The sequence below is a fragment of the Perognathus longimembris genome, chromosome 12, assembly GCF_023159225.1.
Source record: "Perognathus longimembris pacificus isolate PPM17 chromosome 12, ASM2315922v1, whole genome shotgun sequence".
Classification (NCBI taxonomy): domain Eukaryota; kingdom Metazoa; phylum Chordata; class Mammalia; order Rodentia; family Heteromyidae; genus Perognathus; species Perognathus longimembris.
The window spans coordinates 54,238,892-54,310,980 of record NC_063172.1 but is presented as its reverse complement, the minus strand read 5'-3'; positions in this window follow the sequence as shown (position 1 = coordinate 54,310,980).

The window sequence follows — 72,089 nt, the reverse complement described above, 5'->3', positions numbered from 1 at the left end:
CTGATGGTTGCACTCCATTCTAGTGAACCTTGTAAACCAGATCCTGCCACCCCAAACCACAACTTAAAGCCCTCCAAATTTTTCCATTGAATTTTTTTAAAAAACAAGATACTAAATTGTGGGTTTATTTTAGTCTCTTCATGAGCTGACCTAAATAATGCCTGTGTCCTAGGGCTGCAGCCCCTTCAACTGTCTTGGAGATGCTGCAGACCAGAAGGCTCCACCGCAGAAGGGTTCCATGGCTGACAGCACCCTCTGCAGTCACCAAGGAGCCAGCCCAAGGGACAGATTCTTCCCCTCTTCCAGTTTCATAGTGAGGTGATCTCGGGGGGTTCTTCCTAGGATGGAAAGTAGCCAGGACACTCCTAATTGAGCACTCCCTCCACGGGACCAGCACTCAGCTCCAGGCTCTATGGCTACAGCCCTCCACTGTGGGCTGCCCGCAGCTCCTTACCCCACAACACTGTCAGGAATCTCTTCTTTGGCCTCACCTCTGTTACATTCTTTCCTATATCTGCACTGTTCTTTCTGCAGAATTAGCCAATGGCTTTTCACCCCTATCATCTAAGAACCAATGGTGTGTCTAGTAAACAAAACACAAACCAAGATTATCACGGTGTCAAAGCCATATGTATCCAAACATAGTTTGAGCTTGAAAGTTTGTTCTTTCTCCAGGCTAGTGATATGGAGTCTTTCCCAAGCTTCTTCACATTTTCATTTTACCAGTCAGTTCTTGTCAGAATCAAGGCCCAGTGCTATTCATTTACCTGGTTGGTAAAAGGAGTCCAGGCTGCTGAAGCTGAGAATTTAAGTTAAGATGGACACTGTACACTTGCTCTAGAACTGAATCGCTTGGCTAGGTTCAATGTTGCTTCACTGCTGAGTGAGGAAGACTAACTAAAACCACAACAGTGACATGCTGCCTCAACAACCAAGCCTCTTCTTCAGTTCTTCCTCCTGGGAATAAGGTGTTCATTTCTGGATACAGGGCTTCCCCAAAGTGTCTCTGCAGGAACATGTCATGGAGGTGAGGGAGCACATGGACATGGATAACTTAGGAGGCTGACATCTGAGGATCCAGGTTCAAAGCCAGCCCAAGCAGGAAAGTTTACGACAGACAATTACCTCCAGTTAACTAACAAAAAGCTGAAAGTGGAATCATGGCTCAAGTGGTAGAGAACCAGCCTTGAGCAAAAGTAAACAGCACCAGGCCCTGAATTCAAGCCCCCACCCCACAGACATGACACACTTTACCCTAATACAGAGATCTTTGAAACAGCTGCTTTTTCTCTTGCCATCCATGGGAAATGTGCAATTCGATAAGGTTGAGATCCTGCTTGTGCTAATTACCCTACTATAGACTATGAATATTGCATCTCTGAATCTACTTCCTCTTTTCTGTGGAATAAAAATACACGTCACAATTGTGCTCACATTTCTGATAATGAGATGTAGTATCATGGCATTTATCCAACTTCCACTCCATTCTAATCAACTGTACACCCAAGTCCATGGAAAAAATTTAAATCTTTTTTAGCCCTTTTGTTACAATAATAAAACACCTGAGACAGGCTAAGCTTTCTTTAGCTCACAGTTGTGGAGGCCTCATGCAGGCTCTGGCTCAGTGCAGGGCAGCCCAGAAGTGTGTGGGATAGGAAGCAACCACACCACTGGCTCCGGACTTCAGAACAACTCACTAGAAACCATGAAGAGGACATCTCACGCAAGGATTTAGGCCAATGGGCACGTGCGTAAAAGGGAATGTGGGAGTGCCAGTCTCTTCTTGTCTTTGCTTCCTAGCAAATTGCACTGCTACTTGCTTAAGCCATAACATGCTACGTCACCCCAGCCCCCAAAACAAATGGAACGAATTCTTCTCCCTTTCCCTGTCTCGTCCCCTCCCCCTCTTCCTCTCCCTCCATCCTTTTGTCCTCCTTTGTGCAGAACTTCAGGGCCTGGGCACTGTCCCTGAGCTCAAGGCTAAAAATCTACCACTTGAGCCACAGCTCCACATCCAGTGTGTTCTCTCTCTCCCTCCCTCCCTCCCTCTCCCTCTCTCTCTCTCTCTCTCTCTGTGCGCACACGCACACACGCGTGTGTGGGGGATGATTAATTAGGAATAAGAATCTCACCTTTTCTCTTTTTAAAGTTGATTTTTCTAGGATGTTTGGTTATGGTAATAGAAAGCTGACTAATAGACCATGCCTCCCAAAGGTCCCTCCCCCCCTCCCCACCCCCCCCCCCCCCAGGAAGCAAGTCTCCAGCTCACAGGTGCTTAGGAGCTAAACTCACCCAAACCAGAACAAAGTCTAGCAAAAGTATAATACCTACATTTAAAGCTTCATCATAGAGACTACAAGTCTCAAAATTTCACATAATACTACAGATAATGTGGTTGTTTCCTATTCCAAGAATAGAAAAGCTTCTTTGTGGTGCTTGTTTTAAAATTAATGTTAGAAGAAATTCTTTTTGTGTGAATTAACAAACAGATGGCAGGACTTCAGAGAAAACTGATATTCTGCTTCCCACTGCATAAATCAAGAGATAATTAACCAAGGTACAATAGCTCTCTAATTCTCAGTTTTAAATTCAAGCTTTATTTATTTTTTACATCCTATGCTGCTTTCTTTCACTCTAATAATAATTTGAAATTTATGTATTATTTTAATCCAAAACATTACTTGAGCAAGAAATAGAATGGTAGATACATAGTATTAAGAAACTATGTAATGTAAACACTAAAGAAGATGCATCATTTATTTTAAGAAAACAATACCTCTTCCCTTAGGAAAATAGAATTTTTAGGGAAAAATAAAGGTATACTCTGGCAGGACATGGAAGGACAAAGAAAGCTGATTTTTGTAGCTTAATAGAATGGTCGAGATTAGGAGACAGAAATTAGGAGAGTCAGGAAAGAGTAAAGCCAGGATGTGGGAAGACTGTGTCGATGGCTCTCTAGGCAACAAGCTCCCCTGCCAGGGGCCACAGGGTGGTTCCAGGCGCCTCCTGAAGGCTGCAGCCCCAGCCCCTTCCTGATGAGTCATGTGATGATGCCCCCTTGGGTCCTGTGATCTCATGGGCATTATGGCGCTCCAAGCCTGGTGTTTCATTCTAATGTATAGTTGCAGACTTTTAGGAATGCTCAATTCCCTTTGCAAAATCTGTCCTCAAATGGAATTCTACAAACAGCAGCTCCAATTAGGTTCTGTAAATTAAAATAATTTTCAGGCACCCAGGGACATTCATAGCCTGTGTTCTCCTAGCATTCTTGGCAGGAGCTCAGCAGTAATTGTACATGGCATTAATATTAAATAAGCCTTTTAAACAATTTTCTGAAGGTGGGCATGCAATTTCAGTAACTTCTTTCTCCATGTGTTGGGTAAATAGCAAAGAAGTTTGGTAGAGAGATGCTGTGGGAGGCTTGGTCATCAGCCTCACCTCCTACCAGAATTCTTGGACTTGCTTTGTAGGAATCCCCTAAAACATGGTACTGAAACAAATGGCTTCATTATGCTGTTTAACAGCAGTGCCAACCTTACACTGTTAATTCCGATCAGAAAACTTAAGGCAGACAGGGTCAGGTCCTCGTGGCTAATGAAAAGTGGATCTTCAAAAGGTTGCATGTTTCTTCATTACATGTTACAAAGTGAGATGGGGAGACCTCTGACCTTAGCATCTCGACCACTGTCAGAGACACAATGAGATCTCCGACCTGCGTATCCAGACCACTGAGAAACAGAGAAACCTCTGACCCCAATACCCAGACCATTGTCAGAGACACAGAGGCCTAATTTTAGCACATGCTTGGTTTGCCTAAACATTGAGCCAAATCCTCCTAGAAGAGTTCTCAAGATATACGTGGACAGAACCCCAAATTTGTACCATCTTCTCTATATTTGAGAGATTCCTCTGAAACAAAATGACCAAGTAAAATAACAAAATTGCAGAATGAACCAGAAGTCAAAATCTTGCTTTTGGAAATGAAGTAAACAACAATGAAATATGAAAGTAACTTAACCTGTGTAAGAACACTTATACAAAGTGGCTAAATGATGGCGTGCAAGCAAAAGGCCCAGGTCAATGCCTGGTACCACCATTTTTTGTGTTTGATTTGTCTAACATTTATTGAGCACCGTTTCCAGACCAGGCACGGAGCCAAGTGCTGATATAACAATGATTGCAAACAAGTCTGTCAAGGAGCTCACAGTCTGAGAGAAAACTACTGAGTAAACTGAGGCACAGAGTGGTAAATGACTGACCCACTGAGGTAGAAAGAGCTAGGTGCTTGGAAAATTGGGACTAGAACTAAAGAGAGGGCAGGAGGCAATTCATAGGAAGAGGGTCCTCTGATGGAGGACTGAGGCTGCACACAGAAACATTCCAAAATCCGTGGACAAAAAAAACTTCATGTAGTGCCCAATTGCACCATGATTGGTCTGTTCTGTTCTGGTACCACCATTTAAAAAAACAAAACAGCTTGATGGTATTTTTTATCATTTAAAATAGAATAGCAGATGAAAAAAGAGAGACCACTAGGGATTTGAAGAGTATATCTTTTGTCCCTCAACCCTCAGAATTACAGTGTATACTACTATGGAGGCAGCTAACAAAACCTCCAAAATTTCAATGCTTCTATTGTGCAGAAAACTGAGCTAATGGATGTAACTTATTTCAGTTTTTTAATAAATAAAGCTCCTCTACCCTTTGAAAATGAGAATTAATTTAGACCATTCCTTTTTTTTTTTTTTTTTTTTTTTTTTGGCCAGTCCTGGGCCTTGGACTCAGGGCCTGAGCACTGTCCCTGGCTTCTTCCCGCTCAAGGCTAGCACTCTGCCACTTGAGCCACAGCGCCGCTTCTTGCCGTTTTCTGTATATGTGGTGCTGGGGAATCGAACCTAGGGCCTCGTGTATCCGAGGCAGGCACTCTTGCCACTAGGCTATATCCCCAGCCCAGACCATTACTTTTGTATACCATGTGCAAAATTAATTGATGAAAACAACATAAATTACAACCCCAGATTATAAAACTCTTAGGAGAGAAAACAGGGGCGAAACTTCATAACCTTGAATTTGTCAATGAAGTCTTACATATGACACCAGAGGTTAATAACAACAAAACATTTTTAAATGGTTAAATTGGGTCTTATAAAAATTTAAATGTGTTCTGCATCAAATAACACAATCACCATAGTGGGAAAACAAAATGCAAATGGGAAAAAATGTAAATCATATATACAAAATAAATCATATGTCAGAAACATAAAGAATGTCATAACTCATCCAGGTGCTGATGGCTCCCACCAATAATCCTAGCTACTCAGGAAGCTGAGACCCAGAAGACTGTGTTCTAAGCCAGCTTGTGCAGAAAATTCTACAGGATCTCCTCCCCAGAATAACCTGCAAAAAAATGGCCTGGGGGCATAACTCAAGCCTGCTTAGCAAGCAAGCCAAGTTAGTGCAAGGCTCTGAGTTTAAATCCTGGCACCAGCAAAATTTTAAAAAAAAAGCATACAAATAACCAATAAATAATTTTTAAAAAGTAGTTGATATCATCCCTCAGGGAATTTCCCCAGGGAAATTTATATTAAAACCACAATGAGCTACCACCTCATACCCAATCCAATGGCTATAAGTTTTAAGGTTGGAAAATGAGTACTATTGGTGTGCACATAGAGAAATTAGGGACCTTGAACATTGCTGGTGAGACTATAAAATATCTCAAGCACTGGGGAAAACAGTTTAGTATTGTCTCAAAAAACTAAATATAGGCCAGGAGCTAGTGGTTCATGCCTGTAATTCTGGCTACTCAAGAGGTTAAAACCTGGAGGACCTCAGTTCAAGAGCGATTGGGCAGAACAGTCTGTGATACTCTGCCTCTAATTACATCATAAATCCAGTCTGGAGGCTTGACTCAAGTGATAAGAACACCAGTGATGAGTAAGCAGACTGAGCAAGAGCTTGAGAGACCAGCATGAAGACTAAATAACAAAATTTATTGGAAGCAAGGACCACCATGCACTTGATCAATGATAGCTATTGGTCTAGATTCCAGAGATTGACACCCTGAGTTCAAAGTATGATGCTGGGAAGAAAAAAAGCTGAACATAGAATTCCACATTAATCCATAGTTCCACTCCTAGCTACATACTGAAAAAGCTGAAAATAGAGACTCAAATGTATATACTTATATAGGAATGCCAATTCTAGCATTGCTCACAATTTCAAAACTGGTGGAAGCAAACCTAATGCCATTGACAGAAGAATGGACAAGCACACTGTGGTGCCTAGTCACAATGAAAAGCAACGAAGTATTGATACATGTTATAGTATGGAGAAGCCTTGGTAACAGTATTCTAACTAAAGCCAGACACAAAGGACACTGTTTCATGTGATACCATGTCTATGAAATAGACATCTGTGGAAGAAGAAGAGAAGAGAAAAAGCAGAATATAAAAAAAATCGAGGAGAAAGTGAGAAAATTGTGTTGGTTATTCTAATTTCCTATGGCTAGACTATACAGAGCAAAGATAATGAAAATGTCCTTGGCTTTGGAGAACTAGTTATTTCCATACCTACAATTCTGTGATCCTGAGTCACAGGTTTAGGTATAGATTAGTGGTTCTATGATTACTTAATGCCCCTGGGCCCTGGATGTTCACTTGCCAAATGAGATTACTGTCACAGACCTTGCAAAGACCCACATGAAGATTAAATAAGGTAATTTATTGAAAGCACCGACCATCATGCACTTATCAATGATAGCTATTGGTCTAGATTCCAGAGCAGGAATGAACAGCAATGTGTAGATGATGTGTGAAATTTACATAGGCTTTGGAGAACAGAAGGAAAACAGAAACTGGACAGGCGAGCGCTAAACATGTATGTGACGCACGGCAGACGGCTCCCAGCATTGCTTGGCACAAGGAAAACAGCTGCCACCTTCCCTGAAATCTCACCCATCACTTATGGGCACTACTTTATTTATCCCCAACCCCCCAGATTTGTGAGGTGCATAGAATTACTATTCTTGTGTTACAAATGAAGACGGCCTTAAAAATCTTCCCCAAAGTCGTATGACTAGGAGAAATGATATTGCCCAAGCGCTTCCTCTAAACTATTAAGTCTTGTATACTAATGTACCCATCTTTGTGTGTCTGTGAGTAGGTGTCATTACTGTCCCCATGTTATATGTAATGATGAAGCCACTGGGGTACAGAAAGGGAGGAGGGCAACCAAGGAAGGCGCAGTTATGCAGAGCAGGGCCTCTCAGCACTTTATCAGTGTGCTGATCTACTACTCAGTCCTCCAGTGGGCTCTAACAGCCTCCACCGTTTACCTCTGTGGTAGCTCATGAAAGAGTTATTTTGTCTTAGGAGAAAGAGCTTCAAGCAGAAAGAAGGGACAGCTCAGGCGGAAACCATTGGCGTTGTCTTTAGATTGAAGATGATACTTGTCACCTCATAGCCCACACGTGGGACTGGAGTGTGAGCTTATTTTCCCTCTAGGACATGGCACATGCAAATCAAGACCACATTTCAAATTGAGACTACGTGCTTTTTCTCATGCTGAAAGTAATATGTTTCACAAATGATGCATGAATTTTGCTTTTCTCAAATGGCTACTGTTGTAGAGCTGACTCCATCTTGATTAGGGAAACATGGTAGGAAATGTTGGGGAGAGTAGAGCTGACTCCATTTTGATTATTAGGTCAACCTGACCCCCAAATTCTGCTTCTGTAAATGGCTTGATTAACTTGTTTGTTATTTGCTCTACCCCCTGCGTCAACGCCCTACATCTGTGCCACGCTTGCTTTGTTGTGTGCTCTTGTGAAGCCTGAACAAAATATAATCAAGAGCAACTCCATTTTTACTAAAAGTTAGTTAAAGTTAAAATGCCCTAGCTTTCAATATGCTTCATTGCCTTGCTTAATATGTGTTTCTCATGAATGTCTTGCTAAACCCGACCTAAGATTGACCAACTCAGTGACACAAAGGGAGTGTACCGGAATGCGGCCCATGTGTTAAAAATAAAGACCCATTCCCGGCAGCTGCGTGAGCAACCCCCCTTTTGTGGTAAACGCCCCAGCTTCGGCTAATCAGCATGTCCCTGACAACCCTATAAAAACCCTGTTAGTTGAAGGGTCAGAGCTCTCAATCCAGATCCGCTGCTTCGGTGACGGTTGAGAGTCCAGGCTCAAGCTTGCAACAAAGACTCTCAGGTGCTTGCATTGGAATCAGCTCCTTGGTAGTCTTTGGGGACCCCAGATCTGGGCATAATACTACCATGAAATCAATGGCACTATTATAAATTTTCCTGAATTCAGGCTCTTGTCTTAATAATGTATTATCCCAGAGATTCTGGAATATAATAGCATTATTTATAAACTAATGAGCTTTTAAATTTTAATTTTATTGGCAAGGTGATAGAGGGATTACAGTTACATTCATAAGATGGTAAGTACATTTCTTGTCATACTTGTTTACCCCCTCCCTCGTTTTTCTCCCCCCTTCCCTCCTCCACAGTCCTCTCTCCCCAAGTTGTACAGTTACTTTCCCACATATTGTCTTGTGAGTATCAATGTTGCATTTGGTTCACCCTTTATCCTTTGTCTCACCATCTTGATGTTCCCCTTCTCTTCCTTGATTCAGGTATGATAAGTTTTAAGTATTTATTTCATAGACAGGTTATAGCTTCTTACACAAGTGTTTCTCAAGTTTTTTGTGTGTACTAGGCAGCAACTTCATTTCCCACCCTAGCACTCATTAGCAACATCTTTAAACAAAATCATCTATATATGCCAATGATTGGAGATGTGTACTCTTGACAGTGGCTTTTCCTGCTTTCTTTACCCCAGTATCAAAGGATTCCATCTCTTAAACCTCTGAAATCCCACATGTGAGCTTCCGGAAACACTATAAGATGTCCAATTATCAAACATATTTTCTAGTACTAAGTAGGCTAAGAAAGGAGAATCTTGAGTTGGGAGCTCCTTACTGAGACTCTGCCTCAAAAATCCAAGGTCTATGGTTTAGTGGTAGAGTGCTTATGTAGCATGAGCAAAGCCCTAGCTTCTATTCCCAGAACCACAAAACTATGTTCTACAATGGGCAGACTGTAGATGTGTCATGGTCATCTGAGATATGCCGGGTCTTCCAAGACCTTCTTTGTAGATTTGTTGTGTACGTGCATGTGTGTGTGTGTGTGTGTGCGCGCGCGCTAGTATGAGGGAGCTTAAAGTCAGGGCCGTACTTTCTTACCTCGCTTTTTCAATCAAGACTGGTGTTCTACCATTTGTGCCACACCTCCACTTTCAACTTTTTGCTACTTAGAGAGATAGGAGTCTCTCAGATTTGTCAGCCTAAGCTGTCTTTGAACTATGATTCTCAGATTTCAGCCTCCTCACAAACCAAAATTACAAGTGTGAGTCACCAGCACCCAGAAGATTGATCTATAAGATGTGAAAACTGTATAAATTTGGGGGGTACCATGTGATGCTTCAGTAAAATGTATCTATTCCATGATATTTTCATTGTGGTAAACCTATTTTCTCAAGCGTTTATCATTTCTGGCAAAAATCCTTTATTCTAGCTTTAATATTTAATGCATCATTGCTGTCTGTCGCTGCCCTACTGTGCAACAGTGCACCAGACCCATCTTCTAATCTCATCATAAGCTAATGCTATTAACCCTTTCCTGTCCTTCCCTCTTCCTAATTGCTCATACCCAGAGCAGTTCTCCAGCCCCAGGGACCCCACACCTGCTAACACACCCAAGGATGTGGCTAAGAGGTGTCAGGAGACCTACAAAAGAGGGAATAAATAAATAAATGCTGGGAAAAAAAAACCTGTTGTTATATTTGTAATACTATGAGATAGTTTAGACATACAAACAAGTATGAAAAAGAACATAATAAACACTAATGTACCCTGAATCTCACTGAGGAACTCAGACAATGTAGATCCCTTTGTCCTTACATGTTTTACCATTCACTTTGTTCTGTGCCCTTTAATTACATGACAGGAAGTCTAAAATAGCTGCTGGCAAGAGGAAGAAAAAAAATGTTCAGTTCACATCCTTAGGCTGAAATGTGGATCCACTAAAATTTTTTTTCTAATTGCTTCAACTCTGACAGGCTTTTATTTTTATGTGCTCAAAAGCAAGTAAACAAAAAGATGCAAAAAGCTATAAAATCATGCAAAAACTTCAAAAAGCCTCTGACATTTTCTGATGAATGTACATCAGAGGAAGAGTTTAGGACATCACTGCTAATTACCTTCTTCGTTTTTTATGATTTTTATAATTTATTAGAGATACTCAGATAATTAACAATTGTGACCTCAGTATAAACTGCAGCTACTGCTCCTTTGGAATTGTTTTTGGGCTTGGGCACTGGAGCTTAAGGCATTACACTTGCTCAACTTTTTTTTTTTTTTTTGCCAGTCCTGGGCCTTGGACTCAGGGCCTGAGCACTGTCCCTGGCTTCTTCCCGCTCAAGGCTAGCACTCTACCACTTGAGCCACAGCGCCCCTTCTGGATTTTTCAACATATGTGGTGCTGAGGAATCAAACCCAGGGCTTCACGTAGGAGAAGCAAGCACTGTTGCCACTAGGCCATATTCCTAGCCCCTTGCTCAACTTTCTTGCTCATGTCTGGTGCTCTACCACTTAAACATCACCTGACTCCTACATTTTGCTGGTGAAGTAGAGATAGGGCCTTGCAGTTGTTTCTCTCTGGGCTGGCTTCAAAATGAGACCTTTCAGATCCCAGTCTCCTGAGTAGCTAGAATTATAGGTGTGAGCTAGCAGTGGCCAGCTTTTGGGTTTTGTTGCTGTTGTGAGTTTGTTTTATGCTTTTTGTTTGTTTGTTCATTTAATTTTTTTTAAAGAACTATGTATTAGTCATAATGACTTTTTTCTTTTGTCTGTTATAGGCCTTGAACTCTGAGCAAGAGCACTGTCCTTGAGCTCTTTGGCTCAAGGCTAGGCTTTAGCACTTTGAGCCATACCTCCACTTCCCATTTTCTGGTGATTGGTTGGAGATAACAATCTCACTGACTTTCTTGTGCACCATGCATATTGGTGAATGTCATCCCTTCTATCATTTCCCCCACCTCTCCCAACTCTCCTCATCCTTTCAAATTACCTAATTCCATTTTCACATATGTACATTGACTATTATGACTGTTATGACTGTATTTGCCCACTCTTCCTTTCTCCCTTCATCAGCACCTTTCCCTCTGATCTTCCCCCACTGACAATCCATATATTAGCTTCCTGGTACTCATTTGTTAGCTAGCTGTTTGGAGGAGATACAGCAATGGATTCCTTCCCTGTGTCAACTATACTTGTTAATATGTTTATGTATATAGTCATGTGACCCTGCTAGATTCTCCATCACTATTTCCCTCCTCACTGTGTTTCTCCTATGAACTCCAGAATGCTTAATGCTGGTGTAATGATGCTTCTCCCATCTTAACACACCAGAGTGTTCTTGGTGAGTCTGCTGCTCCCCCATGAGGACAGAGGACCAGCCTGCTTGCTGCTTCTCTTAGGATAGTGTCTTGCAAAGAGTAGTTGGTTCAAGTTTGTTCAAAGGTAGGTGTTCTACCTCCTATCAAAGGTATTTGAAGAGCTTAGCTCTACAGCTCCACGCAGTCATCCTACAGGGAGATATTCTTTACCACCCAGAAACTGTGAGTTGCATTTCAGATGAAAGCTTTTGATTAAAACAGGCCTTGCTGGCAACCGTGCCTCATGGCACTGGCTGCAAAGTGTTGCCAGGATATGAAAATGAGCCAGGTCCCATCCGGCTTTCGAATTTCAATAAACATCAATACTCATATGTTTAAAACGGAAGCAAAATCCCTCAAAAGATCTTAAACTGTGTGGAAGTGAAGATGAAAGATGCCGCTGATCTGAGAGCTGGCAGGGCACCCGGGGTTCCAGGGCTCTTTGATCAACGCTGAGATGGGCTGCGTCTCCCTGGGGAGAGTAACCATGTTGGCTATGTGGTGAGGATCCTTCTGCCTAAATGAGGAACCTGAGACCAGGGAGGAGAGGTGCTGGGATTCAGGGCAGCACAGCTGGCCAGGGGTTGAATCCAGTCAGGTATAGTTTTCCCCAGCTCTTACTGGGAACGAGCAGTCATAGCAGGGAATTCAAAGGTCATCAGCTCCAGCTGCTGAAAGTCTCAAATGGTTGTGAGCCTGGATTCCATGATTACAGCTATAGGAAGGCTGAGGGGACAGTGGATAAGAGGATGCTTAAGTCAAGGCCATGGCTAGAAGAGGACCAGGGGGCCAGTGCAGAAACTTGGGACCAGCAGGAGAAGTGCAATGAGGCAGAGTTCATCAAGCAATTACAAATGGCAGGGGATGCTCTGGATAGCAGAGAGAGCGTGTTATTTTATTGGAATCATTTGTTTGATCGATTGCTTTCCAAGTAAATTACAGATTGTTAACCGTCGTTCTGCGTTGTTACACTTATTTTCCAATGGATTCTGCCAGATTTCCCTGCTGGGAAAGATATAAGGCATAGTAACATTAGACTTTTTGTCCACAAAGATGTCTCTTCACCTTGTGTCCACCTTAGAGAAAAAGACAGAAAGCTTTAAATGCACCCAGTGGGATGCACGTACTCTTAGAATACTATGCAGCTATGAAAAGGCGAAGGCAGAGTTTAGGCAGTGGCACAGTACTGTACTAAGATCTCCTGGAATGTACTGTGAATACAATAGAACAAGCATTATAACATCAGTCTACTTATTTAGAAAACAAATCAGATGACTTCTGCATACGTAGTTCATTCTTAATTGCAGTTTCAGTTACTTACAAACACCTCAGCCTGAAAATATGGTTTTGATTCTTTCAAGAGATACTACACTTACATAATTCTTAATGTAGAATTGCAACTGCTATAGGTGTGTGTGTGTGTGTGTGCGCGCGCGTGTGTGTGTGTGTGTGTGTGTGTGTGTGTGTGTGTGTGTGTGTTGGGTTTTCTGGTCCTGGGACCTGAATGCAGGGCCTGGGCACTATTCCTGAGCTTCTGTGCTTAAGGTAGGCACCATTTAAGACACATCTCCACATTCCGCTTTTTGATGGCTCACTGGAGATAAGAACCTCACAGGCTTTCCTTCCTCAGTCTAGACTGGAATTGCAATCCTCAGATCTCAGCCTCCTGAGTAAGGTTATAGGCATGAGCCACTGGCACTTGGCTTAGTTGTTGTTTTTTAATATAACTTAAAATTGCTGTGGATTTAACTTCTTACTGTGCCTAATTTATAAATTGAGCTGTAGGTTTTAATTAAATTTGATAATCAGCATATACATACAGTACTATAAAATACAGTACAGTGTTTCCAGGGTTCGATGCTATCTGTAGCCTCATGCATTCACTTGGGATCTCAGACCATATTCTCCAAGGGAAACTACAAATACAGAAGTGATCACTGTACTCATACATAGCTCTGTGTTCACTACAAATACACAAATGTCTGTAATGTTCCAAAGGAGAAAAGTGAGTGGAGCTTACATTGGTCTATATCCTTCTACACAGGTCAACTTTTTGCCAACCAGATTGCATATATTTGCTGGTTGCCTGTGGCTCACACAGGATGTAGAGATCTAATTATCACAATTCGAAGTCAACTTGGGCAGGAAAGCTCTTGAGACTCTTACCTACAATTAAACACACACACACACACACACACACACACACACACACACACACACAGCAGTTGAGCTGTGAGTCCAGTGGTAGAACACAAGTCTTAAGCAAAAATAGTTTAGGGACATCACCTAGGCTCTGAGTTCAAGCCCCAGTACCAGTACACAGACAGACAGACAGACACACACACACACACACACACACACACACACACACAATTGTATGTATTTATTTTAAAATAAATTTGAGTGTGGTTATTAAACCAATTCTGTAATTGCAAACCCAAATGAAATCTCTATTGAATTTTCATGCTCTATGGAGACAATCAAAACTAAAAACTAAAGCTTTGAGAGGACATGAAAAGGTGGAAATGAGCTTAGCCGAGTAGGTGATGGATGGGAAGTGCTCACCTGTCTAAGAAGCCTGTAATTTGAGCCAGGTGCCCTGGCTGGCAGGTGCTGGAAAGAGTGGAGCCAAAGGGAAAAGCATAGCCCAATGAAGAGAACAGGAGAATGCAGTCAAGAATTCACAAAGGGTGAACTGATTCAGCAGCGATACTCACTCCACACTGTGGGAAATAAACTATACAAGGAGGGGGGAGGGGAAAAACTAGGAGACCATGAGCAAGGAGGCGACAGTGTTAAAGAAGAAATGTACTCAATGCCTGACTTACGTACCTGTAACCCCTCTTGTAAAGAATTCAATATATATTCTACAAAATTAAGAAAAGCAAAGGAAGAGGATAGGGAAAGGACAGGTGAGAATGTTCAAAGGGATGACACTGATCAAGATGCATTGTAGTTATAAACTGCTTTGTTAATGGCAACTCCTTTTTACAACTACTTACAGATAATACATAAATAAATGAACAAACAAAGAAATAAGACATGTTTCTGCTTGACACTGGAAACCAGAAATGTATGAGGGAGTCTAAGCATTGGCCAACAGAATTTACTGTGCAATGCACCCCCACAGTTTGAGAAACAATGCCTGATTGTTCTCCCTTCTCCTTTTCTTTTCTTGCTTTGTGCCGGTACTGGGTCTTGAACTCCAGGCCTGTGCTCTTGCTTAGTTTTTTCACTCAAGGCTGGCCCTCTACAACTTGAGCCACAGATCCACTTCGAGGTTTTTCTGGTTTCTTGGAGATAATAATATCACTGGGCTTTCCTGCCCTGTTTGGCTTCGAATAGTAATCCTCAGATCTCAGCTTCCAGAGTAGCTAAGATTACAGACATGCATTTTTTTTTTCTTTTTCTTGACAAGACATTTCTTACTGGTCTGATTTTATTTTGTTTTGAAAATTACTTGGGATCCAAACAAAAAGTGATCTAGAAATTGAGTACTTGATTATTTCTAAGAGTAATTGATGATTGCCTGGAGGATCGTAATTTTATGACAAATGCATTATCTTTAAACTACAGAATGATCGCTGTCTTATTTGATGCAGTGGGAATATTGTTAAGATAGATCCAAACTGATGCTGAATGTGCCCCCTTTTAAAATGCCAAAATAACCTTCAGCTCCTCTAAAATGTAGAGTTTGGCATTTTACTAAATTTCATAGGGAGAAAATGTAATGAGTCAATAAACTCAATTTGGAGGCTGGTTATTGTCACATAAATTAATTTGCCTGCTAAATGATGGGTTCACATCCACCTTTTCCCCCACCATCTGTCTCCCAACAAAGTTGGCATTGTACCCCTTTGAGGACGGATTGTAAAAATGTCATATTTAAAGGCTTATTATCCACCAAGTTATGCTAAATTCCAGTTTCCAATTGCTTACAGGCTGACCAGGTAAGCAGTATAGTTTGAAATTTCCAAAAGAGGCTCCTACACCAGTGGGCGGCCCCAGGCCGTTCCTCTTACTGGGCCCCGGTCCAGAGGCGCAGCGAGGTGGGTGACCTTGGAGTCCCCCTAGCAGGCCACTCCCACTCTGAGGAGCCACGGTAGTCACGTTTCCATGGCTCGGTTTTGACGTGTCTCTCCAAACACTTGTGATCTATGAAATCTCTCCTGACTGTCACACTGAGTGATCCCAGCCCATTGCTCTGCGCAATCAAGCGCCTGGCAGCTTTGCCAAACAGAATGCTGGTTAGGGAGTGGTGGGCGGCAGCCAGCTTCCGCCGCCGGCCAAGTCCTAAATGTGACCCTAATGGAATCCAAAGGCCAAGATCACCCTAACCATGACCTTCCCACAGTCCTGTTGGACGTGAGAAAGAAAAGACAATGTGTTGAATAGGAAAAAGGCATGACAAAAATAACTTTAATATTTAAAGCCTCTTACTCTCTCACTCTTTTTCTCTTTTCTTCTCTTTCTCTTCTTCCTTCCCCTCTGTCTCCCCACGCCTCCATCTTGTGCGTGTGAGCCAGCAGTTTGCTAGTTTGCTCTTCCTCCAATAAACTGCTTTCTGCCTGAAAACAAAAAAAAAACTACAACAGACAATGTAAGAAAATACAATGTTAGTTTCACTACAAAGACAGGAGACGGGTGTCAAAGAAGGCCTCTGGGGGAGCAGGTTGTGATCCCCAGCAGCAAGGTGTCGGTGAGAGCACGGATGCCTAGAAGCAAGCCCAGGTACTGTCTGCAGCATGCCCCCTGTGGGCAGAGACTGGGGAGCATGCAAGAAATAGACAAGAAGTCATTGTTAAAAAAAAAAAAAAGAAGAAGAAGTCATTGTCTTGATGTAACAGCTCCATTTATTTAACAAATTATTAACCCTATCCTTTCTGAGATAAATCCATAAGACACTGGTGTGGTTACTTTACAATCAATTCTTCTCCAGAAGAGGCCTTGGAGTGAACATCACTATTGTAGCAGGGATAACATGACAGTCTGACTACCAATTTAGCCAGAACCAAGATGCTAATAAAATTTATAACATATGAAATCTTTCATGTTACAAAAACTGCAAGTGTCTATGGGTATGGTTTACCCACAGAAATCATTCGCCCTTTACTACTAAAGGTCAAGGCTGAAATGGGAATACTTACTTGACCTTACTCTTCCTAATGTAGTTATTATCAATGTTATCATTTTATTGCTATTATTAGTGTCATTATTATTATTTAAGTTTTCATTCAAAGCATTCTCAGAAATCTGGGATGGCAGCTATGTGGTATCCCAAATACAACTTCTGTCCAAGGCCATTGAAACTAGAATGACTATACCATGATTTACTTTTAGATTTCATTAGGTTCCTATTTGGTCTGAGTTTTAAAAATTCATTAAAATAATTCTCATGTTGGGCATCAGTGGCTCATGCCTGTAATCCTAGCTACAGGAGGCTAACATCTGAGGACCATGGTTTGAAGCCAGCTTGGGCAGAAAAGTCCCTGTAAGATTCATCTCCGGTTAACTACTCAAAACCTGGAAGTGGCACTGTGGCTCAAAGTGGTAGAAAGCTAGCCTTGAACCAAAGAGCTCAGGGACAGCACCCAGGCCTGGAGTTCAAGCCTTACAACCGATAAAAATAAATATTAAAAATAAAATAATGTTCTTTTAGTAAAAAAAAAAAAACACTGCAAGTGCTAATACCAAAATCATGTACAGCTTTCCAGTAAAGAAGTCAATTATTATTATTATTTATTTGTTCATTTATTTTTATACAGATACTGGGGCTTGAACTTAGGACCTCTCTCATTTAGCTGTCACTACCAGTTAAGCCTTACCTCATCTTCTAAGAATTCTCTTTTTAAAAATTTCCAATGTTGGGGCCTAAGAATGTGGCTTAGCAGTAGAGTGCTTGCTTGCCTCACATACATGAAGCCCTGGGTTCAACTCCTCAGTACCACATATATAGAAAAAGCCAGAAGTGGCACTGTGGCTCAAGTGTAGTTTGCTAGCTTTGAACAAAAAGAAGCCAGGAACAGTACTCAGGCCCTGAGTTCAAGCCCCAGGACTGGCAAAAAAAAATTCAAATGTTTGTACCAAGTACTTTAGATGTTTCTCCACTGGGAATCATTGAAGGATGTTTAGCTGGAGACTAGCACTATTATTTGAGAAAGCTTATTTGTCCCCTAGTGTTGTAACATTTATATTGTGGTAGGGGTGATAGTTGAGATGTAGACATCAGAGGCCACACTGGTAGATATTGTGGGTAAATGGGAACAGGGAACCAGACAGTGAATCAGGAATGAAAAGAAGGGGTGGGCTGAAGATACTGAGGAGAGGGGAGCTAGAGCAATCAGTGAAATGTGTGAATACTGAAGGAAGGGAGTTGTCAGAGCTGACTCCCAGGTGACTGTAGGTAACAACTCAACACAATAATACACAGAGAGTTTCCATTTCCAATGCAAGTTGTAGAACTTCATAGCAATGACAGGTGTACAATACACACTTTCCTCGAAGGATAATTAACCCTGTGTGGATGGGAAATAAGGACATGATATTCTTCCAGCATCATGGAGATGAAGAAGAAGGAAAATGACAAAAAAAATCTAAGAATCCAGTATTACTTATTGCTCAGCCATCTGGAGAAGCATTTTGGGAAAGAAGAACAAACAGAAATGACTAAAGGGTAGTATGGACAGACACTGAGCAAGTGCATTTGGAGCTTTAATTTCTGAATGTGTGTTAGAAAGTGACCAAAGGGCAGATAAAACATTGAAATATACTGCACTAGTCAGTTTTCCATTACTATAACAAAATGCCTGAGATGATCAACTTAAGAGGAAAGATTTATTTGGGCTCATGGTTTCAGACATTTCAGTCCATCATCATTCAACCCTGTTCTTTGGACCTCTGATGAAGCAGAACATAATGGCAGGAGCTCATGGAAGAGGAAAATGCTCACCTCGTGGTGGGCAGGATGCAAAAATTAAAGAGAGGAAAAGGCTAGGGTCCCAATAGCCCCTTCAAGGGATGCCCCCTAATAACCTGTCCTCCTTACATTAGGTCCTTCCTGAAGGCTCGACCACTTCCCAGGGGGTGCCACAGGCTAACATCTAAGCCTTTAACACAAGGGCCTTGGGGACACATTTCAGATCCAAATTACAGCACACACTAGGTTTTCCCTGAGTGTCAAAAGGAAGGAGTTTAGGGTCAGTTAGGAAAAGAAGATAAAGGCCACCCATCTGCATGTGAGACCATCCAGCTCAGAACGAGAGACAAGGCGCAATTACAGCAGAGTGTGGTGACCCACGCGGCAGAAGAGGGTGCCTGCCTCCGCCCCCAGTCCCAAGTTGTTTTCTCTTGAGCTTGCTATATCCAACTCCAAGCCCCGAGTCACAGAGAGTTCCCATAAAATACTTGTTGGTGTAAGTTTTCTCTTTAAGATCCTGAAACACCTGGATGCTTAACACTGCGGGTTCGTAATAGGAACTGAGAACATTTTAAATACTGAGACCATAAATACCAAGCCAAGTCCAAGGGCCGAGATTCTAGGCTGACAGGAAACTTGTTACATTAACTCAACTTGTAGAAATGTGAGTTCTTCTGTGTCCCCTCAAATATCTATGTGTCCCCAGCCATTGGAGAGCTGGTTAAGTTATGATCTCTGTCCTTACAAGAAGAGTTAGGGCACAGAGAACCATAGAGCAAAGACCACATGAATCCATAGTACATTTTTTTCTGAAAGCCCTAGAAAAATAATGCACTAAATACAATAAACCATCCAACAGATCTTCACATGGAGACTTTATCATCCAATCTCACAATCTTAATTCTCTCCAAACAGGATAGTTTTCAGCTAGTCTTTTCACTTAGTACTGCAGAGACACAGCCCTGGGTATTGATTCCCAAAAGAAAGAGTAGTAAGATTCCATTATGGCTTCACTGCGACAAAGTCAAGGAAGTTCTCCCCCACCCAGGCATCCAGTGCAGTACCAAGCAAGGCCAAAGCTCACTCCATGCTGAGTAGTGATAGAAATAATCCCAGGTGTCCCAACAGCTTGATTAGATAAAGTGCATTGGAAATGAAAAATATCATAGAACGTAGAGGACTGAACATCTGTCAAGTTTGCATGCAAGAAAGGTGTTTCATTAAGACACTCCATACATTATTTATAGGATTTGAGTCAATATACCTATATAAGTTATTGTAGCATGAATTCTAGCACTGCATGGCAGCTTTACAAAAAAGTGGCCCCCTGGTATCTGGTTTTCACTGTTCAACTTCTTTAAAGACGGAATATACTAGACTTGAAACAATCACATCAATAAAACTAGAACATTTTCCAAAATTAGCACTGTTATACATTGGCTTTATTTGAATTTGATTCAGTTTTAAGTGGATTGAAAAACAGGCATTTTTTTCCTTTAGAAAAGAGTGCCAAATATCAAAACACCTCTTAGGAATATTGACTCATTTTTAATTCTGGAAGGAGTTTAATTGTGGCTATTTCAGGAAACACAGAAAATGAATGCCCAGAGTTTTATCTAGATCTTTTATGTCTCTGTAGGTTGCATTTCTTAGTTCAATCTGTAAATTCTATTTAGCATATAGGGTCACTCACTTTTATGTTTTGTTTTTAATGTTACATTTATTTTTACTTCATTGGTTTTATTCTTTCTTATTTTTTCTATAGTCAAAAACTACATGCTTAACATATCCTTATATTTGTACTTTTATTCTGACAATAATACAGATGCTTACCACAAAGATGTTGGTAAAAAATCAGTACCCAAATCTGTGAACATGTATATTTCTTTTTTCCTGAAAAATAGGAATACTAGTCAACTAAGAACTTTCTGTTGAAATAGGATTTGCATTCTTCTTTTCAATCAAGATGAAGAATCTAAACACTGTCAGAGATATATTTACTACTGAGTGGACATGCATACACACACACACATGCATACACACACACACCATACATTCCTCCTACACATGGCCATCATTTACATACATGCACATACACACTGTAAACACAGTGCACATCTCCACTACATATACACTGGACGCTACATGCAAATGCTTATACAACACACATAGACTATACACAGCACGTGCCTCACAAGTGCCATATACAATCCACACACATGCGGCTCACTTTAACAGAAGTATGGCAGAAAGACTGAAACAGGGATTTTTCATGAAGTCAGACACCACAGATCTTATCACACACACCCATTATTCAGATCTCTACTGAAATTCTGCAGTGGTAATATTCTAATTGAATTCTCTACATCAAATAGGATTAAGTGGTCAAATATTGTTATTTTAAAACACAACCCCCTTTGCCATTCCCAGCTGTTCAGTTTTGAAAAAATATATAGGGTTTCCCAAACCCCATTTGTCTTAGAAGCTGTGGAAATACTTAGTCTATTATTCAAAAACTAAAGAGATGTCTCTTAACATATACAGGCCCTGAGTTCAAAACCAAAGTGTAGCACATACACACACACACACACACACACACACACACACTCAGGCACACACACACATTAAGCTCATTTGCTGGGTACTGGTACCTCACACTTGTAATCCTAGCTACTTAGGAGGGTAAAATCTAAGACTTGTGGGTTTTTTTTTTTTGGCCAGTCCTGGGCCTTGGACTCAGGGCCTGAGCACTGTCCCTGGCTTCTTTTTGCTCAAGGCTAGCACTCTGCCACTTGAGTCACAGCGCCACTTCTGGCTGTTTTCTGTATACGTGGTGCTGGGGAATCGAACCCAGGGCTTCATGTATACGAGGCAAGCACTCTTGCCACTAGGCCATATCCCCAGCCCAAGACTTGTGGTTTGAAGCTAGCCCTGGCATTAAAGTCTGGGAGACTTTTTTCTCCAATTAACTACTAAAAAGTCAGAAGTCGAAGTGCAGCCTTGAGTTCAAGGCCTCTCCTACAAATTAAACTCACTTTCTTTCTTCTGCTCAGATCTTCCCATAAGTTTCCTTCTCCAAAGGTAGTCTGTCAATACTGTTTCCTCCCGTTTCTTTCCTCTCTACTGTCTCAAAAAAGTAGAAATGCATATTATACTGCCTTTTATTTTTACCAATCAATCTAGAAAGTGGAGTACTGAGGGAAGTTTCAAAGGCTCAGGAGCCCTCCCTAAAATCACGTTAAATCTCTTTGGTTCTGGAGATCATCTAGTTTATTCCATGGATGCCATGTCTCCATAGAGGTGCTATTGCTAGCCAAGTGCTCTTTCTAGAACATCTCATCTATATTGTTTCAGTCTTATAGAATGTTGAAGATAAATTTTGTTCAGAAATCTGTGTACATGCATAAAGCAGGTGATGCAGGTAGAAGGAGAAAGCTCTTGGAGACCTTTAGAAAATCTTTGAAGAGTATTTGTCTCAAGCAGGCAGCCATGACATTGTCATACATTAGAAGCATAACTTTTTTTGGTTAGGATCTGATAAGAATGATTTCATCTTAATACTAGCAACCTTCTGCTGCTTCTGCATCGTGTGTGTGTGTGTGTGTGTGTGTGTGTGTGTGTGTGTGTGTGCACGCTGTCCTGGAGTTGAACTCTAAGCCTAAAGCTGTCCCTGACCTTTTTTTGCTGTAGGCTGCTGTTCAGTCATTTGAGCCACAGTTCTACTCCTGGCTTTTTGGTGGCTAATTGGAGCTAAAAGAGTCTTGTGAACTTTCCTGCCCACACTGGCTTCAAACCTCAACCTCGGGTCTCAGTCTCTTCAGAAGCTAGGATTACAGGTGAGAACCACCCACACCCGGCTCACATTATAGCAAGATATATGAATATATATATATATCAATCTCTGTATATGTATCATAGATATGATATGTATCTTTTAACTCTCATAAAATATCTGATCACTTTCACAGAGGAAGAAAGCAAGTCCCTGAGACCTGAAGCTGCTCTGCTAAAGGCTCTTTGCACATGTGTGGTTCATGTTGCCGGCCTTCCAGGCAACAAGCACATGATGAATGATGCTGGTGGCAACAGAAGGTCCATAGAGGTGAGTAAGGCAAACAGCCCCTATCAATTCTGAAAGTGAAGCCAGTTGTCCAGGGGCCGATGTGTAGAGGCTTGGGCTGGGCAAGAAGAGAAATCGGGTTCAGGTGTGAGCACAGATGTCAGCCTGATTCCCACAGAGCTGGAAGGGGGCTGCCTCCTGCTCCCAGGCACTGAACAGAACTTAGAGGTGGTAGTGCGTGCCTCTCTTTGCTCTGCTGCCTGTCTCCAGGTAGACGCCGAGACCCTGCTGATACATCTTCCTGATTCTAGGGACCAGGCTTTCTTTCCAGCTGATGGCTGTATAAGAGTTTCCCCTTGGGCATTGGCTCTCGCCTGACATCCTAGCTATTAAAGAGGCTGAGGTCTGAGGATCACAATTCAAAGCTAGCCCAGGCAGTGAAACTTTTATCTCTAATAAACCACCGAAAAAGCTGGAAGTGTGACAGTGGCTCAAGTGGTAGAGCACGAGCCTTGAGCAAAATAGCTCAAGGATAGCACCCAGGGCCTGAGTTCAAGTCCCAAAACTGGCACCCAAAATTTTTTCCATTCTGTGCTTGCTAGGTGGTTTCCTCTCCTTTGAAAAGAGCCTTTTATTAAACTTTCCTCTAATGATCTGTTGATCCCCACTGATCTTTGACTTTTTCTTTCTTTCCTTCTTTCTCTTGGCACCCTCCTACTCTTTCTCTTCTCTCACTGCCTCTCTCTTACACACACACACACACACACACACACACACACACACACACACACACACACAGCCACAACTGAGAGGTGATGGAATCCAAACAGGGCTTCATGTGCAAACCATGTGAGCTAAACCCCAGCCCTTGATACATAGATTCATGACTTTAGAAAATGTGGAAAATTTAAGAAAAGAATGGAAAACACAGGAAAACTATAGGGCAAGTACAATTACTTGTCTATAGTGAAAGACAAACCTCTATCTATTTAAAATGAATTGGGGGTGGGGATTGGAATGTAGCTCAGTGGTAGAGAGGAAGGAGTTCTTAGAATGAACAAGGCTCTGGATTTGATCCCTAGCACCAAAAACAAATGAATGAATAATAAGTTTTTAAATATTAAGTTAACTTTTGAACCATCAGAGGAAGGCTTTGGCTGGGCCTGCTGGCTCTGAGTTTGGATGCTGCATGGAAGTCATCCCTAGTGTAAATGCGAGAGAGGGCTGCTCATGGAACAAGGAGGAGAGAGAAGACCCAAAGGTCCAGGTGTTGCTGTTCTTGCTCATAGCTCCAACCTTGTTTCTCACCTGCTACCTCCCCTTCTGAGATCTTTCTAGAGACGAGACTGGCACTGGCCACCCCTAAACATTGCTCCAGCCTCCTTCCCAGTTGCTGTCTGCTCTGCAAACTCCCATCCAGTTCCTTCTACCCCATAGGATCACAAATACTTTTAGATCAGGTGCTGGTGGCTTATGTCTGTAATCCTAGCTACTCACGAGGCTGAGATATGGGGACCGTGGTTCAAAGCCAGCCTGGACAAGAAAGTCCATGGGACCCTTATCTCCAATTAACCATTACAAAACAGGAAGTGGCACTGTGGCTTAAAGTGGTAGAGCATTAGCCTTGAGCTGAAGAGTTCAGGGACAATGGCCAGGCCCAGAGTTCAAGCTGCACAACAACAACAACAAAACAACCTTTTTGACAACACCCATGGCTCAGTCTCTTAATGGACAGAAGACAGACAGCAAACTCCGTTCACGTGATGAGGGACTTGTGCCTTTCTCTATCTTCGTTTTGGTATAGAAGAAACTAGAGAGTACCTTCTTGTGATAGCAGGTGATCCACGCAGATGCTATGGTGAGCATTATCCCCCTCGAAAGCTTTGTGCGTCCATTTCCAACTTCCTTTATTTCCATGCAGAGAGAAAGGACCTGATGAATTGTGCCTCCAATTCAAATGAAAATATTGGGATTTAATGTGATTCATATGGAGAGGTACGTTGTGCATACAGCCTTTTAAAAATTATTCTCAGGGGTTAAATAATTCTCTTTCCCTTTTTGTTTTGTGGAAACAGTTTTTGCATTGAGCCATTCTTCAAGACAGTGGGAAAAAAGCATCCAGAGAGGAGCCGTGCTTAGCTGAAGGATAATGTTCACTGTTTGGATAGGATGCACAGAAGAGCCTCTGTTGAGCTGTCACAAAGGAGAGCCAAAAGCTGGCGGTGCTGGTAAATAAAACTTTTGTATTTATATCTGAATATGAATAGCACTGCCACTTTCTTCACGAAGGATTTCCCCAGGCCCTGAGCTGTTAGACATTTAAGGAAAGCTATTCACCAAGATGCATGGCTTCACTAACACAATTCCTATTAACTTGCTTGAGTGACAGAAAGCTGCAGTTCCCTAGAAGACACTGAAAATGTACCAAAGACTTATTCATCTTTACCTTTAGCCAACTGAAAATAAAAGAACTAAAACAAACAAGCAACTAAACAAAAAATATTAATAAAACCTGGTTTGTTAACTACTTAACTTTCCTTTGTATGATTTCTTTCAGCAAAGGCCTGAACATATTGCATGGAACTGGAATTTAGATTGGGCTGAGATTGGGTCATCTGTGCTGTGTTCCATCAAGACAGGTGCCTTGGCCTGAAGGCTCAATTCCTTTGTGGGGAAATGAAAGAGAGAGAAATAAAAGAATACTAGACAAGAGCAAGGCATTGAGATGATAGAATTAAAAACAGCCCTAAAAAAACAACCATCCCAGTGATGACATGCAATGTAATGCTTCATTTTATGTGTCAACTTGACTGGGCCACTGGGTGCCCAGATATTCAGGCAAAAATTACTGTGGGTGTGCTGATAAGCATGTTCATGGATAAAGCTAATCTTCAAATGGATAGACTGAATAAAGCATATTGTCCTGCCTAAGGAGGGTGGGCTCCAACCAATCAGGTGAACATCTAACTGGAACAAAAGCCTGGCCATCCCTAGTAAGACAGAGCATTGCTTCTTACAGACTCTACACCAGTGTCTAGCTTTTGGACTCAAACTGAGATGTCAACTCCATAGTGACATAAGCCAATTCCTTATCATGAATATCTTTGTCCATATCTGCACACCCTGTAGGTTCTCTGTTTCTTTGGCAGACCCTGACTAATAGCTGTGGTTGGTGGTATTGACTACCTCTCATCTTTGCATTTGACACTGACACTGAGTGTTCTACCACATATGCCAATGGTGAACTAATGTTGTAGTTACTGAGGAAGCTTTGCAAAATGCACATGTTTCAGTCACTGGGGTATACCTGAACGTTAGAGGTTGAAAACCCTGAATTAGATGCTACCAGTTGCAAAGCTTCATGGGATGGCAAAACATAAGGAGACTTGTTCTTCCAGAGTGCTTGAACCCCAGGAGAACCTTACTCCTTCATTTAACACAGATAGAGCAGACCCTTCTTTTGAGGCTGACTCTGCTCTAGGGTCTGGGTTTGTAACATAAGGGAGAATGGTAGGATGTGGAGAGATGTGTGAGATGGTGTCCGATGGTGAGCATTAAGAAATCTTGTGGAATGGTGACATCTGATCCATTTAAAAGAAGTCCGAAATGAGAGCCAGTGAGACAAAGATGGGGAAGGAAACAGAGGCACAAATAGGCATAGGGCTTGGGGTACAAAGGAACAATGGACCGCCAAGGACTATGAAGCAGGCAGTGAAGGCAAAAGTGGGGACAGAAGCTCTGAAGGTAGCCCCAGGGTCAGCCTGAGATGACCTGGTCACAGAGGTCAGCTACACATGAGCTCTTGTCATCACACCCTGGATTGTTTCCAAGTGAGAACAGAAAGCCTCTGAAGGGTTTTCAGCAGATATGACTATTCTGTATTTTAAGTCACCCAGGTTCCTGGTAAATATTAGTCTGAAAAGGGAAGGGACAGAAATAATTATATTGCTTATTGTACTAGCATCTAGCATGTTGTTATTAATATTATAAGGAATGTTTTGCTCATAAACTGATATGTTGAAGTAAAACCCCTTTCTTTGTACGACTACAAAGATAATTCTATTAATTACATATAAAAAGCAAAATAGCTGGGTGCCAGTGGCTCTCACCTGCAATCCTAGCTTCTCAGGAGGTTGAAATCTGAGAACTGTGGTTCAAAGCCAGCCTGGGCAAGAAAGTTGGGGAAATACTTATCTCCAAAAAGCCAGAAGTGGGGCTATGGCTCAAATGATAGAGTGCCAGGCTTGAATGAAAACACTAAGAGACAGTGCCCAGGCCCTGAGTTCAAACATAAATTAATAGGACTGGGAATGTGGCCTAATGGTAGAGTGCTTGCCTAGCATGGATGAAGCCTTGGGTTCAATTCCTCTGTACCACATAAACAGAAAAAGTGGCGCTGTCACTCAAGTAGTAGAGTGCTAACCTTGAGCAAAAAGAAGCTCAAGGACAGTGTTCAGGCCCTGAGTTCAAACCCCAGGACAGGCAAAACAACAACAACAACAAAAAAAAAAACCCCACCATAAATTAATAAATAAATTAATTAAATTAAAAAATATTACAAAGAAGATATACATTTGACATACAGATGACTAACTGGGATGGAAATGCCTAAACCAGTGCTTTCCAAGGAAGACATGGAAATGGCCCCGAGGCCTTGTTAAAACATCAATTCCTGAGCCCAGGGCAGGAGTCACTGTAGTCCCTGCTACTCAGACAAGATGGTTGCTTGAGCCTAGGAGATTGAGGCCAGCTTGGGTAGTACAGAGAAAATACTCAAGTATCTCCAGCAGCAACCTGAGCCCTACCCACAGGATTTCTAACCCAGTCTAGAATGGAGCCTGGGTGAGAATTTGACAGCTCTAAGAGGCTACTGCTGGCCCGTGTCCAAAAGAGATTGTTAGCTAGATGACATTAATCTATATGTTATACTTTCTTAACATCACTCATAGGAACAGAAAGAGACAGAGATGAGAGAAAGAGAGAAAGTGTGTGTGTGTGTGTGTGTGTGTGTGTGAGAGAGAGAGAGAGAGAGAGAGAGAGAGAGAAAGAGAGAGAGAGACCGCACTAAGTGAGAAGCTGAGATCCTTAGAACAGGAAATCTATAAAAAGCAAGCTTGTTTAGCTGACAGTAATGAGGAAGTAGTTGAAATGTGAGCAGTGTTAAGTAAATATTTGATTTTATGTAAACAATAGTTACTGGCAGATAAATATTAACTTGTATTTTGATAGTGTTTTGCAATTCAGAATGATCCATGATCTCATTTGGTTCTTACAGCATTGGGCAAATGAGGAGATGTCGTGGGGAGGTAGACTGGTGTCTGAAAGTAGATTGTATATCGTAGATAAAACCTGGACTCAGGGCCAGCTGCTAGCCTTCCACAAACAAGGGTATTTCCCACCAGCTATTGCCATCCCTCAACAATAAAGACTGAGCTCACAATTTTGCTTAGCAATCTTTGACAGAAGTAATGAATTAAAATTCCATTTTTCTATATAACCCTTTTATATTTCCTCCAAGTATTGACCCTTAAAATGTCTCTTAATGATATATTTTCTCTTTTATTTCTATTGAAACAAAGTGATCACAAGACTACAGACTGCTGGTAACCATAGTAAAACAAAAAGTATTGTAACTGCTTAGAATATTGTCAGTGTTCAGATAAGTGAATTCCACATTGTTCAAAGAGTTGGCTCTTGGGGCTGGGAATATGGCCTAGAGGCAAGAGCGCTTGCCTCGTATACATGAAGCCCTGGTTTCAATTCCTCAGCACAACATATATAGAAAAAGCCAGAAGGAGCGCTGTGGCTCAAGTGGCAGAGTGCTAGCCTTGAGCAAAAAGAAGCCAGGGACAGTGCTCAGACCCTGAGTTCAAGCCCCAGGACTAGCAAAAAAAATAATAATAATAATAAATTAATAAATAAATAAATAACAAAGACTTGGCTCTTCTATGAGATATACATACGAACACCGAAACATCTCCAGGACTGGGCAATGTAGAACCAGTGCAAACTGGGAAATATGTACTACAAGAATAAATGAGCCAGATACGATAGTGAACCTCTGTAATCCCAGCACTGGGGAAGCTGAGGCAGAAGCATTATGAGTTTCAGGCCAGCCTGGGCGAAACAGCAAGCCTTAGAACAAAAGAGAAACAAAAGGAAAAGGAAAAATAAAACAAAACCAAAAAAAGAGCACTTTATGATTTGAAAACCACTTTCACTCTTCTTTTCCAACTTTCTGTCACAGCAAGCTTGTAAAAAAGGGTATCTAGTAGTTTTATAGAGATTGTTTTACAGATGAGAAGCTGAGCTCAGGAGCCCTGGCAGCCTCTCCTGCTCACGCAAGAGCCATCTGTTGTTGGATATTCGTGATTGTACACCAGATTCAGAAAAACTACTTGGCATTGCTTAAGATATTGATGAAATTAAAATAATTTCCAGTAGACAACAAATTTCCCTGAATGTGTTAGTTAGGATTCTCTGGCTATAAACAATAGAACAAGCTTTATAGGGTAGTTGACAGAATTGAAGAGAACATGCAGAACTTGGCTTTGGGCAGACTGGACCCAAAGGCAGCTCTGGAGGTCTGGGTCGCAGAGACACCTGCGCATCCGGTCTAAGTAGATCACTATGGCTGGCACAGGAAAGGACCTTGGTTTGTAGCGCCAGCAACACTGAGATGGTGTAGGGGAGTTAAACTCTAAAGCAAAATGAAGATTCTGTAACCAGGAGGAGAAGCAGACATTGGGCAGACAAAATGACACTATTCCTGTGTCACAACCCTGGCTGCTCTTGTGATGGTAAATGCAAAGTAGCCCTAGCTAATCTGTGCAATTTCCCGATGTACCTTACTCTTAACAAGTGGGCAGATAGGGTTTCATAAATGTAGAATTGTGTAAAATCCCAAATAAGTTGAAATCCCCAAGCCAACAGGAATAACTGTTTTATAATTGTTGCAGTTTTTCTTCCAGAGAATATGGCTATCAGAGCTGAATAGAACATCAGAGGCTCTGCAATTAATGGTCTGAATTAGGTTTGATTTTGTATTTAACCAAATTTCAAATGATTGAGGACTTCTGAGTCATAAAATTCTGAGTTTGAAAGATAGAAGCCAGTGGTTTTGTCCTGCAAATTATTTTTTACAAGTCAATCAAGGAGTTGAATTTGGGTTTTCTACTTTCTTATCCTAAGCAGAAGCCAAATGGAAAATACACTGTTGCACAATGACAAGCTATACAGCCCAAATCCAGTTAGAGTTCATATATGTAGCTGTACCTTGAATCCTGCTAGAGTTTGCATAATAGTAATATATTCACTGATTATCATGTTTACATTATTGTAGAACTATATAATCACATTTTATAATATAATATTTATATTTGCATATATAAGTGAATTTCTGTCAATAACTATATTTAATCTGGGCTTTCAAGCATTCAAAAATTTTAGAAATTTTATTGTATCCTAGATTCTGCTAGGTACTGAGATATAAAGAAACGTAGGTGGATAGAACTGTAAAGAGGTCATAATAAAGAGAAGAGTTGACACTATTCAAAAAGAAATGTACTCATTGCCTGACTTACATAACTGGACCCCTCTGTGCATCATCTTTACAATAATATAATTTAAAAATTAAAGAAATTAAAGTAATTTTTTAAAGTATGGTAATGAAACCAGCATGGAGAATGACATAATATTAATTGGTGGTCTCTTTCATAGTAACACCCAAGATAAACATAGTAATTCCCAAAATGTAGGAAGAGTGTGCCTAAATCTACAGGTGAAGGTGGTGATGTTAGAACTCAAGCCCTGTGCGCTAAAGCATGTGTTTTTGTGCTTTCTTTGGGGGCAGGGAGAGAAGGGGAGCTTAAGTTCAGCCATGCACATTCTTGCTTGGTTTTTGCTCAAGATCAGCACTCTATTACTTGACCCATTCCTCCACTTCTGGATTCTTGATGGTTAGTTGGACATAGGAGCCTCTCTCATTTGTCTTCCCAGGCTGATTTTGAATCACAAATCTTCTGATTTCAGCCTCATGAGTAGCTAGGGTTACGAGGATAAGCAGCCATTGGCACCTGTCTAGCTTGTGCTATTTTAGTAAGACAAGTGCAGGAGCTTTGCTAAATGATTCAGTGGTTGAATACATGGCAGTGGAACCATGGAGGATGTGGGCAGGAGAGAGAGAGAGTGATTTTTGACTTGAGTCTTAAAGAATATGGACATTGAACTCGAGAAGAAAAGGGTAAAAAGTGCAGTCTTGGAGCTCACTGGCCACTGATGAAAGTGAACTATACAACTCATGGGTGAAGACAGGAGGGAGGGACTGGGAGAGAATGAGGGAACAGAAGACACTGTTCAAAAGGAAATGTTCCCATTACGTAACTTATGTAATTATAATTCCCCTGTATATCACCTCTATAATAACAATGAAGTAAATAATTTTTTAAAAAGAACATAGAAATTGTAAAGAAGAATACATTGAAATGGAAGAAAAGAAGTTAAGCGGAAAAAGAAAAAGGGACAGAGCCATGTAATGCAGTTTTCATGGAGTTTCCGGATGGTAAACATGCTCTAAGGGAGCACCTGAAGATGAAGATGTGAAGACAGGTTCCTGAAGGCTAAAAAGCCATCAAAACAACTCCTGCCCTCCTGACTTTCAGGGTTATTTAAAATCCAGATGGAGAAAGAAGAGCAAGACTGCAGAAGCCTAGCAAGAGCAGAGGCTAACAAGGTGGAAAAGAGACCTCCTAGGACTATTTAATTCAAGCATCTGCCTTTGCAGAACTATTTTCACAAAATGTATTTTGCTTTCTATAAACTATATTTCATAAACTCGCTCATCATCCAGACATCTCAAGTCTTCAGTGAACGTTGCAATGGATACATCAGTGGCAAAGGAAAAGCAGGCAACAAAAACCATATAGATGTGGTGGAAGTATGATGGAAATGTCATGACGATGTCAAGGAAATATGTGTATAACAATTGGCACATTCCGGGGCTGGGAATATGGCCTAGTGGTAAAGTGCTCAGCTTGTATACATGAAGCCCTAGGTTCCATTCCCCAGCACCACATATATAGAAAAAAGCTGGAAGTGGTGCTGTGGCTCAAGAGGTAGAGTGGTAGCCTTGAGCAAAAAGAACCCAGGACAGTGCTCAGGTCCTGAGTCCACACCCCAGGACTGGCAACAAAAACAAAACAAACAAACATTTTAGGGCTGGGACTATGGCCTAGTGGCAAGAGTGCTTGCCTCATATACATGAAGCCCTGGGTTCCATTCCCCAGCACCACATATATAGAAAATGGCCAGAAGTGGCATTGTGGCTCAAGTGGCACAGTGCTCGCCTTGAGCAAAAAGAAGCCAGGGACTGTGTTCAGGCCCCGAGTTCAAGCCCCAGGACTGGCAAATAAATAAATAAAATAAAATTAATTAATTAAAAAAACAATTGGCACATTCCATTCAACTGACATCCACTAAAATATCCCCTTCCCATGTCCTGTCAACAAAACCACAACACTATTCATTCTAACTCCATTAATTTGTAAGAAAATATTCTAGTAGCTTTTTTGCTCAAGGCTAGTGCTCTACCACTTGAACCACAGTCCCACTTCCAATTGTTTGCTGGTTAATTAGAGATAAGAATATTGTAGCCTTTCCTGCCTGGTTGACTTTGAACTTCTATCCTCAGATCTACTAAGTAGCTAGGATTACAGGTATGAGTCACCAGAATCCAGCTCCATTGAATTTACTGTTGTTTTACTCTTTTAAATATCTGATAATGAGGGGGCTGGGAATATGGCCTAGTGGCAACAGTGCTTGCCTCATATACATGAAGCCCAGGGTTTGATTCCCCAGCACCACATATATAGAAAATGGCCAGAAGTGGTGCTGTGGCTCAAGTGGCAGAGTGCTAGCCTTGAGTAAAAAGAAGCCAGGGACAGTGCTCAGGCCCTGAGTCCAAGACCCAGGACTGGCCAAAAGAAAAATATATATATATGTATATATATACATATGTATGTATACATATATACATACATATATACATATATACATATATATACATATATATACATATGTGTATATATACATATACATACATGTATATATACATATATATACATATGTATGTATACATATGTATATATATATATGATAATGACATTTTTAAATGATAGATATAAAAAAAGGAATATTTTCGGTAGGACTGGGAAGTAAACTTAGGGCCTCGTGCTTGCAAGGCAGGCATTCTACCCTAAAGGAATATTAATGTGCAAAGTACAAAAAATTTTAAAGAAGTCAGAAGAGATGTTCCCATGGGTCTGTTTAATGTACTACCCCTGAGACTGGTGTGACAAATTTGTGACCAGGCCAGCCTATGTAGCGCTGAGTACTCTGAATGGACAGCTGAAGTGTTTATTAAAATAAAATCATGGCCAGGAAACATACAAGATTCAGAAGTTTCCATCCATACTGACCTGACCCCATTGTTTCTAAGCCCAATGCCACAGAATATGCCAACATATCGAATAGCCTAGAAGCAGCAGATAAATTTCTAGAAACATATAACCTATATAAACTAAATCATGAGTAAATAGAAATCCTAAAAACACCTTTAACTGGTATGGAGATTCAATCCACAATCAAAACTGAATCCACAAGAAAAGTCCAGGACCAGATGGCTTCACTGGTGAATTCCACCAGATGGTTCAAAATAATTGATGCTGATCCTTTTCAAATTCTTCTAAATATTAAAAGATAAGAGAACACTTCTGGAATGGGGTTATAAGGCACTTTCTTAGCACATGGGAGGCCCTGGGTTGAGTCCCAAACACCACAAATAAATGAATATTAAAAATTAATAAGCAGGACAGAGAGAGCTTATATCTGTTGTAGTAGCTACCCAGGAGGTTGCGATCTTAGGAGTATGGTTCAAAGCCAGCCCAGGAAGGAAATGTCTGTGAGATTCTTATTTCTGATTAACCCCCAAAGCCAGAAGTGGAGCAAGTTGTAGAACGCTAGCCTTGAGCAAAAAAAATTCACAGAGAGCCTCCAGGCTCTAAGCTCAAGACTCGGGATCAGTACAATAAAAAAGAACAGGCTTCAGGTATGACTCAAGTGGTAGAGCACTAGACTAACAAACATGAGGCCTTGAGTTTATTTGTCATAAACAAGAAAATAAATACAACATAGAGGACACATATCATGGGGCCAGCATTACTCTGTATCCAAAGAAAGACACAGATACCACCAAAAAGAAAACAGAAACTCCAGGCTAATATTTCTGGTGGATATAGGTGCAGATGTCCTCAACAAAATACTAGCAAACCAATCCAAAAGCAAAACTAAAAGGATGACCAAGTAGCATTTATTTCCAGGCTGCCAGAATGGTTCAATATCTGAAAATCAATTAAATTATTCTACCTCATTAATGGAATTAAAGATAAAAACAATTATTTTCTGGATATAATCATGCAGAGATGGGATTTGGCAAATCAATACCTTCTTATGGAAAAAAGTAATCTCCATAAACTAAGAAGAAAAATAACAATATAATAGAAGCCAATAATGAAAATGCCATAGCCAAAGTCATGTTCAATGGTTAAAGACAAAAACAAATCATTTCATGAAATATCAGAAACAAGAAAAGGGTGCTAACTCTCACCACTTTTACCTAACATGGCACTGGAACTTCTAGCCAGATAAATTAGACAAGAAAGAGATGTAAAAGGACCTGCTGGGTCAGTGCACACCTACATTCCTAGCACTAGACCAACTTGCATTATATAATGAGATCCTGTCTCAAAAGAACAGAAGAAAACAAGCAAAAAAAGAAAATACACTTAGTACCCACCAAGACTCCTTTTATTTAAAAAAAAAAACACTTTAGAAGTAAGAAATAATTCAGCAGGGTAAAAAAAGACAAACAACTACAAAAGCAATACTTACAACCTGTTTGGTGAAAATGAACTGAACAACTGAACAACTCACGGGGGGGAGGGAGAAAAGAAAGAGGGAGGGGGGAGGGAGGAATGAGGGACGAGGTAACAAACAGTACAAGAAATGTAACCAATGCCTAATGTATGAAACTGTAACCTCTCTGTAATTCAGTTTGATAATAAAAATATATAGAGAGAAATAATTCAGTAAGAGAAAAATATGACGCTATAAAAATAGTTGTTTCTATATACTACCAAGAAATTCTTCAAAATGGAAATTATACAAAATACATACAGGTCCACTCATGACATCAAAAAACAAAACAAAAGAAAGCAAGAAAAAATCTCATTTTTGGTTAGATATGTATATATAGTATAACCAAGAGAATTGAAATCATGGTTTCAAAGGGATATGGGCCCTGCCATGCTCCTTCCAGCATTAATAATAACCAAAAATTACAAACAATCTAAAATTTCAATGAATGAATGAAGAAAATATGGCATACACCATGGAGTACTATTCAGCCCCTAAAAAGAAATTCTCTGATGTGCATCATGAATTACCTTGAATACATTATGGTAAGTAAAAGATACCAGCTATAGAAAGACAAGTACTTTAAGATATCACTTACCTGAATAGTTAGACTCACAAAATCAAACTCTAGAGAGGTAATTAGTAAGAACTAAGGACAGAGCAATAGAGTTATACTAATCAGCACACAGTTTCAGTTAAGTAAGATTCATCTTATGTGCTTACACCATTGTACTTATAGCCAACAATCATGTATTTTTCACTTAAATTTGTTTAAAAGGATAGATTTATATAAAGTGTATCACAGCAAAATTTGTTTTTAAAAAATCAGCATCTTTTTCAAATCACAAAATGACCAAACACTCCCCTCTACTGGATAGTACAAGTAACTACTTTTTTTTTTTTTTAAGTCATCCAATTTGAAATTGCCCTTGGTTCAGGGTGTTGTAAGCTGTCTTAGAAGCAAATCCAGTAAGCAAGACACAGAGAAGCCACATTTTAGAAGATCAAATTGGGAGACTTTATTGGCCAACATTTGCAGATGGGCTCCTGCCTCAAAGACCTGCAGCCCTCAACAGAGCTTCCACAGAGATTTTAAAGACAAAAACCACATGCTTGGGGTGGAGACCAAGGCTTAACAAAAGCAGACCTTCTATGGACATGCTCAGGCAGAAGCTCAGGTACCAGCAGCACTTTTCCATCTAGGGAAAATAATGCCTCAACCTTCCAAATAGAGTGAATCCTAAAGGCAACTCAGAGGCAGGTTAGACAAGCCATTTAGGAAGATAATCAGGGCAGCATTTTCTATGCAAGGCTTTTCTTAAGGCTATAACATCTGCATCTCTCTGAAGCAGAGTTTTTCTAGCTCACCTAGAGCTAGGCATCTGTATTTCAACAGATAGCCTCTGTCACCTCCAGGCCTTTCAGCACTGGGTGGAGAACTCCCTCCACCCAGCAAGTGGCACCAGGATGGTTGTGAGAACTTCCTTAGATTCAGCCTCCTCACTTCAAGGGGGGCTTTTTCTCTGTGATTCCAAATGATGGAAGGGGGAAAGCAGCTCTCTGAAGTACTTTTAACAAAAGCACTAACCTCATTTGTAGGGGCCCCACACTCCTAATCTTTATGATCTAACAATCACCTTACAAAAAAAAAAACAAAAACCACATCTTCATCCTGGAGATTAAGGTCAACCTGAGAATTTTGACATAAATATTCAACTCACAGCATACTCAATTTTCCTTCCTCACAAGTAGGTTAAATACACTGCAGAAAACTGGGTGCTGGTGGCTCCTACCTGTAATCATAGCTCGTCGAAAGGCTGAGATGTGAGGTTTATTAAAGTAGGTAGCGGATGTAACCATGAGGTATTCAGGCAGGAGAGAACAGGTTGTTCCTGAACTGCTGGCCTAAGATCATACAAGGACAGAAGGGCGGGAGGGAGGTGTGGCCAGGTGGATTCGGATATAACCTGAGAGAAGGAGGTAACTGCCTCCAGGTGTGCTAGTTACCTGGGCGGAGACTTAGGCAGGATGGGAGGGGCCTGCACAGACGGTGGGGGGGGGGGGGGGTTGGGGAGGGGGGTGGAGGTGGACCTAACAGAACAGTTTGTAACCAACTCAGGCAGGAAAATCCATGAAACTCATATCTCCAATTACCACCAAAAGGCTAAAGATGAGCTGTGTCTCAAGGTAGAGTGCTACCTTTGAAGAAAGAGGCCAAAGTATAGTTCCCAGACACTTAGTTCAAGTTCCAGTACCAACGCGCGCGCACGCGCGCGCACACACACACACACACACACACACACACACACACACACACACTGCACTGCACTGCACCACAGGAGATCTGGCTTTCAGACACTTGTGCAGGAAATTACAAAGGATCACAGCATCCTGAACAGGCCCAAGGACCTGGTGTGGGGCAGGGTTGCAGCACCTGTGTGTAGCCACAGAAAGTGCTGAGCCTAGGGAAGGGGGGGAGGTGCTGCCCCCTTGTGTACAGAAGGACTCCTTGCTCCCGATCCCACAGCGGAGAGACTGTTCCTGGGGCTCTCAAAGGGCAGGACTCATGCTGATAAGAAAGAAATAGGATAAAAGGGGCGGGAAGAGGAGGGGAGGGGAGAGAAGAGGGCTACTATAGTGGACTGGTGCTAAGAAGCTTGGAGAATGCATCTCGAGGTCCACCAGGGAGTTGTTTCTGGAGCAGTAAGTGAGCTGCTACAGGGATGGCTCAGAATATATTAAAATCAGCCTTTTCTGTAGACCTAGGCAAGAAGAGACTGGGCTGTGGCATTGTCCGCAGGCCTTCTCTCAATCCTCTACATGATTCCAGGGTCTCATTCGGCCCTTTCTTAGGTCTGTTCTCCAGAATGGCCTGTTCTACTTCTGTGTCCTTTTAATTTTCAGTACCAGAATTTGAATTCAGACCCCTGTACTTGCTTGGTTTGCTTGCTTTACTTGTTTTGCTGGCTCTTTCTACCACTTGAGCAATGCCTCCAGCCTGGCCTTTTGCTGGCTAGTTGAAGAAAGAAAATCTTATAGACTTTTCTGCTCAGGCTGGCTTTGAACCACATTCTTTTGGAGCTTAGCTTTCTCAGTGACTAGGATTACAGGCATGAGCTAGAGTTTTATTTTAATGTTAAAATGGTTGTGTCACTTGCATTGGCATAATCTAGAACAGATTTGAGGATCTGCCCTGTGTACACCCAGCTTCTGCAGTGCTCTTTGTAATACAGGAAATGTTCAGTGAACAAAAGCTGACTGACACACGGTCATTCATCTTGCCTGATGGCTTACTGAAGCAATATTACTTACACTGTCCTTTCATGGACACCCACAAGCATCTGAAGATTACACAGAATGACTTTCAATCTCACATGCTTGTAAAAAACTATGCATTCTAACAGCTGCAGATGCAGACTGGAGAAACACTGCAGATGGTGTGGATGAAAATGTAAATTATGCTTTTACAATGACTAAATCCAAGTTGTTTGTGCCTGATGATTTTCTCCTCCTTCCTTTCCTTCCTTCCTTCCTTCCTTCCTTCCTTCCTTCCTTCCTTCCTTCCTTCCTTCCTTCCTTCCTTCCTTCCTTCCTTCCTTCTTTCTCCTCCTCTTCCTGTGCCTCCTCCTCCTCCACCTCTTTGTTCTTTTGTGTGCTGGTCCTGGGGCTTAAACTCAGGGCCTGAACAATCTCCCTGAACATTTTTGTTCAAGATTATTGTCCTACCTCGTGAGTCACAGCTCCACTTCTGGATTTTTTGGTTGTTAATTGGAGATCAGAGTTTCATGGGCTTTCCTGCCCACACTGGCTTCAAACCTCAGTCCTTCTATCTCCGCTAAGGTTACAGGTGTGAACCAACTTGCCCAGTGACTTTCTTAACTTAGGGCAATCACTATTTTTAACCTCTGGAATGCCTCTGCATTCTATCAAAACTTTTTTTTTTTTTTTGCAGTTTTGTGGTTTGAACTCAGTGCTTGCTTTTACATAGCAGGTGCTCTACCATTTAAACCATGTTTCTAGCTCAGCTTTTTTAGCTGGTTATTTTGGAAATGAAGTCTAAGACATTCCTATTTTTGACAACTTTGAACCATAATTCATAAGATCTCAGCCTCCGGACTAGATAAGAGGTTGTAAGACACTGGTGCCTGGATCATCTATCTATCTATCTATCTATCTATCTATCTATCTATCTATCTATCTAACTATCTCCATTGTCATCCCAAAACAAATTATCTTCTCCTTGCCAGGATTTACTTTACTTACTGACTTACTTACTTATTTGTCTATTTATTTTTGTGCTGGTCCTGGGACTTGAACTCAGGATTTGAGTACTGCCAGTACTTTTTAGCTCAAGGCTAGCACTCTACCACTTGAGCCACAGTTCTACTTCTGGCTTTTTGCTGGTTAATTGGAGATAAAGAGTCTCACTGACTTTCTTGCCCAGGCTTCCTTCAAACAAAGATACTCTTATCTCAGCCTTCTGATTAGCTAGGTTTATGGTGTGAGCCACCAGTGTCCAGTTCTCCTTTATTTTTACTGAGTATGTCTACAACTTAGTGAATTTTTTTCAATTGAATGTCTTTTGGAATGGTGCTACACATGGGAGTAAGGAGGGCTGGTGAGTATAGCCATGGTGATACAGCAAAAATGCCTGGCTGTGCACAACATCCCCAGTCTAAGAGTCATCAATCACTTCAGCCAATCACTGGAAGACAATCACTCCACTGCTGAATTAGATATTCAAGGGCTCTGGAGTGGTAGAGGATTGCTCAAGAACCTGGATTCTGGACAAACTGGATATCATTTAGATACAGCTGGTTACTTGACTGCTACACTAACAAATTTGCTTTCAGTTATCTGCCAGTTATCATTCTTCTTTCTGTACTCAGGTGGATTTTACATACTCCTGGACAGCAAGAACCTGGAATTCTCTACTTTATTCAGCAGTTTCTGAATCCTCTGAGATCACCAGCCAAAGTGCATGGAACATGTGCTGCTTTAAGATTTCATTAAATTGTATAAAGAAGATAGATTTCCATTGCTTCAAATTCCTGTTAGTCTAGTAAATACTTGCTATGCATGGCCTATGTGTGCAGCATGCAGCATGACCAATATTCATGGAGAGGAGCCCTGGACCTGTGATGTCCCTGAACCCTCCAGCCCCAGAGTGACTGGAAGAGCAGGTTATAGTATGGCAATTAGGAACCTCAGTAGCTCTCTAATCAGAATACAAATGTCACCAAGTATGATTAGAACAAGAGAGCTAATTCTGCATCAAGAGAAGACCTGAAGACATTGGATGTGGGCAGATAGCTGTGTTTCTTGGTGCCACTTCCTGAAGAGTAATTGGAAGCCTAGTAGAAACTCTAGTGACCATAGTTGTGTGATAGAAGCCAGGAAAGTGGAATTATAAAACTGTGCACCAATCCAGCAAGAGCAGGCTTACCCTTCCCCCAACTAAACTGAACAAGATTGTGTGGGGATGGAGGGGCAGGGGCAGTTTTCATGTGACTCCACCCATTCTGCCTAGATCACAAGATTCTGTCCATGCCCCTATTTTTCATGCTTCTCTCTGAGCAATGGGATATAAGAATTGAGGCCATACTCACATTTTATGCTGCTTAGTAGCACTGGTGGTACCTCTGTTGACTCACACCACTACCAGCAGTTGAGAGAGTGAGTGGTGCTGAGTGGCGATAGAATTTAGGTAGGTGTAGTTGGTAGTGACTGTTAGAATAGAGGTGATTTCAGGGAGTCTTGGGAGTGTGGCCTCCTCACCTTCATGTTAGTAGCACTGAGATGTCTGAGCAAACAACACAAAATAATTAGCTGCAGGAAAGAAACTACTGCAAGAATTCCAGCAGAGGAATTGTCTGGATGGAGCCACAGAGTCCCATAAAAAGAAGAGAACTGAAAAGGGAGGTAACCCCAAAGGAAACACCACTGGGGACTGTAATTCAATTGAGGATTCAGTAAAAGATTACATATACCCTGAGCTTTCACTGCCTTCAGAGCCACAAGGGTCAAGAGATCACATGTCCCAATAACACCAAGAATCTGGAAAGGTGTTACAACAGCTGAACCTTGCCCTGGACTCAAGCAGAATACAAAACCAGCACCTCTGTGCTAAGCTTGAACAACAGAAACAGGAAAACAAAGACCTGAGAATCAAAAAGGGAAAGAAAATGAGAAGGTGGCCTATATGCAGGAAGCCCTGAAAACAGCTGGAACACTACACGCTATCAATACAGATGTTGGTTTCAGGGTAAAAAACAACCTGCTACACAGTATGCCTTGTCCCACATGTAGCAGGTGGCCAGTGAAAGAAAACTGGAGCATGAAGGTCTTGCCAGCTGCCTGCAGGCTTCACAGCAGTGCATCGCAGAGCTAGAGACGACATCGTCTGCAGTCTCCATCATGCAAAATGAGGCTGACAAGAACAGCATAGAGGGCTGGGGATATAGCCTAGTGGCAAGAGTGCCTGCCTTGGATACACGAGGCCCTAGGTTCGATTCCCCAGCACCACATATACAGAAAACGGCCAGAAGCGGCGCTGTGGCTCAAGTGGCAGAGTGCTAGCCTTGAGCGGGAAGAAGCCAGGGACAGTGCTCAGGCCCTGAGTCCAAGGCCCAGGACTGGCCAAAAAAAAAAAAAAAAAAAGAACATCATAGAACTCACAAAAGCCCTGAATAACATGAAGCTGCAACTTCAGGAACAGAGCAGAAGCTATGATGACCTAGACAAAGACAACTCTGAGCTCCAAGAGAGGCTGGAATTGCTCCTGACACAGAAGGTTGACATGAAGATGAAAAGTAATAAGTTACAACAAGCACTACAGGAGAAGGAAGAGTTGGAAAGGCAACGTTAAAGTTGGAAAGAAACACGTTTGTGGAGGACCTGAGAGTGGTGTGTTCCATGTGGAAGGAGAAGGTGCAGCAGCTCTTGGAGGAGATGAGCCAAGAGAGAGGAGAAAGACCAAGGGGTGTTAGACTGAGAGATCAACTGAGTGGAACTGAGGAAGCAGCTGGCAGAACTTCCTACCCCATAACTCTCTTCAAGGTCATCTCAGGCTGAGAAAGAGCTGGCCCAGGTCTACCAGATGCAGAAGGAGCTAAAGAACATGGAGGAACAATTTCACATCCAGAAAAATCCATAGCCTTGGTCTCCAGAACCGGGAGCATCAGAAGCAGCCATGCGTTCTGGAGAAGAAGGCAAGGAGGGAAGACAGGAACATGGCAGAGGATCAACAGGGTGCCAACACATCTCTCTCCAAGAAACCAGAGCCTTAGTGTCTTACCGAATAGTCCGTGTCTAGTGAGACACACCAAGTGAGCCATAATTGAGCGAAGATTTTTGCCAAAGAGGAAAATTCCCAGAAGCCTGCTTAAGAAGACAGATTTGAACATACTCCAGCAGTGGCCAGAGAGAGCCAGGACAAAGGCACCACAGTCAGAGTTCATGTGACTTCCCACTCACCTCCAGTCCAAACTTGATGGCTAGGAAAGGAATCCACATCCTAGCCAGCCACAGACAAATGCAGAGGAAACTCATCACATTGAGGATGGTCCAAAACACCAAGGGACAATGTGAGTACCATACAAAAGCCATCCTCACTACAGCCCAGAGAACAACTTGTGGAAAGAAGCGCCCACACACATTCAAGAACAGCATCTTTGATACTGGCATAGACCCAGTCAGAGCAGCTAGCAGCTAGCTGGTAGCTAGGAGGATGACACTCTTCCCAGGGAGGGACAACTTTACCAGGGTAGGCACAGCAAGAGGTGGCTCCACCCCTTTGCAGCACACAAAGATACTGCAGTCATATAGCAGCTCAAACTGCAGCTTAGCCAGCTGCCAGAATTAAAAAGCCAAAAGTCTGTCAAATCCCACTGGAAAAACAAAATAAAACTGGATAGGCCTTAAAAGCTTACAGCAGCTACAGGCTGGGTCAAAAGCATATTCCACACACAACACCCGAATATACATTCTTCTTGGCAGCACATGGAACATTCTCCAAAATAGATCACAGTTTAGGTCACAAAGCAAATCCCCTACATTGTCTCAGACCACAATGAAATAAAATTAGAGCTCAACACCAAAAGCCATCATAGAAAATTCTGTATTTCATGAAGACTGAACAACACACTGTGTAATCATCACTGGGTCACTGAAAAAATCAGAAAGGAAATTCAAACATTTATGGTATCTAACAAAAATGAACATACAAAATAGCAGCTTGTCTAGGACAGAGCAAAGGCAGTACTCAGAGGAAAATGTATAGCTCTGAATACCTACACTACAAAATTGTAGAAATCGCAAAACTGTTTGGTGTAAGTGAACTGAACACCTGGGGGGGGGGAGGGAGAGGGGGGGAGGGAGGGGGGCATGAGGGACAAGGCAACAAACAGTACAAGAAATGTATCCAATGCCCAACGTATGATACTGTAACCTCTCTGTACATCAGTTTGATAATAAAAATTTGAGAAAAAAATAAAAATAAAAATAAAAAACAAAATTGTAGAAATCCCAAATTTAATCTCAACAATTTAATGATGCACCTTAAGCTTCTTGAAGAAGATGAACAAGGCTGGGAATATGGCCTAGTGGCAAGAGTGCTTGCCTCCTACACATGAAGCTCTTGGTTCGATTCCCCAGTACCACATATATGGAAAACGGCCAGAAGGGGCGCTGTGGCTCAGGTGGCAGAGTGCTAGTCTCGAGCAGGAAGAAGCCAGGGACAGTGCTCAGGTCCTGAGTCCAAGCCCCAGTACTGGCCAAAAAAAAAAAAAAAAAAAAAGAAGAAGATGAACAAGCCAAACCCCAATCCAGTAGACAGAAATAAATAATTAAAATAACTCAGAATTAAATTAAGTAGAGTTAAAAAAAATGGAAAGGATCAACAAAACAAAGCCTGGTTCTTTGAAAAAATTAACAAAATTGACAAAACCCTTAGCAAATCTGACCAAAAAAGAAGAGAACACAAATAAATCAGAGGCGAGAATGGTAGCATTGTGACAGAAAGAAACAAGGTTGAGGACATTACAATGGAATACTTGGCAATACCTAGATCCAGTACTGAAATATGGCAATAAGAGACCTCCTATCCAAGAAAATCCCAGGACCAGGTGGATTCACAGCCAAATTCTACAAGGCCTTCGAAGAACTCACTTCAAAAAGTCTGAAACGCTTCAATGAAATTGAAAGCGAATGATCTTGAGGCCGGCATAACCCTCATCCCCAAACCAGATAGGAACTTATCAAAGAAAGAGAATTACAGGAAGGAATGGGGAAAACATCAGGGCTCCTTGGCACAGGTCGAATAATGATTCCTAAATAATGATTCCGAAACACAACAAATCAAAGAAAGTCTGGATAAATGGGATTGCATTAAGGTGCAGAGTTTTTGCATGGCAAAGGACATGGCTAGCAAGATAAATAGCCCACAGATTTGTAGAAGATTTTCACTAGCTATATAACAGACAAGGTCTTCATATCAAAAATATACTTTGAGTTCAAAAAATTAAACCTCTCAAAAACAAATCCTCAAATTAACAACCATCCCATTAATAAGTGGCCTGAGTACTTAGACTTCTCTAGAGAAGAAATAAGAACAGTCAATAAACACATAAAGAAATGTTCAATATTTTTGGCCATAAAAGAACTAAAAATCAAAATTAGATTCCATCTCTCCTCACCCCAGTTAGAATGTCCATTATTAAGAAAATAATAGTGGATGCTGGCAGGGATGTGGCCAAAAGGAAACACTACTACACTGTTGGTGGGAATGTAAACTTGTTCAACAACTCTGGAAAGCAGTATGGAGGTTCCTCAAAAGACTAAACTCCCTTATGACCCAGACATCCCACTCCTGCTCATTTACCCAAATGATCACAAACAAGGCCACACTAAAGCCACCAGCATAACCATGTGCATTGCAGCATTGTTTATCATAAACCAAGATGTGGAATCAACTCAGAACTATCTCCTTGGATGAGTGGATCAAGAAAATGTGGTATAATACACAATGGAATTCTGTGTTTCCATCAGAAAGAATGAGATTGCCCCATTTATAAGAAAGTGGAGAGTCTTAGAAAAAAAAATCATATTAAGTAAAGTAAGCCAGACCCAAGAAACATAGGCTGACTGGTTTCCCTCATTTGTAATAGTTGGTACATCTAGGACAGTCCTAGCAGAGGATCACAATAGCCCAATAGCTATATATATATGACCATATAAAGTGATGCTAATCGAAATGAACTCCATGATATGAAAACAAGAAGATTTTTTTCCCATGTATTGTTTTGAGTTATTTCTTTTTTCTTTCTTTTCCCCCTGGTTCATTCCCTATGGTCACTGCTTCTGATTTTGGTTCCCTTTGTCTTGTGTATAAGTTTATCTCCTTTGGGGAAGAGAAGGGGAAATCACAGAAACAGTGGTACAAAAGGTAAACCCATGCAACAGTGATACTAGGCACTATGTTGGAAATGAACTTTACAACTTGGTGGGGGAGTTAGGAGGGAGGGAAAGTGGGAGAAAATGAGGGAGGGGTAATACTGTTTGAAAAGACAAATACTAATTACCTTACTTATATATCTGTAACCCCTCTGTAGATCACCTTTACAATAAAAGAAAAGAAAATTTAAATTAAAAAAAAATAATAAGGATGAGGAATGGGATTAGCATGCCAAGAACTAACATGACATCCTCAAGATATTGTGAAAAGAACACAAAACCATGAGATGCGCAACCAAGAGCTAAAAGATCCGCTGGAGGCCTCTCATAGGCTGAGTTGTGGGAAGGCTAGCTCACCATGCCCTGCACTGTGAGCAGCAGGTGAAGAAACAGCTGCAGAAGAAGTTGGGCCAGCTAGGGGAGAAGTTAGAAGAATGGAAAGAGATGCTGATTTCAAGAGCCAAGTGGCTCAGAATCTGCAGGAGCAGAACAACTAGTCCCTGGCCCAGCTGCAGGAGCTCAGAGACACCTGAGAACAGCACAGGGCTTCCAATTAGCAACTGATCTTAGAGAAAGAGGTCCTGCAGCGGCACTTGCTAAGGCAGTTCCAGATGCTGGAGAGGCTGAAGCAGGAGGAGGTACAGAGCAAGTTGGAGGACCAGCGAGTGCCTCAGAAGTTAGAGGATACTCTGAATTCCTAGAAGCAACAAGACAAGCATGAGCAGCTGCTGGATGAGCTGAGCTTATTGGCCTTCCCTAGGGAAGGTGAAGGCCTGAGCAACGAAGAAGAAAAGAATGAGTGACAGCTCTCCCTGATATGACTTTCCCAGAGGATGTAAACCCACAAATCACATGGGAATTTTACCTTGAAATGCTGTCTTTTGCTAAATCAAAGAAAGTGAAGCTCAGCTGGCAGCTGCGGGAACACTAGGCCTGCTGCAGATGCCTGAGTAACCTGGCATCCCAGTGCCAGAGAAAGCTGGAGTGCCAGGCCTCTTCCCCAAGAGCTGGAACCATGGTGTGTCTGGGAACAGGAAGCAGATCACATGGGTGCCCAAGAAGAAGTTGAAAATCTACTTCCCTCATGACTTGCTGGACAAGGTGGAGTCAAGTGGATGAACTCCAACATCAATGACACCAGCTGTCAGAACAGATGGAAGTCCTGGATGAATTGTATCAGGAAAATGATCAGTGTGCCAACCGGCTATTCCAGGAAGAGGATAAGAAGAAAGAGCTGCAGCACCTTGCGGGTGAAGCCACAGAGTGCCAGGACAAGATGCTGGCAGCACCCAGACCGCTGCTGCTGAGGCCACCTCAGACCTGTCGAGCCCCACCAACATGGAAGTTATGAAGGAGCAGCGATGGTTTGAGAAGTACAACTTGAGGACAACATGGAGCATGCCCAAGAAAAGCTGGGGTGTCTTAGCCCCTGAAGAACACCACCACAGAACAGATTGTGCAGCTGCTGCCCAATATCCAGCACCATCAAGAGGTTACAAGCTTGGGCATTGAGCCCTCCTTCTCTTTCTTCTCCAGACTGGTGAAAATGACGATTTTGGAATAATTACTATATTAAGACCTGGTAGCCACCAGCTAGAGAAATGGGCTCGTGTGCTCCTGAATACTTAAGGACATAGCAGCTCAGTGGCATTCTCTCAAGTCGTATTATAATGGGTGCTGGGAAAGGGTAACTGCAGGCCAAACAGGGCAGAGGCTGCTGGGAGGTGGCCCAAACGCTAGGGACATCTAAGACTCCACTGGTTGCCAAGAAAGCACCCACATGATAGTTATGACATAGTGAATTGTTTCCAAAGGAATATGGGAATAATGGCATAATTTTCTATTAGCATGTTGTATTAGTGATGACTTTTTTTTTTTTGCCAGTCCTGGGCCTTGGACTCAGGGCCTGAGCACTGTCCTTGGCTTCTTTTTGCTCAAGGCTAGCACTCTACCACTTGAGCCACAGAGCCACTTCTGGCTTTTTCTGTTTATGTGGTACTGTGGAATCAAACTCAGGGCTTCATGCATGCAAGGTAAGCACTCTACTGCTAAGCCATATTCCCAGAAGTTAGTGTTGTTCTTTTATTAGTTACTTCCTTTTTAGCATGCTCATATTATTTTCTGATATATTCTTATGCTGATTCACAGAGTCATTTTCATAATTCTTTAGCTTCTTTAAGGAAAAATTTATATTATTTCCTCAAATGAGTTATTTCATTATTTAGCATTATATGTTGGTCCATAAACAAATTTTTAAAAATTGTATTCAGTAATAGCAACAGTGGATTTTCTTGTTTGGGTTTTAATATACTATGATGGTAGTACATGGAGGTGAAAAACAGTACAAACTGAAAAACAAGAAAAGATTATTAAAAGCAACAGTTTGGGAAAGAAAAAATAATATTAAAATAGAACAAACAGAGGTGTCCTACAGTGGGAAAATATATCAAAGAAGTGCAAAAATGTAATGCAGAATAATATAATATACAATCATAGAATATCTATAGTGAAACTGTCAAGCATCTTAATTTTTCACTTATGAATTGTTCAAATGATAAATGTGGCATAATGTTCATTGAATCAAATAAAATATTAAAATTCAAAAAAATTCTTATGGCCATATTGGGATGTTTGCCTGTTGTAGTCAAGGCCCCTGGTTTGATCTCCAGCCTCACATGCATACACACAAAGAATTGCAGACAAGCAAGTCCAAAGTATCGATAATTTCAACTTTATTAGCTTCAAATGCAACTCTCATGAAAATTGTTTTTCTTTTTCTATTTTTTTTCTTTCTTTATTTGCAGTGCTAGGGAATCAAACCTAGCGCCTAGCATAAGTTAAGCAAAAGTTCTACCACTGAGTTACATCTGAAGCTCCATGAAATTTTATTTTTAGGAAACAAAAATAAGTCCCACTACCATTTGAAAATGCTTGTAAAAAATAGGGAAAGAGAAAAGAAAAATAAGATTCATTTGATCAAAACACCTTTCATGCATGTATGGGAAAAAAACAATGAGGTAGCTCACTCAGAAAGTAGAGAGTGGAAGGATGGTAGTTGACAGTCTACTCAGGCAAAATGTTAGTGAGACCCCCATCTCAATAAAAAGACTGAGCCTGGTGATGTACAACTATCATTTTAGCCACATGGGAGGCATAGTAGGAGGATTAAACTTGAAAAATACCTAAAGAAAAAAGGACTGTGGCTCATGGCTCACGTGGTGTGAGGTCCTGAGTTCAAATCCCTGTATTGCCAAATGAATAAGTAAATAAATAATTTATAAAGCCTTAAGTAAGGCTAAATGTGGAGTTAAACACCCATAATAATATAGCACTAGGAAGGTGAAGTGGGAGGATCAAAAGTTAGAGGCAATCTTGGCTACACAGGGATACCTGATCTCAAAACAACCAAAGAACACACACACACACACACACACACACACACACACACACACACACACACACAGACAGAGAGAGAGAGAGAGAGAGAGAGAGAGAGAGAGAATCAGAACCTTCCATTTTTTTTTCAAGTAACTAACTTAAAAGTAAAAATTTCAGTAATTTCATGGTTTCTGACCTTACATCAATTGATTCTTATGCAGGATGATACATAGGATCTAGCTTTAGTTTTCTGCATATGTATTGCCAATTCTGCCATCATTTATTCTTGAAGAAGTTGTCTTCCTTTCATCTTGTAATTTTGGGCTCCTTTATCAAGTATTAGGTGGCTAGAGATCTGTGGGTTCATTTCTGTGCCTTCTGTTCCATTTGGTCCTCGGGCCTATTCTTGTGCCTGTTCCATGCTGTTTTGTTTTGTTTTTAATTTATTTTATTTCTTTTTTTAAACTTTATTTATTTATTTGCCAGTCGTAGGGCTTGGACTCTGGGCCTGAGCACTGTCCCTGGCTTCTTTTTGCTCAAGGCTAGCACTCTGCCACTTGAGCCACAGCGCCACCTCTGGCCTTTTCTATATATGTGGTGCTGAGGAATTGAACCCAGGGCCTCATGTATATGAGGCAAGCACTCTTGCCACTAGGCCGTTTTCCCAGCCCCCCCCCCCCCATGCCTGTTTTATTACTATGGCTTTGTAAGAGACTTTGAAGTTTGCTATTGATGTACCTCCAACACTGTTCTTCCTGCTAAAGATTGTTTCTGCTATTCATTCTTTTATTATTCCATGTGATTTTTTTCATGCTTTCTCAGTATCATTGAAGAATTTTGTTGGGATTTTGATGGGTATCACATTGAATTTGTACATAGTTTAGGGCAGTATTTTCTTTTTCTTTTTCCTTCTTTGTTGTCAAAATGTAGTACAGAGTGGTTACAGTAAGGGAAGTACATTTCTTATCCAACTTGTTACCTCCCCCTTCATTTTTCCCATGTCTCTCCCCTCCCCAGTTCCCTGCCCTCCCCCATGAGTTGTACAGTTGGTTGATACCAATTGTTTTGTGAGTATTGCTATTGCAATAGTTAGTCTTTTTGTTCTTTGTCTCTCGGTTTGGGTATTCTGGGGCAGTATTTTCATGATGCTAATCCTTCCAAACTAGGAGCATGGAAGGTTTTTCCATTTCCTTCAATATGCTTTAATTTCTTCTTTCAGATTTTTTAAATCATTCATAGGGCTTGAACTCAGGAGCTGGTCACTGCCTCTCAGCATTTTTCCTCAAGGCTAGTGCTCTAACACTTTGAGCCATAGCTTTACTTCTGTTTTTCTGGTGGTTAATTGGAGATAAGAATCTCACAAACTTTTCTGCCCAGGCTGGCTTTGAACCATGATCCTAAGATCTAAGCCTCCTAAATACAGGCATGAGCCACCAGCACCCAGCTCTTCTTTTAGATTTTTAAAGTCTTCATAATAAAGGTCCTTCACATGTTTTGTTATTATTCTCACATCTTTTGTTTAATTAATTTCTATGTATTTTTGAGGCTATTGCAAATGTATTTGCTTATCTGATTTCAGTGTCTTTCTTCTCATTGCTGGTATGCTGAAAAGCTACTGATTTTTGTGGGTTAATTTTATACCCTGCCACTTTGCCAAAGTTTCAGATGAGCTTAAGTAACTTTGAGGAAGAATCTATAGATTCTTTAAATACAGGATCATGTTATCTGCAAAGAGGGATTACTTTTTCTTCCCCTGTTTGGCTACCAATTATGTTTTTCTCTTGCCTTATTGCTCTTTCTAGGAATTCCAGTACTATATTGATGAAGAGTAGGGATAGTGGACATCCTTGTCTCATTCTTTATTTTAGAGAAATAGTTTTAACTTTTTACTATTAAGTATAATGGTGGCTGTAGCATTATGCTCACTCCAGTTAAAATGGTTATTATCAAGAAAACTAACAGTAACAGGTGCTGGCAGGGATATGGCCAAAAAGGGAACACTACTACACTGTTGGTGGAAATGTAAACTTGTTCACCTACTCTGGAAAGCAGTATGGAGGTTCCTCAAAAGAAGAAACAGAGAGCTTCCCTATGACCCAGCTATTTCACTCCTAGACATCTATCCAAGAGACCACAAGCAATGCCACAGTAAAACTACCAGCACAACCATGTTCATTGCAGCATTGTTTACTATAGCCAAGATATCAACCCAGATGCTCCTCAGTAAAAAAAATGGACCTAGAAAATGTGGTATATATACACAATGGAATTCTATGTTTCTATCAGAAAGAATAATTTTGTATAAGGAATTGAAAGACTTGGAAAATATTATATTAAGTGAAGTAAGCCAGATTCAAAGAAACATAGGCTACTTGGTTACATGGTTTCCCTTATTTGTGGTTATTAGAATGTGCCTACAAGTAAACACACTGGATGGTAAAATACAAAAGACTATACTTGGACATGACGCATTATACAGGACTGTAGACATTCACTCAGTGAAGCCAAAGGAGAATACACTTAGGAGAGGACCACAAAACTCAATATTTATGTGGCCATGCAAAATAATGTTTATTGAAATGAAGTTCTTTTTTATTATTTTGATTTTTTGTCTCCTATGTTACTGTTTCTTATTTCTGTACCTTTTGTCATATATGTAAGCTTATTTGTTTTAGGAGGGATGAGGGGGAAGCCAGAAATGTTGAGAGAAAGGGTGAACAAATGCAGCAGTAACACTCACTAGACACTATGTTGAAAGTGGACTATACAACTTTGGGGGTGGGGGTCAGGAGGGAAACTCTGGGAGAAAGGAAGGGAAGAGGTGACTGTTCAAAAAGTAATGTACTCATTACCTGACTTGTATAACTGTAACTGTACATATAAAATAACAACAAACTAATATATTACAGAAATTTTCCAATGCCACGATATTTTTCAAATGTCAAAAACATAGATTCAAGACCAGGTGCTGGTGGTTCAGTGCTGTAATCCTGGCTACTCAGAAGGCTGAGCTCTGAGCATCATGGTTCAAAGCCAGCCTAGACAGGAAAGTCCATGAGACTTTATCTCACCACAAAACTGGAGGTAGAGATGTGGCTCTGTGGTAGAGGGCTAGCGAGCAAAAAAAAAAGCTCAGAGACAGCACCCAGACTCTGAGATCAAATCCCAGGACCATTATACACACACACAAAAGTATTTTTCCAAGCATTTGAATTGACAGTAGGCATTCTATCACCATGAGTTTCTCACCTAGTGTTATCCAACTATTCATCAAAAACATTTTTTAATTATGTCTGTACTAAACAGGTCCAGATCATTTTTTCCTGTTATTATGTCCTAAATGGTGCAATAAGCAATTACTGACAGTATATTCTTATATTAGGTATTAAAAGAAATATAGAGATATATGCCATATTATTTAAGAGACTTGAGCAGCTACATATTCTAATATCCAGAAAGTCTATGAATGTGGGCAAGAGTAGTCTGGACACTAAAGCATGACTGTATACCAAGAACAATGATCCTAGACAGGGGCTGGTGGTGCATGCCTGTAATCCTAGCTTCTCAGGAACACAGTTCAAAGGCAACCTGGGAAGAAAAGTTTGTAAGGCTCAAATTAAACGACAACAAAATGCCAGGCTAGAGACATGACTCAAGTAGTGGACTATTAGCTATGAGTGAGCAATCCAAGTAAGAGGTCAAAATCTTGAGTTCAAGTCCCAGTATATATATATATATATATATATATATATATATATATATATATATATATATATATGGAGTCCCAGTATGTATGTATGTATGTATGTATGTATGTGCATGTATTGTGTGTGCATGCATAGTATTCCTGCTCATGGTATTTTAATAATTTGAATCATTAGATAATTGCTGACCGTTTCTTTTTTCTTTCCTTGTAGTCTGGGGATCAAATCAGATCCTTGAGCATGCTAGGCAAACACTGTGCCTCTGAGCTCTATCAACAGCCCTTAGTTTACATTTTTCTTTAATACTTACCACTGTGTGGTATTTTTATTTGTTTTAGCAAGAACTATATGTAAAAATCACTTAAATGCAGTTATAAGTCTTTCACTATCATTACATTGCTGTTTTGGCTAGTAAAGCAGTATTTCCAAAACTGTAAAATTTGTGGTTTGAACACAGATTCTCTTGCTTATGACACAGGTGTTCTACCACTAAGCCACACTTTCAGCTTGTTTTTGTGTTAGCTATTTTTGTGATATGATCTCACTTGCTATTTTGGGTTTCCTGTCACATCTGGAATGACAGGTAAACATCTCTACACTGAGATGCCTCTGTTAAAATTGAGTTTGGTGGACTTTTAGTCTTGAGGCTAGTCTGTAACCATGGGCCATCCAATCTTAGCCTCCTACCTTGCTAGGATGACAGACGCATGCAATCATGCCAAGCTGTGGATTGAGAAGGAAGTCCTGAAAACCTCTTCCCTGGGCTGGCCTTCAATGTCAATCATCCAACTTTCAGCATACCAAGCAGCTAGGGTTATAGGCATAAGCCACAGGTGCAATTTTTGAGCCAGGCATGGTGATGTATACCTGTAATTCTAGCAATTGGAAGGCTGAGGTAATAGGACAGCCTACTGCTACACAGTGAGACTTTATCTTAAAACTAATTATACATATGTATACATTTAATTAGTATGTGATATATTACTTCATATAATATATAGTACATTATATACCAATTAATTATAATGTAGTATACATAATATATCGTATATTAACTATAAAGCATATACTATATGATATATACTATATGATATATACTATATATGTATATATGTGTGTGCATACACACACACACACACACAACTTTTCAAATGTATAGGTCTTTTTCCATGTTGAAAGTGTCTCAGGCTAGTTGATCTGCCATTTGGGCACTCAAGCCCAGGGAGAATCAAATCTTTTCCAGACTGTGATAATATAAGGATAGGCAACATGTCCTGTGTGTGCTGTTATTATTAGGAGCTTCCCACGACATTGACCTCTCCTTCATTTATATTTCCTTTATCTTAAAAGCTCTCAACAATAAACCAGGAATTGTCACCTTTTATGACTTTATTAAAATAATCTAAGGGCTGGGAATATGGCCTAGTGGTAAATTGCTCATGTTGTATACATGAAGCCCTGGGTTCGATTCCTCAGCACCACATATATATAGAAAAAGCTGGAAGTAGCTCAAGTGGCAGAGTGGTAGCCTTGAGCAAAAAGAAGCCAGGGACAGTGCTCAGGCCCTGAGTTCAAGCCTCAGGACTGGAAACAAAAACAAAACCAAACAAACAAATAAAATAATCTATAACTAAAAGCAGCCATCTTTTCCAATGGCTTTTCTTTCTTTTCTGTTCTTCTTTTTTCTTTTATTAAAATTTGACAGCGGGGCTGGGGATATGGCCTAGTGGCAAGAGCGCTTGCCTCGTATACATGAAGCCCTGGGTTCAATTCCCCAGCACCACATATATAGAAAATGGCCAGAAGTGGCGCTGTGGCTCAAGTGGCAGAGTGCTAGCCTTGAGCAAAAAGAAGCCAGGGACAGTGCTCAAGCCCTGAGACCAAGCCCCAGGACTGGCCAAAAAAAAAAAATTAAAAAATAAAATAAAATAAAAATTGACAGCTCTCCTTTTAGGTCCTTCTTAATGTGATGTGGGACCAAAAGAAGTCTCTCTTAATCTAAAATTCCTAAATGATTTCAATTTATAATTATTACCTTGAAATTGTACCTTTCAAGTCAGGAGAATACCAATTAAATCAAAGCCCTAATGATATAATTTTTAATCATTACTTGACTTCACCAATACATTTTAAGTGTTAAACAAAACACAAAATTTAATTTATTAGGTTATAATTATGTTAATTATATAAATTCACTAAATTAACTATGACATTCCAAATGCCTAGATGCTCTAAAAGCAAGCCATGAATGAAAAAAAAATGACAATAAATTTGAGGGAGTTGAAATCAAATTTCTATTAGCATATTGGGCTAATTTCTGTTTTTTAACATGTGTTCTTTCTAGATTGTTTATTTACACTCTATTGGTTAAAATGTAAAATGAAAGCTTATAAATCACTCACAATCATCCTGCCTAAATTTTAAAGGACATGAGAATCCAGTGAACAGAGAAAGAGTGGCCAGGGTTTTCCCCATCTCATCTGTGCTATGAAGACCCTGTACTCTGGAGGTCTTCTGCAGCCTCTGAATACATCAGGACAGCAGGAGAGCCTTTAACCAGCCCTCCAGCCAGGCTCAGGGCCCAGCAAGCATAGATGTCCCCCAGCAGCTCAGCCATGGACCAGCAGCATGTCTTCAAAGACTCCGAATTTCTGGGAATTTCTACAACTGTATTCTTTTAGGAATCACATTCTGAGAAGGCTACAGATCAAGCTCACCAGTGGAATTAAAACAGACGCCCTGTGGGCTAGGGCTTATCTCAAAGGTAAAACACCTGCCTGGCATGTTCATGGCTGTGGGTTCAAATACCAATACCACTAAAACAAAGAAACAAACAAACATAAAAGATCCTATGGAGTTGACTGGGAAAGATGACTGGGAGAATGATGGAAGGCATAACACTGATCAAATGCATTGTACTCACAAACTGATGTGGTGAACTGAGATACCTTTGTACAACTACTTAAAGAGAAAGAAAGAAAAAAGAAGAACGAGGGAGGAGGTAACAAACAGTACAAGAAATGTATTCAATGCCTAACGTGTGAAACTGTAACCTCTCTGTACATCACTTTGACAATAAATAAGAAAAAAAAGAAAAAAGAAAAGAAGAAGAAAAAGAGAGAGGGAGGGAGGGAAAGAAGGAAGGAAAGAAAGAAGATTCTAGTTTAAAAAACTAAAACCTTTAAATCTGTGGCTAGGAATTTGTCTTATCCTGTTTGGACATTTATATGAAATAACATTATTTCTTTACCAGTTCACTTAAGTATCACAAATTTTGCAAATAAACTAAATCAGTTAAATCATATGCCATCTATAATTAAGTTCTTAGGAGGCCAAAACAGAAGGTTCTGGAATTTAAGTCCAGCCAGGCTATACAGAGAGACCCTGTCTAAGGAATGCAAGAAAGAGATAAGCAAAGGAAGGAGAGAAGGAAGGAAAGAAGGAAAAGAAAGAAAGAAAGAGAAAAAAGGGAGAGAGAGAGAAAAGAAGGAAAGAAAGAAATGAGGAAAGGAAGGAAGGAAGAAGGAAAGAAGGAAGCAAGCAAGTAAAAAGAAATATGTTTTTTCAGTTTAAATCCTGGCTCTGCTGCTTATGAATGATGGAACCTGAGACAATGTATGTAATTTTTCTAGAATCTTGTATCAGTTAGGGTCATTCATGGTTATACAGATGCTCCATCAGTTATTCAGGGATTATATCCTGATAACTAAGTCATTTGAAAATACCAATGCAGTGCATCAGACATACTAGTTTCCAACCCATTGCGCTATAGTACTGGCCCCTTCCTTATAATGGGGGGAGGAGCCGGCGGGGGAGTGGAGGGAAAGCTGATGGGGACCTGTGTCTCCTTGTTGCCACCAACCTAAAGAAAGAGTGAGGGCTGGGAATATGGCTTAGCAGTAGAGTGCTTGCCTTGCATGCATGAAGCCCTGGGTTCACTTCCTCAGCACCACATAAACAGAAAAAGCCAGAAGTGGCACTGTGGCCAAGTGGTAGAGTGCTAGCTTTGAGCAAAAAGAAGCCAGGGACAGTGTTCAGGCCCTGAGTCCAAGCCCCAGGACTGGCAAAAAAACAAACAAACAAACAAACAAAAAAAACCACATAAAAAAGTAATAAAAAGAAAAAAAAAAAGCCAGAGTGGAACCTCAATATTGCTGGTCCAGGGGAAAAAACAAGGCTCAAAATTCTAAGTACAGTTTCTTTGAAATGTGTATCATCTCTGTACCATCATAGAGTCAAAACATCACAAGCAGAACCACTGTCTAGGAGCGATCCCCCAATTTAGAAATGGATGAAGTCACGTAGGAGTCATCTTTTCATCTATATGGTTTTTGTGCTCAGTTTTTTGCTTTGGCAGTAATGAGGATTGAACTCAAGGCCTCGCACTTGTGAGGCAGGTGCGGTTATTTTCAAGGTAAGGTCTTGCTTTCTCCCTGGACCAACCTGTGCTGCTATCTTCTGACTTGTGCTTGACACAACCAGCCACTGATTGAAGTCTTTCAGACTTCTTTTTGCCTGTGCTGGCTTTGAACCATATTCTCCTGAAGTCTGTCTCCCAAGTAGCTAGGATTACAGGACTCAGCCACCAAGCCAGGCTAAAATGCTTTGGGGGTTAGGAGAACTGTTTGTTTATTTTACTTATATTCATCTATTTATTTATTTTTGTCCCTTCTTTGTTGGTACTTGGGATCAAACATGGGGCCTTGCACTTGCTAGGCAAGAGTTACTGCCATCAACTATAGGCCAGGAAGATTATTTTGATGTACTGAGATTCATTTTGAGAATCAAATATATATATATATGTACACACATCCACACACACACACACACACACACACATGTATGTATGTATCAGGGCTGGGAATATGGGTCAGTGGTAGAGCATTACCTGGTATATGCAAGATCCTGGGCTCCATCCCCAGCACCACACACACAAAACAATGATTGTCTATCTGAAATTATTCCTCTAAATATTTAAGCTTGATTTAATTATGAAAAAAACCAGGCAAATTCAGAAGTTGAAACATTTAATGAAACATCTAGACTTTTAAAATTATAAACATTTTAGAAGTTTATAAACATTTTAGATGACTTCAAACTGTCATAATCTGTTACCAGTGACGCTTGCCTGTAAGCCTAGCTACTCAAGAAGCTGAGCTCTGAGAACTGAGGTTTAAATCCATCCCAGGGAGGAAAATACTTGATCCTTCATCTCCAATAAACCACCAAAAAGCTATAAGTGGAGCAACTGTGTAAGTGGTAGAGCACTACCCTTAAGCACAGACATTCAGGAACAACACCAGGCTCTGAGTTCAAGCCCCAGGACTGGCACAGACACAAAGCCAGTGTCATAAAAGACAAAGGAAGAAAGGGAAAAAAAAAGAAGAGAGTGAAGGAAGAAGCAAACAGGTAAAGACACTGTCCTAGATTAAAACAGAAACAAAAACCCAAATCCAAGGAGTGAGATTTGATTCAGAAAAGAATTATGAAGAACTTCTGTAGAATACTGAATATATTTTAACATGATCTGGATATTAGATACAAATGAATTTATATTTAAAATTTGACATGGAAGAAACATAATGAAAATGAATTGGAGATGTGTTGAGCATTTAGGGGTAAGTGTCATGATATCTGAAATCATTTTGAAGTGGTTCAGAACAATATGACTAAAATATGTTATAGACACTTAAACAGCAATACCACCAGCCTCTAAGTGCCTCTATCAGAATGCGGGGTCCCCACTCCATCTCCAAAATAACCAATGAAAAGCTAGGCTGGAAATATGGCTCAAGAAGTAAAGTGTCAGCTGTGAGCAAGAAAGCTGAAGGTGAGCACAAAGCCCTGAGTTCAAGCTCCACCTACACTGAGAGAGAGAGAAAGAAAGAGAGAGAAAGAAAGGAAGAGAGAGAGAGAGGGAGAGGGGAAGGGAGAGGGACAGAGAGTTGTTAAAATTGTTTTAAGAAGGGGAATTGATGGGCTGGGAATATGGCCTAGTGGTAAGAGTGCTTGCCTCGTATACATGAAGCCCTGGGTTCAATTCCCCAGCACCACATGTATAGAAAATGGCCAGAAGTGGCACTGTGGCTCAAGTGGCAGAGTGCTAGCCTTAAGCAAAAAGAAGCCAGGGACAGTGCTCAGGCCCTGAGTCCAAGGCCCAGGACTGGCAAAAAGAAAAAAAAAGGGGGGGGGGGAATTGAGATGGAGGATAGTGACAGAGGGGCATGAGGTTGATGAGGTACATTTTATGCGTGTGTGGAAATGTTACAACAAAATCCACTTATAGAACTAATATATGCTCAGTTTTTTTAAAGTGAGAAGTGAGTTTGGCTCCCTGTCTCTCTCCTTATCTCTTTGTCTCTATGTCTCTCACATCCTTCCCCTCCCTCTCCTCCCATCTTCTCTTCTATCACAGGACAGTGTAGCAAGAAAGTTAATGCCAGATTCATACCCATCAACCTTGTACTTCTCAGCCTCCAAACCATGAAAAATAAATCCTCTGTTCTTTATAGACTATCCCAGCCTTAGGGATACTCTATTCTTCAGTAGCACAAAGCAGTGCAAAGGATCCAAGCCAAAACCACAGGACAGCACTTCCTAGGGGTAAAGTTAGTAATCTGGCTTAGTTTCCTCATCTGGCAAAATTCAAGTCATTAATGGGCTGGGCATTGGTGGCTCATGCCTTTAATCCTTGCCACTCAATAGGAGGCTGAAAGGAGGAAGATCAAAGTTGAGGCTAGCCAGAGTAGAAAGTATCACAATACTCCATCTCCACAGAGAGAAGATGGATGCAATGGGATACACCTATGATCCCTGGCTTGGACTTCAGACAACAGCAAGCCTAAAGTAGATGGGTCACAGCTCGAAGTGAAGCTAACTCAAAATAGCCACCAAATAAAAAAAAGTAAGCCAAGATTAGACATAAACAGCATGTTTTCTCTCCTATGGGGAAGCTAGATCTAATATACCCTGGAAACGATGACTCTAGGCATTCACACACAGTGAAACCAAAGGAGGATAGTATTAGGAGAACACAAAGGCTCAACACCTATGTGCATCTGACCACATAAAATAATATTTAATGAAATGAACTCCAGGAAATGGAAACAAGAGGTTTGTTCTTTATTGCTGTTTTTGATTTCTTTTCTTTTTTGTCTTGTTCATTTAGCTGTCTTTGGGAGGGTAAGGGTGGGGGAGGGGGTGGCCACAGAAATAGAAGGACAAAGGGTGAATAAATGCAGCAGTGGTACTCATTAGACACTATGTTGAAACTGAACTATACAACTTGTGGGGAAAGGAGGAAGAGAGAGAGGGGATGGTTAATATTGTCCAAAAAGAACATAATCCCTCTGTATATTACTTTTTTTGCTAGTTCTGGGGCTTGGACTCAGGGCCTGAGCACTGTCCCGGGCTTCTTTTTTTTTTTTTTTTTTTTTTTTGCTCAAGGCTAGCACTCTGCCACTTGAGCCACAGTGCCATTTCTGGTCATTTTCTGTATATGTGGTGCTGGGGAATTGAACCCATGGCCTCATGTTTATGAGACAAGCACTCTTGCCACTAGGTCATATCCCCAGCCTTTGTACATTACTTTTATATTAAAAAAAATTTTTTAAGATGTTAAAAATGTTTTGGTAGTATGTCTCTTCTGAGATCTTTCAGCCAGCATCTCCAGAAGCTTGAGGCTGTCCCTACTGCAAGATTTTGAACAGACTGTCCAGTACTGACTGTCAGTAGACTTAGCCCAACCTCCTTCCAGCCACCCTGCTGCGCATACACACACACACACACACACACACACACACACACACACACAATCTGACACCCCTTGTTAGACTCAACTTCAATCTCAGGCTTCCTGGAGTGCTCTGTAGACTCAACCTCAATCTCAGGCTTCCTGGAGCGCTCTGCATCCTCATCTCAGAACTCTGGAAGCCTGAGAGCTTAACTACACAGCCCCTGGACCCCCCAATCTCCCATGAACCTCCTCTCTCCTTCCACACAAGAAAGCCTTGATGGAAATTCTCCCAGAAGGATCTCCAGACATGGTGGCTTTATAGAAACAAGGGGAAGTATTTGCTTTCCCCAAGTCACTCTGTGAGATCTGAATATGCTATTGTAATGCCCAGATTTTAAGGCCCCCAAAGACAACCATCAGAGTCCACAGTCAAAGCCAAATTGCAAGGGTTGTTTTATTGCGAGTTCGAACCTGGTCCCCCCTGCACACTCATTGTCAGTGATGCTGAGAGGCCTCGAGCACAATTCCAGCACAGCTTTTATAGACAAGTACAGGGAAGATGAGGAAGACCCCTGGTTATAAGTACATGATTGGTTGACATTTGCCCTAGTTTACTGGTCGCCTCAGGATTGGCCTGGGTTTTCCCGCCGAACATATGGGCCAGACGGCCTTAACCTTGGGGTACAGATTCGGGTGGGCCTCCAGGAGTGGTCATGTAGCCACATTCCTGGAGCCAGATGGTTCTCGTCTCTTGTGCCCAGATCCGGGCCAGGGTCTGAGACCGGGCACTTAGTCATGTCCAGCCTTGAGTGGGCTCCGGGCGTGGACAATCAATCATGTCCTGGCGCCAGATAGTTGTTATCTCCTGTGCTCAGATTCGGGCATGTACAGAGTTCACAAAAGGGTGAGTGGGGTTACAGAGTAGCTATAGGAAGACTGCTGGTATTTTTCCACTTCCCCATGGGTTAGCAAGCAAAGGTACAGAAGCAAAATAGCTGTTGGGGCATAATGGTTATAATTCTATTCTCTACGCTCTTCACTACCATTCATAAATTGCTAGTATTTTATTTTTAAATGGCACTGAAATTATCTGTGCTGTGTGAATATGAATCATATTTTGTAGTTTATGGGGTTTTTTTCAACTAAAAATGAGTATATGCTTGAGTAATGAGTAACAGTAGAAATTGTATATAGACCCTGAAGGGGAGAGAGAGAGAGAGAGAGAGAGAGAGAGAGAGAGAGAGAGAGACTATTACTGGGGCTTGAACTCAGGGCCGAGTCCCTGTCCCTTATGTTTTCTCCTTGATGCTATCACTCTGCCACTTGAGTCACAGCTCCATTTCCAGTCTTTTGGCAGTTAATTGGAGATAAGAGTCTCACAGACTTTCCCTAACCAGGCTGCCTTCAGACCTTGATTCTCAGATCGAAGCCTCCTGAATAGCTATTTTTATAGGCACAAGCCACCAGCACAAAGTTCCCTGAAGGATTTTGTGACAGGTCTTCTGAATCTGATTCTACAATAACCAGGCCCAGCTGTAGCCAGGCAGTCTGCATACCCAAAGAAAGGCAAGCAGTTGGGAAAGCACAGGGCAATTCAGTGCACCACTCATTGTAGCTTCTAGTCACACAAAGAACATTGAAGGTTTGGGCTAGATGAGGCTCGCTTGCAATTTAGCACACATTATTCCATGAAGCATTCTTCATCATTCCACATTTGTGTGAATGATGATGCCTTTAGTGAGCAGGATGCAGAATGTGGCTAGGGACTTTACCAAAAACAATTGATTTGAACCATGCTTCCTGATGATTGTCCTCATTGGAGCAGGGATAAGAAAAGAACTGGTTATTTATTAGAAAAATCAAATCATGATTTAAAGGCATTAATTTAGTTACAGAAATATATGCCTGTGATTAAATTGCAATATTGCTGTGATTATAATGCAATCAGCAAATTAGTAAATTGCAATCAAAATGTAAACAAGTCCGATGCATCTGCCAGCAGTCTCTTCATCTCATTATTTTAACTCAATCTTGTAAACTAGTTGAAGTAAATAGACTTGTTTGTATTTCTCAGCTGTCAAATTTCATTATTTTGCCTTTAATTTGTTAACTGAAAGAAAATAGCAGAAGATCGTTATTAAGGTATAAAGTGCATCTTTCCAAATGGAATTCTGAAAGGTATACAAACCAAGCTTTTCTCTGTTATTGTATAAAGTTTGATGTGCTAAAAGGATGAACAAATAAAGTCAAACATCTTGTTCACAAGTTTCAAGCACAAAGCTCATGCAACCCATGAATGTGTGATGGTTAGCTTCTTCCACTCAAGGCTGGAGCTCTGCCACCTGACCATACCTCCACTTTCTGCTTTTTGTTGGTTGATTAAAGATAAAGTCTCACAGACTTTTCTGTCCAGGCTAGATTCAAAGTACAATTCTCAGATCTCAGACTCCGAGTAGCTAGGATTACAGGAATGAGCCATCAATTCTCTGTTGTTATATTTTATTTGAATCATAGGTGCAAACCATATTGCTAGTCTTTTTATTTTGCACATATTTATAATTGTATCTTGCAGTTTTTCTGATCCTACATCTTACACAAAGGAAATAAAAACTCTAAAATAGCTGGACACCAGTGAAGACAACCCTGGGCAGGAAAGTCTGTGAGACTTTTTTTTCTTTTGCCAGTCCTGGGGCTTGAACTCAGGTCCTAAGCACTGTCCCTGGCTTCTTTTTGCTCAAGGCTAGCACTTAACTCTTAAGCCACAGCGCCACTTCTGGATTTTTTTTATGTATGTGGTGCTGAGGAATCCAAACCAGAGCTTCATGTATGGGAGGCAAGCACTCTACCCCTAGGCCATATTCCCAGCCCCCGAGACTGTTATCGCCAATAAACTACTCAGAAAAATCCAGGAGTGGAACTTTTGTTCAAGTGGTAGAGTGGCCTTGAGCACAAAGAGGCTCAGGGAGAGCACCCAGGCCCCAGGACTGGAAAACAAACAAACAAAAAGAAAGAAAACACTTCTAAAATACTTCACCCAGCCTATGCTAGGACACGCCCTAAAGGAAAAACAAATATTTTCCAGGAACAACATCCTTTTCTGTTTGCATTAAACATTATAGTGTAGTGTCTATTGTTTAATAGGAGCCATTTACTTCAGGCTTCTTTGAAGTCTTGGCATCTAAGCTTCAATAAAACTTTGCTCTTCACTGGAAAAAAGTGTTAGACACTAACTCTAACTGTGGCATGATAATATAGACTGGTTGTTTGTTTTCAAAAGGCTAATATGGGGTTATTTCATTTAAGCAAAATAGATTGTCTTGGAGCTGATTTCTTTGGACATGGTAAAGTCCCACTGGCAATTACAGTATTTGAGACTTCCCTTCCAGATGGCCAACTTAAGAGAGGAAGTATTGCCTGTCTCCATGCCTGCTGCAGCCTGAGACACCTTAAAACAATTCATCCTTCAAATAAGTATCCAGTAAGCTGAGAAATGATAAAGGCCAGGCACAGTGGTTCATGCCGGTTCATGCACTTGTAAGGCAGATATAGGAGGATAGAAATTTCAAAGAAAGATCTGGTCTACATAGTGAGACATTGCTGTAAAAATGTTTCAAGTAGTGCTGTGACTTAAGTGGTAAGAATGCCAGCTTTGAACAACAAAGCTAAAGAAAATGCCTAGGCACTGAGTTCAAGCTCCACCACCAACACAATTCTTAAAAAGGTAAACTATAATATTGTCTGTATAATCTTTTAAATGCTACTACACTGTTAGTAAGAATGTAAACTTGTTTAACTACTCTGGAAAGCAGGATGGAGGTTCCTCAAAAGAAGAAACAGAGAGCTTCCTTATGACCCAGTTATTCCACTTCTTGGCATTTATCCAAGAGACCACAAGCAATGCCAAACTAAAACTACCAGCACAACTATGTTCATCGCAGCATTGTTTACCATAGCTAAGATATGGAATCAACCCAGATGCTTCTCATTGGAAAAATGAACCAAGAAATGTGGTATATACATGCAATAGAATTCTGTTTCCATCAGAAAGAATGATATTGTACTACTCATAAGGAATGGAAAGACTTGGAAAACATTATATTAAATGAAGTAAAGCAGATTCAAAGAAACATAGGTTGCATGGTTTCCCTCATTTGTGGTTAGTAGAATTTGCCTATAAAACTACAAGTAAACACACTGGATGGTAAACAACAAAAAATATACTTGGACATGATAAAATACACAGTGAAGTGCCAGACTTTGAAGTCAGGCCCCACTTTACCACGTGAACCCCACTTTACCATATGAACCCCACTTTACCACGTGAACCTGAGATAAGCAGGCTCTGTGAGCAAACCCAGGACAAGCTTATTAGGGCCCAGCTGGTCGAGAACTCTAACCACTGGGAATGCTTAACTCTAACTTCCCCTAGAATGCCTCGAGCCCTGAGCCAATCAGATTTGTACCCGTAATCTTGCTTGCGTAAACACCTGATTGCTGTAACTTTGTCTTTTGCTTTTATATGCTCTGTGTAATTGCAGCTCGAGGCTGCCTCCTAACCTCCGCTGTGTCGGTGGGTAGGACAAGGCCCAGGCCGTGGCCCCGCTTGAATAAAGTCTTGCCTTGCTATTGCATTTTGGAATGTCTCAGTTTTGGTGGTCTTCTTGGTGGTGGTCTTGCGACTTGACACAACAACAGGACTGTAGACATTCCTTCAGTGAAGCCAAAGGAGAATACACTTAGGAGAGAATCACAAAGCTCAATAGCTCTGTGCATATTGCTATATAAAATGATGTTTATTGAAATGAACTCCAAGAAATGAAATCAAAAAGATTTTTTATTGTTTTGATTTTTTTTTGTCTCCTCTGTCACTGTTTTTTTTTTTTTTTTAATATTGTACCTTTTGTCTTGTATGTAACTATCTGTTTTGGGGACAGTAATAAGAGCCCAGAAATGTTGAGAGAAAGGGTGAATAAATGCAGCAGTGATACGCACTAGATACTATGTTGAAAATGAGCTATATAATTATGTGGGAGAGGTATTGGGAGAGTAAACTGGGAGAAAGTGAGGGGAGAGGAGACACTGTTCAAAAAGAAATGTAGGGGCTGGGGATATAGCCTAGTGGCAAGAGTGCCTGCCTCGGATACACGAGGCCCTAGGTTCGATTCCCCAGCACCACATATACAGAAAACGGCCAGAAGCGGCGCCGCTGTGGCTCAAGTGGCGGAGTGCTAGCCTTGAGCGGGAAGAAGCCAGGGACAGTGCTCAGGCCCTGAGTCCAACGCCCAGGACTGGCCAAAAAAAAAAAAAAAAAAAAAAAAAAAAAGAAATGTAATCATTACCTGACTTATATAAGGGTAACTCCTCTATACATGACCTTTACAATTAAAAAAAACAAACCACTGGAACACTTCCAGGAAGACGGCAGAGGAGCAGCAGAGCCCTAGCTAAGCTCCCTCCGAAATCACAGTTTTCCCACTCCAGCGAAACTTTTACTCCTAGAAAGACAGCCCAGGTAAGTTATAACAGTACAGGGATTCTGGCCAGGAAGGAAAATTTGACTTTTCTGCTCTGAAAACACAGACTTGAGCTCCTGGCAGCGTCCGACTACCACATCAGTGCTGGTGCTGGCTCCACCCATCTAAAGCATACAACGGCGACCAGGGAGAAATCCTCCAAACAGCGGCAGACACACATGGATCGTAGGCTGAGCACTGATGGGCCAAAACTGCAGAGAAAGCATGAATACCCCACGAAAGACATCTCACTCCCACCCACAGAGCAGCTTCTGGGAGGTAGCCCTTCCCCCACCACCAGAGCAAAGTGCCATCTTTGGCACTGGCATAGGGTCAGACCAGACTGGAACTAAAGCAGGCCTGGGGAAAGCAAGGACAAAGGGGCCATCTTTGAAAAGGACAAGAGGGACCGAGCAGTGAGAGCCAGCTCCACCCAGGAGAACGACCCCTGTCGAGGTGGGAGGCTCATCCTGGGCCCGGGCTCACATGCTCAGGTGAACTCAACCAGAGGTGAACCGCCCTGCCTGCCCAAATGTCTAAATTAAAACCGAAAGCAGCGAGCAGGTACCAGCTGCATGGAACAACCAGATGAGAGAACAAACAGTTCCCGAGACAGATACACGGTCCATCACAGAGGAAGCCCAATTCCCAGCCCAAAACCTAGCTGAATTCCATAGCCAGCTCCGCCCAGAAGGCCACCCTGCCCAGGAGGGAGGAACCTCCCCCAGGCAAGCAACTCTCAGCCAGGTAAACCAGGCCAGAGGCTCCCCTCCCTGCTGAGTCCACAGCCTATTCAAAGCCAGGCATTAAAGGTAGCAGCCCCACAGCAGATGGAAGGAGCCAAGGTTCCCAAGACTGTTCACGTGCCCCATCTACAGAGGACATCCAAGTCCTATGTGCAAGCTGTGTGAACCACAGAGACCCAGGATTTCACTAACCGGGGGGAGGGGCAAAGCAGATCCAACCCCTGGGAACTGAAAGCAAGTCAAACCAGCCAAGCAGCAAAATAGACTGCAGACCATCACAAGGAAACCAGAGACTGTGGAAAGCCCACCCAAACAAGGAAGACTCCATTTTTTCAAACATTTTTAAAGTTTTTTTTTTCCTTTCTGAGATGTTGTTGGTTTTTTGTTTTCCATTTTTACTTGTTTGTTATATCAAGTTTTGTGGTGTTTTTTGGTTGTTTGTTTTTCTTGTTTTTTTTTTTTTTAATATATAATTTTTCTCAGTTTTGTGACTTTGTCTTCCAGTATTTTTTCTTTATTTCTCTCTTCACATTCTCTTTCTTTAAAAATTACTTTCCTGTGAATAACACCTCCACTCTTTTCTACTGACTCTCCATTGTCTATCATTTAAACCTTGTTCTTTCTACTGATTCTACTCTTCTCCACATTTCCACGTCACTAAAACTAAACAAAAATCATCACACACACACATACACACACACACACACACACACACACACACACACACACACCTACATTATACTCTATTCTCTTTACTACCTCTAACTTACCCTCCTGATTTACTTCCTGGACCTCCAGATTCCATTGACCCCTGGTTATTGGATAGAGAGTATCCCTGCTCAATCAGGGTGAATCAAAGGGGTTCAAAGACAAAGCCAGCCAGTCCAAAAAGAACTTAATATAAGAACAAAAATTGCTTATAGGGTTGTAACAGTAAATAAGTAACTACTAAATTCAGGGCTCAGGATTGTTTGTTATATTAAAATTGTATTCTTTAGAAACACAAAATCTAATTTTATATTCAGATATACAAGGTATCTGTATATAATTGTGAACTTCTAAGATTTACACATCAGTGCTTGGTAAGGTCTGCTTTGGGTGCCAAACGGTGCTCACAGGTGCTTGTAGATTGGCATTCCCAATCCAAATGGGCAGAAGAAACACAAGAAAGATGGCAAACAATGGAATCTCATCTCCCACTCAAAACAAACAGGAAGCAGAGCAGTCAATCGAAGATAGAAGAGAACCCTCAAAGTGCTCTACAAAGTCTACTGACAAAAATGATAATTGAAAAGTGTGAATCTCTTCAGTGAACTATTCTAGAGCATGAGGAGGCAAAGCAAAAATTAATGGAGAAGTTCATGGCCTTCAGAAATAGAAAGATAAATGAACTTCAAGAGTCAAATGAAAAGATAGCTACCCAGCTAAAAGATTTGAGAGACAGCATTCAAAACCAAATTAATGAAGTAAAAAAGTCCATGCAGGACCTCAGAGATAATTATAGCAAGGACATGGAAATCATCAGGAAAGACCAGTCAGAAGGAAAAGATTCAAAATCAAGTATACCTAGCCAACAGTCCCAACAAACTGAAGCAGAGGATCGAATATGAGGAGCTGAAGATTCCCTAGAATCTATGGAGAAAGATAAAAAAATCAATTCAAAACCAATTCAATCGACAGAGCAGATCACTCCAGCACCTCCAAGACACAATAAGAAGCACAATTTAAGGCTATTGGTTTTGAGGAAAACCTAGGAAAAGAAGTTAATGGAACACACAACCTATTTAACAGAATATTAGCAGAGAACTTCCCAAATATCCAGAAGGATAGGCCTATACAGATACAAGAAACATTTAGAACCGCAAACCGACCAGACCAAAACTGGACATCCCACCACACACTGTGATCAAAATAGGATCAATAGAGTCCAAGGAAAGAATCCTTAAAGCTGTAAGGGAGAAGAAAACAATCACATATAAAGGAAAAGCAATCAGAATTACCCCAGACTTCTCAGCAGAGACCATGAAAGCAAGGAGAGCCTGGAATGAGGTATACCAAACCCTAAATAAAAATAACTACCAACCAAGAATACTGTACCCAGCTAAACTCTCATTCATAGCCAAAGGTCAAATAAAAGTCTTCTACAGTAAGGAAAAACTGAAATAATATATCTCCACCAAACCAGCTTTACAAAAAATCCTCGAAGATGTACTATACAGGGAAAATAATCAAGATCCCAATACAGACAGAGAAATGAACCCTAAATAGAAAACCAGAATATTAGATCAAGAAATGGGAAGACACAGCACTTAACAAGATAGCTATAATGAATGGAAGAAACGATCATCTCTCAATCCTAACTCTCAACATTAATGGAATTAATACTCCAATCAAATGACATAGGCTCATAAGTTGGATCAAAAATCAAGATCCATCTTTCTGCTGCCTCCAAGAGACACATCTATCCAGCAAAAGTAAACATCTTCTAAAAGTGAAAGGTTGGAATAAAATCTATCAAGCAAAATGGCCCCCATAAGTAGGGTGGTATTGCAATCTTAGTATCAGATAAAATTGACTTCAAATTAAAAATGGTAAGAAGAGACAAAGAAGGTTCCTACATTCTAATAAAGGGATCTTTCCTACAGGAGGATATAACCATTCTAAATATCTACACCACAAATACAGGAGCACCCAACTTCATCAAACAAACACTACTGACTCTAAAAGCACTCATAGACCCAAACACATTGATAGTTGGAGACGTTAACACTCCACTATCACCTCTGGACAGATCAACACGCCAAAAACTGAACAAAGAAACCACAGAACTAAACAACTGCATAGACCAAATAGACTTAATCAACATCTACAGAATATTCAATCCAGCAACAACAGAATTCACATTCATTTCAACAGCACATGGAACATTCTCCAAAATAGATCACATCTTAGGGCACAAAGAAAATCTATACAAATTCAGAAGTATCAAAACCATTCCCTGCATTCTCTCAGACCACAATGGAATAAAATTAGAGCTCAACTCAAACAGCCACCACAGAAAAATCCAACAATCCATGGAGACTAAACAACACACTGCTGAACCATCAGAGGGTCATTGAAGAAATTAAGACAGAAATTCAAATGTTTATGGAATTCAACCAAGATGAGTGCACAAAGTATCAGCTCCTTTGGGACACAGGAAAGGCAGTACTCAGAGAAAAATTTAAATCTCTGAGTGTCTACATCTACAAACTGGAGGAATAGCAACTCAACAACTTAAGGAAGCACCTTAATCTTCTTGAAAGAGAACAACAAGCCAAACCCCAAGTCAGTAGAAGGAAGCAAATAATTAAAATCAAATCAGAATTAAATGAATTAAAGAAACAAAGAAACCATCGAAAGAATCAACAAAACAAAGAGTTGGTTCTTTGAAAAAATCAACAAGATGAACAGGCCCCTAGCAAACCTGACCAAAGAACGAAGGCAGCACACCCAAATAAACAAGATCAGAGATGAAACAGGGAACATCACCACAGACACAACCAAGATTCAGAACACAATAAGGGACTATTTTGCAAACCTTTATGCCAACAAATTCAAGAACCTGGAAGAAATGGATGATTTCCTAGAAAAAATTGATATCCCCAAACTCAACCATGAAGATTTAAACCTTCTAAGCAGACCCATATCCAGCATTGAAATAGAAAAGGCAATAAGTGATCTCCCATCCAAGAAAAGCCAAGTCCAGACAGATTCACAGCAGAATTCTACAAGGCCTTCAAAACAGAACTCACACCAATATTTCTCAAACTCTTTAATGAAATTGAAAAGAAAGTTCACTACCAAACACATTCTATGATGCCAGTATAACCCTCATCCCAAAACTAGGGAGGGACTCATCATGGAAAGAGAACTATAGACCGATTTCCCTGATGAACATAGATGCAAAAATTCTGAACAAAATTCTGGCCAATCAACATCAACAGGTCATCAAAATAATCATACACCATGATCAAACTGGATTCATCCCAGGGATGCAAAGTTGGTTCAATATACGCAAGTCAATTAATGTAATCCACCACCTCAACCGGAGCAAGGTAAAGAACCACATGGTTATATCTCTGGAAGCAGAAAAGGCGTTCGATTAAATCCAGCACCCATTTATGCTAAAAGCCCTGGAAAAACTGGGATTCCTGGGAATACTCCTGAATATAATAAAGGCACTTTATGACAAACCAACAGCAAGCATAACTCTAAATGGTGAAAAACTAAAGCCATTCCCTTTAAAATCAGGAGCAAGACAGGGATATCCACTCTCTCCCCTGCTCTTCAACATAGTACTAGAATTCCTAGCCAGAGCAATTAGGCAAGAAGAAAATATAAAGGGGATCCAAATAGGAAAAGATGAAGTTAAACTTTCTCTCTGCAGATAACATGATCCTATACCTAAAGAACCCCATAGACTCTACTCCCAAGCTACTAGAGATGATTCAAAACTTTGGCAAAGTAGCAGGATATAAAATAAACCCTCAAAAATCAATGGCCTTTCTATATGCTAATGAACCGAACGCTGAGGCTGAAATCAGGAAAGCAACTCCTTTAGCAATAGCCCCCCAAAACATAAAATACCTAGGAATAACATTAACCAAAGAAGTGAAAGACCTCTATGATGAGAACTTTAAAAACATGAAAAACGAAATTAAGGCAGAACTAAGGAAATGGAAAACCATCCCATGCTTCTGGATTGGGAGGATTAATATAATCAAAATGGCAATGTTGCCAATTCAATGCAATACCTATTAATATTCCAACACCATCTTTTTTGTGAAATAGAGGAAGCAATCCAGAAATTCATATGGAACAATAAAAGACCACGAATAGCAAAAATAATCCTGAAGACCCAGAAATGAACCCACAAAACAATGCCTACTTATTCTTTGATAAAGGAGCTAAAAAAAATAGGATGGAAGAAAGACAGCCTCTTTAACAAATGGTGCTAGCTAAACTAGTTCAACACATGCAACAAACTCAAACTAGATCCTTATATAGCACCCTGCACCAAAATCAATTCCAAATGGATCAAAGACCTCGAAATTGAAACAGATACCCTTCCTGAAAACACTAAAGGAAGGAGTAGGAGGAAGACTTGGGCTCCTTAGCACATGACGGAACTTCCTTAACAAAGGCCCAGAAATGCTACAAATCAAAGAAAGGATAGACAAATGGGACTGCATCAAAGCGCATAGCTCCTGCAGGGCAATGGACATAGCTCTCAAGATAAACAGAAAGCCCACAGATTGGGAAAAGATCTTTACTGGCCATACAATGGACAAAGGCCTCATATCTAAAATATATGCAGAACTAAAAAAATTACATTCCTCCACAACAAAACCGCAAAGAACCAATAGCCCCCTCAACAAGTGTGTTAAAGACTTAAAATAAAGACTTCTCTGACAAGGAAATGAGAATGGCCAAGAGACATATGAGAAAGTGCTCTACATCACTGGCCATAAAAGAAATGCAAATCAAAACAATATTGAGATTTCATCTCACCCCAGTAAAATGCCTATATCAAGAAAACTAACAATAACAAATGTTTGAGGGGATGTGGCCAAAAGGGAACCCTACTTCATTGTTGGTGGGAATGTAAACTGGTTCAGTCACTCTGGCAAGCGGTATGGAGATTCCTCAGAAGGCTAAACATAGAGCTCCCCTATGACACAGCAGCCCCACTTTTGGGCATCTACCCAAAAGACCACAAACAAGAACACACTAAAGCCACCAGCACAACAATGTTCATAGCAGCACAATTTGTCATAGCTAGAATATGGAACCAACCCAGATGTACCTCAGTAGACAAATGAATCAGGAAAATGTGGTACATATACACAATGGAATTTTATGCCTCTATCAGAAAGAATGACATTGCCCCATTTGTAAGGAAATGGAAGGACTTGGAAAAAATTATACTAAGTGGAGTGAGCCAGACCCAAAGAATCATGGACTCCATGATCTCCCTCATAGGGAATAATTAGTACAGGATTAGGCTAGTCACAGCAGAGGATCACAAGAGCCCAATAGCTATACCCTTATGAACACATAAGAT